This window comes from Adiantum capillus-veneris, chromosome 17, assembly GCF_014529385.1.
Source record: "Adiantum capillus-veneris isolate H3 chromosome 17, ASM1452938v2, whole genome shotgun sequence".
In the NCBI taxonomy this organism is placed as follows: Eukaryota; Viridiplantae; Streptophyta; class Polypodiopsida; order Polypodiales; family Pteridaceae; genus Adiantum; species Adiantum capillus-veneris.
In genome coordinates, this window is record NC_140947.1 from 38,701,747 (window position 1) to 38,773,835 (window position 72,089).

General features: G+C 41.1%; 1 protein-coding gene and 1 pseudogene across 1 annotated transcript; both read right to left on the minus strand.

Moving 5' to 3' along the window:
* Positions 1-18,803: 18,803 nt before the first annotated feature.
* Positions 18,804-19,586, minus strand: LOC147437093 (uncharacterized; annotated as a pseudogene).
* An 842-nt stretch (positions 19,587-20,428) lies between these two features.
* LOC147437094 (uncharacterized) lies at positions 20,429-21,212 on the minus strand. Its single transcript, XM_086485842.1, has 2 exons — positions 20,828-21,212; positions 20,429-20,609 (listed from the first exon to the last, which is right to left on the minus strand). The coding sequence occupies exons 1-2, from the start codon at positions 21,017-21,019 to the stop codon at positions 20,442-20,444; spliced, it is 360 nt and encodes a 119-aa protein (XP_086341968.1). The 5' UTR covers positions 21,020-21,212; the 3' UTR covers positions 20,429-20,441.
* Between the last annotated feature and the right edge of the window lie 50,877 nt (positions 21,213-72,089).

Consider the following 72,089-nt stretch of genomic DNA (forward strand, 5'->3'; position numbering starts at 1 on the left):
CAAGTTATAATTGAAGAATCCCATTACAGACTGCAGCTTGGGCCTCTTGAATTACAGGCCTTGAGTTCAACTCTTGTCGAATGGATCTTCAAGGTCTCTTGGGATAATTTCCTACGATGTTAAAATCTTCTTCTTCTTCTTCTTCTTCTTCTTCTTCTCTCTCTCTCTCTCTCTCTCCCCTCTCCCCCCCCCCCCCCCCCCCCCCCGAGGTTTAGCCCTAGCCCATGACAAGTTGCAGCCACCTTGACATCTCTCTGCATTTGACAAGCTATAACCTAGCTCTCTCTCTCTCTCTCTCTCTCTCTCTCTCTCTCTCTCTCTCTCTCTCTCTCTCTCTCTCTCTCTCTCTCTCTCTCTCTCTCTCTCTCTCTCTCTCTCTCTCTCTCTCTCTCTCTCGGCTATGACATAATCCACAAGGAAATTGTGTGCCCTAAAATATATTAGGGAGGTTCAAATGCAATGATTTGATTTATAAAAGAAAACCCAAAACCTCATTGGTATATGCTGTGAAATGACATTAGTCCTACTTGCAAACACTACTGGAACCAGTTCGCACTGGCACGAACTGGTTGCGACATCTTCGAGAAGGTTAAGGAGGAGGCAGCATGTGGTGGCTGGCTGAACTTGTTGACTTGAGTGAAAACTGTTGGAACCAGTCCGCACCGGCATGGACTTTTTGTGATAGCTTACACATGGCTAAGATGGATCATATTGCATGCTCATGGACAACGGCACAACGTTGAGCTCCCGCTTGCAGTGGTACTCTTCAAGAGCTCTCACTTGAGATAGCGTGAGATTGGGGTGGTCAGGAGACAGATAGCTATGCTACAGATTGTCAAAAAAGTGATGAAAACATTGTGATGATGCAATTCAAATGCTGGAGATGTCCAATAGCTTGCACACATTCTCTACACGGACGCCGTCTTCATGAGAGGCTTTTTCTACTTGCAAGGTCCGATGCTTTGCGTGTGCGGCAAGGAGGCCATGGGAGCACAGAGGACCATCGATGCAGTTGATGTAGAAGTGGTTCTTCTCATTCTTATTGAACTGGTGTTTGGTGCACGGGTCAAGTAAGTGCAACTGAGGAATGTTTCAAGCCATGGAGAACCTTCTCTAGATCTCTTAATGCCAGTGGGCACTAACCGGGGAGTCAATATCGGCTTCCTCTCTTATAAAGTTGGTCTCCATAAGGTCCCAAATGATCCTATATCTATTGGTCATCTACATGGAAGCATACAAATATATATCTTTCCTATCTATTTTCTCACTCACATGCACATGCATGCGTGCACATTGCATGCGTACGTGCACACACATACACAACCTCTCTCTCTCTCCTCTCAACATTTATTCCTCTCTCTACTGAATTCTCTCTCTTTCTCTACATGTCATCCCTCTCTATGTCTACATTATTCTCTTTCCTATATCTCTTCTGTATGTTAAGAGTGTTTACTATCTCAATAGGCCTATGAAAGATCAAGCACTATGTGAGGACCTCATCAAAGAGGCTACATGTAGAGCTTCTTGTTTCTTATGCAAGATGATTTGAACTTTTTCATTTGAGGAGCAGCTAGGATAATTCACTATGTAGAGGCTACCGTTTGCGGGGGTTCCTGTCAAGCCTCTCAGCTCTTGTGCAACTTTTTATAGATCTCTTCATTTCAAGAGGGCAATGAAAAATCACACACGGAGACCCTTAATGTTTTGGTTGTGCAATGATTATCAGAATATATTTTATGCATGTTCCCCTATCCATGTCCATCTCTATAATACTTGTATGACATGACCAAAATTGAGAACAATTGCCTCCTAGAACATAAACTTGTGTCTTCAAAAACTTGTTTGCAACTGTGTACAATGAGCAGACACATTACTGTGTATGGACCTCAACGAGGTCAAAGCCTAGGGCTTATGCTTGATAGTCACATGCAAGAGATCAAAGTGGACACTGTTAAGCAACATTTTAACATTGATGGCAAAGATTTCTCTCTACATTATCTCACTTTGTCATGGATCATGTTACAGCTTGAGTCCAAAGAAAATAATATAGGAGAGCATGTTTATGCTCTTGAATCTTGAACATGAGGTTTCTCAATTTTCCAAGGTTATTTGTATACTTCTCATAGACTTACTCGAAGTTTGTTAGTTCTAAACTTTTTTAGTGTTTTTGATGTATCCGCAATTAACTGCTTTATATGTACTTCTATGACTTGGGATTTTATTAGGGTGGCTACTTTCTCGTAATTTTAGATGTATGACCCATTTGTGTTGACAAGCTGGTCAAATTTAAAATTACATGAGTATTTGCTTCAATATACCTTTCACTCACATCAATTTTTCAAGGGTGTTTCTCATATTTGCTCAAAAATTGGCTTCACTCGGTTTTCTTTGCTCGTTGATTGGAAAGCCTTATAGAGATCAAGGTAGATCTAAATCTGAAGTCTTCACATTATTTTTTGTTATCTTTGTAAGAACCCTTATGAGCTCTCCATTGAACCTCTCATTGATTTCATTCCATTGGGGATAATAGGGAATAGTAAGCCTATGGTGCACATGAAGCTTCTCACACAGATAATCCACCAACTCTCCCCTATAACCTGAAACCTTTTCAAAAAGTAGCTCCAATGGACTCCCAAATTTTCAACAAATATCTTCATATACAAGTTGGAAAACATATTTACTAGTGATTTTCTTAACAACTTTGGGTACAGACCACCTGGTAAACAATGGTAAGTATGTAGCATATGCCTCTAGCTGTTATAAGATCTACTGCATCAATACTCCACTTCTCAAACACATCATGTGCCACAATGATGCCTCTAAATTTTGATTTGAGAACCCTAGTTTCCGTAATTTGGTATTCTTTGCAAGACCTACACCAATGATGAACATCACATTGGATTCTTGGCCACACATATTCCTCCTGCAAGATTTATGCAAAGTGATCTTTGAAGCAAAATGACCACCAAAAGAACCCTCATGATTATCCTCTAAAATTTTGTAAATTTCTTCTAAAGTTTCAAATCAAGTGTCAAGGTCCTTTCTTGGTCTTAAACAGGTTCACAAATGGCACATATCAACTTGCTGACTTGGATGGTAACCCACATAAAGCACGTGTGAATGGTTACAGGTTGAAGAAGTATATTGTAAGGTTGCTGACTGTAATTGAGGATGAGCCTTATTTTGAAGAATTTGTTGATCATGTGGTTAAGGATGAAGATGAAGTGAAGACTCTCTCATGTGGTTTACATTATCTCTTTTGTGCTTCTGATCATGAATAATCTAGCAGGCTGGGGTGTGGCAAACTATGTTGGGCGCATTTCTGACACCCCGTTTTTTTTTAATTTGTACATACGGACATGACGCCCGATGTCAAAAGTGTGTGTGGCCTTTCTTTTTGTGGGATTTTTAGCTTGATTTAGCAAGCACATGTACATGCATTGCAAGTCGCTAGTCTAGTGATAGCTATCGGATTGCTCTGTAAGTGCCCGTGAAGTGATACTTGTATATAACTTAAACTCATGTACAAAGTTAAAAAATTTCATCCAAACTTCAAAAAAATTCAGGTTTGAGCTCGTTGTGCATTCTTGTATGAATGTGTATTCACTAGGCATGGACTTCCTATTGAGCTTGTGAGTGATCACGAATTGTATTTCCTTAATGAGGTGATAGAATATCTATTAGATGAGTTCATGGTAATCCATAACAAATCTTCTCCCTATCATCCTCAAGAAAATGATCAAGAAGAATATACGAACAAAATCCTGAGCTCTGTACTAACCAAAATTGTTAGTTCAGGCAGAACAAACTAGAAAATCCATCATCATTCTGCCTTATGGGCTTCTTGACTTTCCTTCAAAACAACTTTGAACATGACTCCTTTTAATTTGGTATATGGCATGGATGCGATCTTGCCAATGGAACTGTTATTACCCACTCTCACAGTTGCTACTAAGTTAGAATGGAAGGGACACAAATTGTCAGAACGACTTGAATATTTGGAATGATTGGATGAACAATGATTAGCGGCCATTGCTCACATCTACGCACAAAAACAAAAACAAAAATAGTTCTTTGACTCACAATTGCTGACCAAAATTTTCAAACCAGGGGACTTAGTCTTAGTATATTCGTTGAAACAACATGTACCCAAATTCAAGAAAAAAGGACATGGTCCTTTTGTCATTGGATATGTGAGTCATCGAGTGGTGCAGTCAAGCTAGCTACATTAGATAAAGAAATTATGGAAATTTTGATTAGTGGATGTCCGCTCCATAAATAAAATCTTCCCTTGACTAATGAGCTTTTGCAGAGAATGCATGCAGCCAAGGAAAGAAAGATTAAACAAGTAGGTGATAGACGAGGCTCAAGAGGAGGCTCGCATTTGGATTCTAAAACAAAAAGTTGCAAGCAACCTGTTCTACAAGCTATACCACTCAATACTCTCCAAGTTCATCCCATAGCTGAGGATGAGGTAGAGACTGATGACAAGTGGATGGATGGTCTTCACATGCAGATCAACGTGAATCTGAAAGAGGGATACAAAGTGAAAGCTTTAGCGAACACGAGAGATCGAGCCAATGTTGTCAAATAACTTATCTCAAGGCAACTACTCAACCACGAGCCACTGTCAAAGGCTTTAACAAACGAATCACTCCAACACTAGGAAAAATTAACTTGAATATTATGGTTCATGGATTTTTCTGCCTTCATACCTTCATATGTATTACTGATGAACACATGAATGACGACCTAATACTAGGGGTTACATGGATGAGAACCTACAAAGTAGTACAAGATTGGGATGCACAAATGCTGAAACTCACACTTAAAGGCAGACATCTAAGAATACCGTTTGCATACAGTAAGGAAAAATGGAAAGGATCTCTTGGTAATTTTGCATCTAGGAAGCGGAAGTCACCAGTCACAAATACGACCACTACTCCATTAAAGACTCCTTCTAGCCAGCCTATGAAAGGAGCGAAGCAAATTTGGGTACCTAAGAGCCAGCTCAAGAACCAACCTCAACAACTATGGGTGCCAAAAAGACTACTACATATTGCCAGAAATCAAAGAAGCAAAGTACAACCACAAAAAGATCAAATATCCATAGAAAATGAGTTCAACAATGGGTACTGAATACCCCACAACAAGTCAAGACGGCTACACTCTCTCTCAGACAAACACACACACATAGATTGACAATAGCTTGTCAGGTGCACGATTTTCATTGTCGCAAGTTGTTGGGAAGGATGGAGTTGCGTAGAATTTGGACTACTTCATACAATTTTTGAAGGCTGGGACTCAACATCTCAATTTCGCATTGATCCAAAGGGCCATGTGATCAAGGCACTCACAGCTATATAAAACATTGTATCCAAAAAAAAACACAACAGATAATGCATATTGCACTATCAAAGAACGAGCTCAATTGCCGCAAAATTTTCTTTTCAAAAGAGTCAAGCAATAGGATATCTCACCATCAAAAACCCTTGAGTGCCATACTCAAGATCCACTTCTTGCACATCATATGCATAGACACAACTTTCTACCCTCTACACTGTGCAACCCAAGTTGAACTGAAGCTAGAAGGGGGGAGACAATCAAAAAATAACAGAAGCATATGAATTTGGAAAGTAACCAAGGCAATGATTTGACGTAATTGTGTGTTAATGTCTGATTTTTGTTGAACCAATTAAGTGATTTCCCTAATAATGAGATGAATTGGAATTTCCATATGATAACCCCTAGATGTGTGTATATATTATACAAATCTTCCAATTAATACAATTTCACTTGTTAGTATGTAATTTGGCCAAAATCATGATAAAAATGGAGCAATCCACAAAAATATGACTGAATAATAAGAGTGGAAGTGTTTTAGAGTTTTCTGAGTTATTGAATATAATTTTTTTGACTGGATTAGATATTTTTCTTTAATTTTTGCTAATAAAAGCTAATAAAATCCAAAATAAAGCAGGAACGTCAAAATTAGATTCTGATTTCAAACGACAAATCTCAAAGTTCAAGGGAAGAGATAGAAAAAATTTGAAGCAAACTGGAACAAAAGGTTTAGCGGCCTTTTTCACCGAGTCATCTAAGACATATTACGACAGGATGATCGAGGGATGTCAGTTTTCAGAAATTTTCAATCCGAGAGTATGCAATTAGACTTGATGAGCTCATTGGGTAGGTAATTGAGAGGAGGTGTCGGGAAAGTCCACGTATGTATAGCCCTATAGGCCAATATTTCTCTCATTTGCATTCTAGACCTTAAAGAAAGAGCTCTGAGTGGTGGATTTTGGCGACCCTCTACGCTCTCTATGCACTGCCTGCTAACTCTTACTCACTCCAACCATTAGGGGTATGCTCCTAACTACATCTAGAAGTGTTTTGATTACCACATTGTCAACCACAGGAGCTATAAGGGGCACGACAACAGATGGAAATCTAGGAACGATTAGGGGCAACAATTCTAACACCGGCTACACCTAACACCCAAATTGCACCAAAATTGAACCAAAGGCTCATCACTAGAGGGAAACACTTTGCTAAGCTCCAAAGTGCAAAGAGAGTCAACAAATCTGACCTAGCATCTTCGACGCACTAAAGATAAAGGAGTCAGATGGTTACCTAGTAGAAGCTAGATAGGAAAAAAGCAAGGCCTAAACAAACCAAGGATTCCAACCACCATCATTTACCTAGTAGAAGCAAGGCCTAAAGTTCAATAAAGTGTAACTTCTATCTTTGACACTCTTGGAGTGCGCGTCTCTCTAGGGTCGACCGGGAAAGCACCGGGCTTCTGGCTATAGACGGAGAAGAAATCAAGGTGAAAACCAAGGAAAACCAGTGAGATTAAGACCGATTTAGTGTTAATAAGATAATATAGAGATGCTTAGACATTAGGAAAAATGTGGACTCTCTTTGGGCCATATAGGATTAAGGTTAATTAGGCTCCAGCCAATAGGAAGAGAGCAATGTATATAAGTTTAGAACCTAAGAAAGTAGAGAGAATAATAGGGTTGTCCACTCATTTATTGCTTTGTATCCTAGAGGGAGGTGGATGGGTAAAAGAGGGAGGGGAAAAAAGGGAGGGGGGGAGTGGTGGGTCCACAGATACGTTTTTGCAAAAACCCTAAAATTTCAAAATTTAAAAAAAAATTCAAAATATTCCATCCAAAACTCCCCCCATACCTACCGTATGATCAAAAAGTCATTTTCTCACTCTAGAACCTTTTTTCCAAGACTCCCTTCCTCCATAGCCCCTTTCCATAACACAAAGCTCTCACTCTCTCTCTAAACTCTTACACCTTCCTCCTTCTTCAAGCTCTCCATTGCAACTTTAAGCTCCCACTCTCTCTCTAAATTGTCTCCCTCCTCCTTCCTCAAGCTCTCCATTGCAACTTTAAGCTCCCACTCTCTCTCTAAACTCTGTTTCCCTCCTCCTTCCTCAAGCTCTCCATTACAACTGTAAGCTCCCACTCCCTCTCTAAACTTTGTCTCCCTCCTCCTTTCCCAAGCTCTCCATTGCAATTTCAAGATCCCACTTAAGCATCCATGGAAAACAATGGCCAAATAGACGCCCCAAACCCATCATTCAAAGTATGGTTTTCCACAACTCGAAGAATGAGGAGCAGCAATGGGAACCTCAGCTTTTTCAAGAAGGTGCGTGGGTCTACATGCAACCTTCCGCAATCGGTCCCCATCGTGTTCGTGAAAGAGCAAACGTTGATCTCCATTGGAAGGGAAGACTATTAGGCTTCAAGCAAGTAAGAGACAAGGGTACGGTGGCAATCGTTCAACATGTTTTCATGTTTGTACACATGCGTCTACGAGGGATCACCAACCCAAGGGATTTTCCTTGTAATTGTATGTCCCTTGCACTTCAATGGTTTTGGTGGTAACAAAAAAATGGACTTTTTACATCTCACGGACTGTTTTGTTTCTATGTAGATGTTTTTCCTTCTAGCCTTGTGGAGGAGCAACCACTCTCGTGCCTTTCAGGCACATTTACGGCCATGCATGCAAGTCTTAAGGATATGCTCTTCTCCAACACAACTTTATCAAACCTTGCACGACAGAGGGTGTTCTTCTACACCCACAAGTACATTGTACCTACAGATGAGGAAGGCTACAGAGAGCTAAAACCTTTGGAGGCTACAACCTTGCGTAGCATGGAGTGGCCAAAGCAAGATGCATTCACTGTAATGTCTTTGAAAGCCAAGATTGTAGCTGATGTGAGAGCATCATTAAAATTTGGAAAAGCCTTGCGTTCAATTGGGCTTGGATGGTGTTGTCCTGCTCATGTCTTCACTAGCATCTTTGGATCTTTGCCTTTCCATCATACAAATACTATGTATGTTTGCAAAGATCTACAATACGATACATTGGAAGCCATCCTTGGGGAGAAGTGGGGGTATCTTGAAGGACTTCACAACGGAGATTGCTTTCAGTGTCAGGTTGGAAGTTTCGGCATTGCTATCCGTTTCATTAAGATGCGCTCCACTCTTTACGTGCGGTACTTCTATGAAAGGTGGATGTGCAAGCTTGGTGAATGGATTCCATTGCAATCCACCGATGTTACAATTGAGGTATTTGATATTGCAATCAAATTGTCGAGTGGTGCCATTGAAACCGTCCAAGTGAACAAGCATTGGACATTGACCAATGTGCGGGAGCACTTAGTGATAATGGGTTTAGAGCATCGAGAAGATACAAAATTTTGCATCGGACGACGTAAGGTGAATGATTTTTCTCTCTTAATTATATTATATTTATGTTTTTATTATTATTCCCTGCTCTAAGTTGGGTATGCTAATTTATTTATTTTTTGCTAGATTGGTAGCCGCATGGAGAGCACGATTCAAATTGAAAAGGTGTGGACGACGGAAGAGAATTTGATTTTATCATTAGAGTAGTTATGTTTTGTACTTTAATTTTTTATAATATCACAATTGTAAGTTCAAGCAGATGGTTGTATCAAATTTTGGCAATGCACATTATCTTAAAGTTGTAGTGATATGTTTTTTGAGTTGAATGATTATAATTTAGTTTGTAAGTTTTTTATAACTTCTTGTTATTTGTGTTACTTAATGAAAATTGTTTAATATTTTAATTATTGATTTTTTTTTTGGGAGGGGGGGGGGGGGGGGCATGCTATATAAAGCCTCCTAAACCCTACCATTTTCACACTCTTTGCCTGTTCACACTCTCATTTGAGCTCCAACACTCTTTGCATTCCTACTTTAAGAGCTAGCATTATGGCATCCTCCTCCACCCCTCCCGAAGCCATGGCGTTACAACGCTTCCAAGCGTTTTTACAAACAACCGAGTGGCAAGATCGTGACGATCTTCACAATTTCTTCACCCAATTCCCTGAGGTGAATGCAACTATTCACCCAAACAGCCAATCTTTTCAGCCTATCTTAGAATTTTTTGAATTTTACATCGACAAGTATGTTGTACCAATTGTCGGACAAGGGGAATTGTGGATTCCATGCGATTTGCTTCGCTACATACACAAAGGCGATCGGCCTTTCACCCAACGACTTTAACGATTTTGTGTAATTGCGGGTGAGGCAGGTCAGTACATTGAAGATTCACGTTTGAAAAAGAAGAAGGTCGGCACCCAGTTTCTAAGTCTCTTGGCAACTTTTGTGTTTCTTCTTGCGGAGGAGCTTGAAAGATCTGAGGCGAGTTTGCCTCATTTGCGCCTTGGGGGTGTCGTCAAGGACACAAAGGAGCCCATTACAACACCCTGGGATGCAAGCAAAGAGGGCAATATTCTTGCCCTAACCTACCCAGGAGGTGTCATGGATGCCGCCAAACCCATGGGTGATGAGGGTGCAGAAGCATCCTTTAAGCCCGCTGCAAATGCGCCGGAGGAGACATTAACTCCGGAGGTTTTTTTTGAACACCTCTCCCCAATTGTGATAGATGGGGAGGAATATTTGCTTTTACATGATCTTGGAAAGACTTTTGACATCCGCATGGATGAGTGTATGTCCATCCTCTGTGCCACTGTAGAGTCCTCTGCCATTGACCCCTCTTCTGATCCTTTGGATCGAAGCCTCCTTCCCCTTGGAGAGAGTGTGGTAGATACAGTGGAGTTGGCAATGGTGGCGATGACAGATGCACCGCACTCATTTGTGTCGGAGGATGAGTTTGTAGCTACACGCACATTGCTTGAAGCCCAACGCACTCCTATGCCTGTTCATATAGATGAACTTGAGAGTGTCGCTATGGCTCCCAATTCATCTATTTCTCTTGACAACAAAGGAATAAACGATGAAGACAACGAAAAACAAGAGGTATTAATTGATTTTTGTTTTGTGATTATGTTAATTTTCATTGTTGCATTCTGAAATCTTATTTACCTATTGATTTCTTTGTAGAATGTTGTGGAGCTGGATGAGCATGCAGGTCGGGGAGGAGATGGTAGGCGCCAAGATTTTGGATGGCAGTCGTCTCTTGCGCATTACCTTGGCAAGCTCCCCCAGGACGGCTTTGCGATAATCCACAAGGAGTACACACCTTGTGGTCAATTTTGGGTGTCAATGATGAAAGCAATGAGCCACATCTTATGCCTGTCAACCATATCTCAAGCCTCCCAAGTTATATATCTTGTAAATAAATCTCTGGCCAGTGCTGCATTTGCGACACACATTCGTGGTTGTGTGCTTTGTAACGTGGCCTTAAGCCAAGCTGTAGGTCTAAGCAATGTGGAACAAATTGCTTGGGATGTGCTGCACAAGCAGCTTCCCTGCGCCCAAGAGCGCCGAGAAAACATTGCTCGCCATATCTTAGATGGCTCAAACAGTCAATAGATGCATAAATCTTGTAATTAACTCCTTCAAAGATGTAATGAGATATATCACATCTTTGTACTTTGTTATTTCAAAATTCGAATGGAAATTGATTTTAACTGGTACTTTTCAACTTCTATATTGAGTTTATTGTACGATAGATAGTATATGATTGGTTCTATCTTGTGATACACTTGTATAATTCTCTGAATCAAAATATAGAGTTTTTTTCAGTCCAATCTCCATCAATAAAAACATAATAACATTGTATTCTTATAATTTTGGTATAAATAAGCTTTAATTAGGCTGTCTAGAGGCCTGCCGCAGAGGCGCGCGAGAAGTCAGAAGTAACATTTACTTCTGACTTCTCGCGCGCCTCTGCGGCAGGCCTCTAGACAGCCTAATTAAAGCTTATTTATACCAAAATTATAAGAATACAATGTTATTTTGGTTATTCAATCAACCAAACTTGGTTGACAGTTCTTTTATCCACATCTCTCTCTCTCTCTCTCTTTTCCTCTCTCTAGTTAGCTTTACTTATCACTTAAAACAAATGTACACGACTCGTTATATTTGAAAAAGCCACGGCTCGTTATATTTCAAAAAGATATCTTTACATTGGCAAAATTTCCTAAAAGTCAAATTCAATCTCTTTGTCCTCTGATTCGATGCGCAAGAGCTAAATCTTTGGGCATTATTGTCACCCGTTTTGCATGAATAGCACACAAGTTGGTGTCTTCAAAAATAGAAATTAGATGATATTTTTCCGCTTCTTGCAGAGCTTCTACGGCGATACCTTGAACTCGAAACGTCATTCGATAACTTTGCATGATCTCTTTTACCAAACGTGCGAATGGTGCCTTGCGTATGAGAAGGTCTGAAGTTTTTTGATAGTGACGAATCTCTTGCAACGCCTTTGGAATGCGTCGCTTCACAGCAGGAGCCCGTTGTTGAGGGATGGTAGGATCTGGGACATGGGCCTTGCGAGGGCGAACCTTGAAAAACTTTTTCTTTTTACAAGAGGGCTTGCGAGGGGGAGCTTGCGCATCTTCAAGGCCACCATGTGCTCCGATTGGCTCTTCAACTCCACCCTGTGCTCCAACTGGCTCGTCTGCTACATCCTCAAAATCCTCTTCATTTAGTAATCCATGATCACCTCTAGGCTCATCTGACGGCAAAGCGTCGAAGCCTGCATGTGGCAATGTCTTCCCGGCCGGAACTCGATGATTGCTTGGGATCTCCTGTCCGCTCCATGGTGGGCTTTGTGCTTCGTTGTCCGTTTTGGTTTCTGTGTTTGATGTCACTACCCGTTTCTTCTTGCGTGAAGGTTGTCCATCTTGTTGCTCTTCACCTGACCATTCTCTCTCCATCTCTTCTATGAGCTCTTGTTCGTGTATCCAAGGTGGTTTTTGAGCACCTTGGACGGTTGAGTGAGGGTGAGCAAAAAAAGGTTGATCTTTTCTTGCTGTTTGCTTTGTGCGTGCCATGGTGTAAGAAGGGGCAAGATTGAAAATGAGACTCCTTCTTCACTAAAAGCCCTCTATTTTTTTAAAAAAAAGGTCTCTTCACACTTGACCAGGCCACTTAAAAAAACTCTTAATATCATCAAAATATAAAAAACAAAAAATAGATAAATGGAGAAGTATTATATGCAACTCAAAAAAGACACCTACAAACATAAACATTACATTGCATAGCATCATTTGTTTTACATGTTGGGTAACCAACGTTTGCCCACTCTATGGCGATTTTCACGCCACCTAGCATGATTAAGGGGTCCGGTGGAGTTTCTCCATTTCTCTTTAGCAGTAAGTCGAGATTGTCTCCTAACCTCCTTGGCAAGACTTGACTTTCGCACTCGCTCTATGGCATAACATCTCCCCAAAGAACAACGAAAGAACCAATCAAACATCTCCTTCATGTAGTTGGATCTCGTAGTTCCACCACCATGACGTGTATTTTTAAAGTAAACACCTTTGGCTCGATAATGTGATTTTTCCATTTCTTGAGTGCTCCACATGTCTAATGAACCATATTTTGACATAAAGAATGCTCCATGCGCTTACAAAATATGCTCCATCAAGAAAAAATGCTTAGATCAAATAAATATTTATGTATAGCATCAAAATTTGAACTGAACAAAGTAACTTACCATGTAGTGTGTGATATTGCTCTCTCCCCACGCTTGCACAAATGCTTTAGTGAAATTCGAAATGTGATCTTTGAACAAATTTTGTTGCTCGCTCGTGGTTTGGGGTTTCCACATGATTTGAAGCACTAACTCCAAGTGGTGCCACACTTGCCTACGCAGATTTACAAGCACGGGATTTGAATCTTGATCGGTCGTACACTTGCAAAGTGCTTTCCATAGCTCCCATAGAGCATCCTCTTCACCCCTCTCCTTTCGCATCTCTGGTTTCTTGAAAAACCTACGTGCTTTCACACCATTCATAGATACTTTTTGTGGAACTTCATGCATATTATCCACCTCACCGATGATAGAAACATTTCCACCATGACATCCAATCAAATTTAAAATTGTTTTAACTATTCCAATGGCTTCCACGGATCTGGAAAGTGGTTTCATTGTGAAAGCGTACTCTATGTGAAGCTTTAACAAGCGATCAAATATACGCATAAAGGCATGCAAAGTGCAAAAGTGTACATTTGTAAGTGGAAAATTGATAATGGGATGCCATGTTTTATCTTTTGTCGACCGATTGGGGACCTCCATGATAGGACACTTCAACACCGAGCACACCCAATCCTTTGCATCATCATCCATTGACCCTGTTGCCTGACTTCCCTTGACATTTTTCTTTGAAGACGTGGAGCCACGAGTACTCTCCTTGTATCCTCGTACACAATATGGACAAGGAAGAAGTGATGAAGCACCTTTTTTACACCCAAGTATACATTTGGTTGTTTTTAGATCACCTCCTAAGTGCCACTCAACATCAAATGTACCTACTCCATCTACTTCTAGCTTTTCTCCCTCTAGTTGTGCCTTAATAACCTCTGTGATCCACGGGATCATAGAGAAGACCCATGCCAACACCTCATGAGTCTCCTTCGGAACTTCAAAATCTCCTAACCACCATATTTCTTTTTCCGATTGTACACTAAATGATGGTTTCTGAGAATGACCACCGATAGCGTCGACTTTTGCAAAAAACATTGCTTCGTTCATGAGTGTCACACTCAAACGTTCCAATCTCCGTCCTTTGACAATTTGACATTCATCTAGCCTAAGAATAAATATGAGCTTCTCTCCAAGTACTGAAACAACACAAGAATTGAATTGTTATACTAAATGATATTCAATACAAATAAAAAACGACATTACAACTTGTATTACCTTGTGGAGACAAAGCATAAAATTTAACCATAGCTCGTTGTAGTCATTTCAAGTCAACAAAAATATTGTTGAATTGATGATAACTAAAAGAATTTGTCCCATTAGAAATAGTATTGCCTCCCTTTATATTACCACGTGACTTGGCACTCGTGGAAGAGTACACCATGGATCCTTCAATGTGTTCGTATTCGCCAAGGGATTCCCGAACGAGATCATTGTTTTCTTTTTTTGCAAGTCAGACCCTATGTGGAATAGGAAATAAATTCTCGGTGATGCCTTGCTCTCGTAATGCATCTTTCATCAATCCATGAAGTGCATGGTATGCATTTGTGCTGATCCCAACCTCATCACAAGCTCTCTCGACATCATCCTCAAACACAAGGTTAGAGATCTTTTTTAGGATCTCCTTTGTGATGGCATCTTTCATGTGTTTGGCCTTTTCACAACCTATGATGTAAAGTATATCTTCCTTTGAGATGCATCCCAGGAGAAGGTTGCAACGGTCCTCTTGTCTAAAACTTCCACATACATCTTGTATATATGTCCTATTTCAAAAGGTGAACCGAGTTACAAATTGATGAAAATTATTTGAGAGTTATAAACACTGTGAATTTAAAAAAATACCTGGTTGCCGTAATCTGCTTCTTACGTGCCCCTCCATTAGATGCTAAGTTTTCAATGGAAGAGAACTCCCTCTTACGCTCACGCATGCCAAATGGAGTGGCTTTTAGGTGCATCATTGCAATCTGTAGCTTAGTTACCTTTGTTTCTGTAGCTTTCATCTCCTCTTTAAGATCTTTGAGTTGTTTCTCTGTGGAATGTAGTTGTTGTTGGAGATTTGTGAAATGATTGTGTAACACTTGACATTGTTGTCGGAAATATGCCGACGCACCTGCGTGATTGGAGTCCAATCTTTTACAATACCCAAGAAGACCACGTTCTCCTTCTCCCACATATTTGATTAAGCTTGGGAGTGTACGGAATGTCGGATGACAGCCCACGAGCGGATCTTTTGGATACAACCCTCCATCAAGCCACAAGTCAACATTGGTTTCTCATCGAAACTGTCGTACGGATGCCGGTTGAGATGCTTTCTCGTCATTTTTTTTTGTGGGAGCAAATTCGATCGGTAGACGCAGACTGACATTAGTTGACCTAGTAGATGACGGCGCAGGTGATTCATTGATTATGTCGCGAAGAGACATGGTGAAAAGTTATGATGGGAAAAAAATTTGATAAGATATACTTTTTGGGATAAACAGACAATTTTTGGGATAAAAATACTTAAAAATATTTTTTTTCATATATAGGTTCACTTTTTGAGCTCAAAGAAGGAAAATTTTTAAATTTTAAAAGTTTCAATTTTTAGGCTTTATTAAATAGACGTTTTGATGATGTGGCATTGTCTATTTATTCTTGGAGTTAATGTAAAGAGGGACCCAAGGAATTTTAGATTTGGAGCTTATAAAAGCTAGATTCTTCTAAAAAAATATTGTTATATATATATATATATATATATATATATATATATATAAGGACCTTTTGAAAGCTTAAAAGATCCATTTTGAAGATTTTATAAAAAATTCATTTTTTGGGGGTAAATTGATGCACGAACTGAAAAGTGATTTTTGTCATAACTACTTACTCCCTTTGTTTCGTGATAGGTAGCGAGAGAATGGTTCTTCTCTCTACCTTTACTCCTCTCTCTCTTTTTACTCCCCTCTCTCTCCTACTTTATCCCCCCTATTCCTCCTACTTTACCACCCTCATTCCCTACTTTCCCCCCCTCCCCTATCTACACAGAAGTTAGAGAGAGAGCTACAAAAGTAGCTCTATTTATTGTCTTTGTTCCCTCCATCCCCTACAAAATTAGTTTTAATCCCTTAAAATTAGGGATCCTTACATGGCCCCAAGGGGGTCCAATTTTTTTCTAATGAATTGGCCCGTGTAGAGGATGCCAATAAGGAAAACATCAACGTTCTTACGAAGATACTACCACTTGTGTTTTCGAGGACGAAAACGCTTCTCCAAGGGGGGAGTAATGTCAGGCCAAGGGCAGGGCCAAGGGCCAGGACGGATATGCGATCAAGGGGCGCTATCTTTAGAGGCTAGGAGTCTATAAATAGCACGGTTGGGTGGAGAGTTGCATGGTCCAATCCCCCGCGGTCTCACACTCCCCCCCCCCCCACCCCTTCTCCCTATTTTTGTCATACATGCTATATCTTTGGCTTCTTGCATGCCACACTTTTACCGTTTTAATGCCACCCTCGACGATCTCGTGCTCATAGCCTTCAAACTGCAGCTATAAGCTTCTTGTAGCACAGTAACTGCAAGAACACCAGCCTGCCTCAACTCCTTGGCGGCCTTTTTGTCCAACTCACGACACTCCTCAGCAGCTAGCCCCCAAGCGGCCCCTTCTGCATTCCTCCATGCGCTCTTAAAGAGCATTGATTACTCCTTCTGGTGACCTCCAACCTGCCCTTCTCCTTGGCTTCCTACATAAAAAGTCCTGGCCCTTGATACCTTGCTGCAATATGGCACTTCTACCTCCTCTTGAAGTCGTCCTATGGGGCACCACCTTCACACTTCCTGCTCTCAATGCTTGCCTTGCTCACGGCAATGGTCCTCCACGCTTAACGGGTGGTGTACCTCCTCTAATCCTTTTAAAGGCAGTCCATGCGCCCTCTACTCCAGGCCAGCTCCTTCCCATATGCAACTAGGGACCCCCTCGTCATGCAGCACCCTTGACTCTCAGTCTCTCCTCTCTCTTTATGCAAACCTTGCCAAACAGCTTACGACCAACCCTGATCTAATGGCCTCTCTCCCCTACAAAAACCGGTGGCCCTACATAGGCTCTGGAAGCCCCTCCTTCACTCCCAAGCTTTCTCCTGCTCACGGTCCTCCAACCCGCAGCTCTCCTCCCTTTGATCACATGCCCTTCCTGCATACCCAACAAGCAGTCTATCACTCTTTCTCACGACCCTTCTCACCTGCAAATGGCACTCCTGGCAAACCTTCTTCTCTCCAATTCAAACTCCCTACATACCATGCACTCCCTCCCAAGATCATGCTCACGGGTTCCTTTGAGCCCTCTTTAACAACTAACCATGATTGTCACAAGTTGTCCTGCCCATGCAACCTGGAGTGGAACCTTCTTATCTCTAGATTTCCATGCAGCCTTAGGTATGCTCACGCCCCAGTTGGCACCTTACCCCACACAACTAGCTAGCCGCCATGCTTGCGATGCAATTGCAGCGCTCCGCCACCTCAACGTTTTTTTTTCTCTGTTAACTCCAAGCTTTACTATAAAAAATAAAAGAAAAATCCTTAGCTCCACTTCACACGTTCACCATTGGCGACCACTGAAAAAGCTCACTTTTCTACTTTTTCCATCTGCATACGCATGGCTGCATGTCCTTGATCCCCGAGCTCCACCACAAAAAAAGAACTCATGCTTAGCTCCTTGGCGCCTTGGATGTCAATCGCCTTCAAACCAATGAATTCCCACCAAAACCTCTTCTCATCTCTTCACGCAATAGCTCCCCTCTTTCTTTTGAATTAAGTAAGTGGCCGGAGAGATATCACATAGCCAAGAGAAAACGACCATGTCGATCGTCTTGACTCTGAACCGCAATAATCCGCCATAGAATTGATTAGAGATCATCCAGATAATGGTCTTCACGTATTCAAAAAAGCTCGAGCTTGTCAAGCACAGGTAGCCTCAACATACATACCATGGCAACACCTAATGATGATATCCACCAAACTTCAATACTTTTAAGCATACCGACGAGTACATTGAAAATCCATCCTTGCCCTTCTAAATGCCACATCTGACATACACATTAACATAAGACTTGTTGAACCCTGCATCAAGGGGATGCCCAAGCACCTTGCCATCTGTTTGCAAACCTCCATGCACCTTCTTTTGGCATGTCCTCAAGTCGACCAGATTTGGTTGCACCATCATTGCCCACCCCCTCGTTGAGCATTCATGCTCAACCAATGGTCTTCGTGCACATGATAAGCATCCCCATCCTTATAAGAGACTCCTACAGAGTCCCAGCCAACCACACCAATATCCACTGAAGAGGCCTTTATATTAGAAACTCCTTGCAAAGAGCATAGTATCTGGCATACAACTTATTGAAAAGCAATCCTCAAAACCATAACCATCAACCCATCGGCAAAACGTGTTTGCACATAGCTTGACTATCTCTTGTCATCAATCCCAAGTCCATAGATTTGCCTTCGTTGACAGCTTTGCATGTAGATGTTGAGACAAATTGCCCAACCAACTGCATGCACGGTTCTTTGTCTTGCTCTTCATGTATGGCATCTACTATCAAATCATCAGGTAAGGGAGAGTGGAACTCAACACTTACCTCCTTGTCAAGTAACAGAGAATCGCCAATTATCTCCTCGACATAAACTGACTCTCTATCTACATGTTTGCCTTTATGCTGCTGTGAGCAGGCTTGTCCACCCTCTTGGTCTTGGACATCATGCGCTTTTGCCTTGACTACTTGAGAAACTTCCAGCTTTGTACCTACTTCTACATTTGGAGCCTCTGACACTTGCATAGTCGGATGCGTCTCCTCTACCATATGATACTCTTTACCCTCTACCGACACTTGAGATCAATCAAGAGCATCTTTTGTCTCTTCTTCATGCATATCCTCGTTTATGTATCCTTATGCTCGTTGATAAAATCCTCCTTTGTAGACATGGATATATAACACATAGGGGCACCTATGAAACACAACACGGAATAGAGCTTACCCATGGAGAATTTGCAATTGTTGCAATATGCTGGCAATCGTGAATGGCTTTTACCTGCTCTGTATGTTGTAAGGTCGTTGAAACAAAAGTATAATCACTCGGTTTAAGCAAACCCATCTCCAACTTCTTCTTTAACTTTCTACTCTTCACTCTGGTGATGTATAGTGCATCCTCATAGGCCTTTGCACCAGCAAACTCCACCTTTTCTTGAATCTTGGGATGTAAGCACTCCAAAAATCTCTCTAATTTGAAGTAGTCGTTGCCTCGGGACTCTGTAGCAGCTTCTAGTTGCCGCCAAATATCTTCAAATTTCTTTTAAAAAGTTGCAAACTCACCACTTACATCTTGCTTCAAAACCTTCAATTTTGTGTCCAATTCTACACGCAAAATTCTTTGCTTGAAGTCTTGGATAAACTAAGCTCGAACCATCTGCCATGACTGTCGATTAGGAGCATCTAACCCCTCGAACCAAGCTTTGGCTTCCCTCGCATCACTAGCGACATATCCCTTGACTTGGCTTTGGCGGTCACCATCCGCATCGACAAAATCCAGAGCTCCACATCTGACATCCAATCTTCAGCATCTTGCTCACCTGAGAACACTAACTCACAATCTGGCACCACGTTATTGAACCACGCCATCACTTGAGCGATCAGTGTGATCCTCAGTGGGGGCACCACAAGATGAAAAGGGGGAAATGGAAAAACACCCAGCACACACAGTGAATGCCTCTCTATAGCTCAGGGTCTCCACAACACCCCTAACCCCTAATAAAAACACACAAAGACTCGCAATCTATAAACTACAGAATCGTGCCCGTACCCAACCAATCCCAAAAACACATATCATGCCATAGAACATGTAACCATAGCTTGAACATTCGACCCTTGAGAACACTCTAAGCCCTTTCCCAACGATGATAAGTCACATAAAACAGACAAAGTGAATTCACTCTTACATAATCTCTAACAGGCTCCAACTTTGTCATAGGCTTGACCAACACATTAGATACCCCTGGAGATCACCGACATACACTGCGTCTAGATGCAGAACATCCATACAATTGACAAACACAACTTTGCACCAAAATCAATCACATACGCAACACACATAGGGACATGAGAGAAAGGGAGAAAATGGTAATATTTGTGAAAATAGTAAGATAGGGATATTATGAGTATGCCGACTCGACTAGCTTCAAGTGAACAATGATGGAAATATATCAAGAAATTTTGCCTGTAGTGTAGCATTCGGCCAATCCGTGGTTCAGCAAAAACCTTCTTCCGATAGCACCATCACACGTTGGACGTAGTGCTTCCTCTCATTTGCTTTACGTTTGCCACACTTTTACCTTTGTAATGCCACCCTCCATGATCTCGTGCTCACAACCTTCAACCTACAGCTATCGGCTTCTTGTAGCGCAACATGTGCAAGAACACCGGCCTGCCTCAACTCCTTGGCGGCCTTTTTGTCCTACTCACGGAACTTCTGAGCAGCTAGCCCCCAAGCGGCCCCTTCTGCATTCCTCCATGCGCTCTTAAAGAGCATTGATTGCTCCTTCTGGTGACGTCCAACTCGCCCTTCTCCTTGGCTTCCTTCATAACAAGGCCTAGCCCTTGATACCTTGCTGCAATATCGCACTTTTGCCTCCTCCTGAGGTCATCCTATGGAGCACCACCACCTTCACACCTCCTGCTCACAATGCTTGTCCTGCTCACGGCAATGGTCCTCCACGCTTCCCGGGTGGTGTACCTCCTCTAAGCCTTTCAAAGACAGCCCATGCGCCCTCTACTCCAGGCCAGCTCCTTCCCTTATGCAACTAGGGACGCCCTCGTCATGCAGCACCCTTGACTCTCAGTCTCTCCTCTCTCTTTATGCAAACCTTGCCAAACAGCTTACGACCAACCCTGATCTGATGGCCTCTCTTCCCTGCAACCGGTGGCCTTACATAGGCTCTGGAAGCCCCTCCTTCAGCTTGTAAGTCTCGGTCCTCGGATTTTGGTACTCCCAAGCTTTCGCTCACGGTCCTCCAACCCGCAGCTCTACTCCCTTTGATCACATGCCCTTCCTGCATACCCAACAAGCAGTCTATCACTCTTGCTCACGACCTTGCTCACCTGCAAATGACACTCCTAGCAAACCTTCTTCTCTCCAATTCAAACTCCCTGCATACCATGCACTCACGGGTTCTTTTGAGCCTTCTTTAACAACCTACCATGATCGTCACAAGTTGCTCCGGCCCATGCAACCTGACATGGAACCTTCTTATCTCTAGATTTCTATGCAGCCTTAGGTATGCTCACGCACCAGTTGGCGCCTTACGCGACACAACTGGCCGCCTTGCTTGCCATGCAATTGCAGCGCTCCGCCACCTCAGTGCTCATTTTTTTTTCTGTTAACTCCAAGCTTTACTATAAAAAATAAAAGAAAAATCCTTAGCTCCACTTCACACGTTCACCATTGCCGACCACTGCAAAAGCTCACTTTTCTACTTTTTCCATCTGCATACCCATGGCTGCATGTCAAATCCTTAGCTCCACTTCACACGTTCACCATTGCCGACCACTGCAAAAGCTCACTTTTCTACTTTTTCCATCTGCATACCCATGGCTGCATGTCCTCGATCCCTAAACTCCACCACACAAAAAAAAAAAGCCATGCTTAGCTCCATGGCGCCTTGGACGTCAATCGCCTTCAAACCATAGAATTTCCACCAACACCTCACCTCATCTCTTCACGCAATAGCTCCCCTCTTTCTTTTGAATTGAGTAAGTGGCCGGAGAGATATCAAATAGCCAAGTCGATCGTCTTGACTCTGAACCGCAATAATCCACCATAGAATTTGATTAGAGATCATCCAGATAATGGTCTTCAGGTATTCAAAAAATCTTGAGCTTGTCAAATACAGGTAGCCTCAACATACATACCATGGTAACACCTAATGATGATATCCACCAAACTTCAACACTTTTAAGCATCCCGACCAGTAGAGGTAAAATCCATAACGTTGCCCTTTCAAATGCCACATTTGACATACACATCAACATAAGACTTGTTGAACCCTGCATCAAGGGGCTACCCAAGCACCTTGCCATCTACTTTCAAACCTCCATGCACCTTCTTTTGGTGTGTCCTCGGGTTGCTCGACCAAGTTTGGCTGCACCAGCGCCATGCAGGACCTCGAGCTCGACCCCATACCGAGGGAGCTCAATAAATGTTGTAGGACCCATTAGAGTACCAAAAAAAGAGATAGCACTAAATCACCCTCTTTTTATCTTAGGCGTGCCTAAGATAGAAATGGCAGTGGAAGAGCCTAACTTGCATTTGTGATACACAGATATGTTCACAATGGTCATATTAAACACTTGCCCAAGTTTTATCAATTTTGACAAATCCTAATTTGGTCAATTACCGAAGTACAAAATGCGATCAAGCAGACATAATATTGTTCACGGCTCCCATCATAAAATCCAAAAGCTCTCAAGATTATTGCAGATCACCACCAACACTTATATTTTCTATACAGTTCATCTGACACCATTTTTGCATGCATCTACACCCATCTGCATCTTAGGCACGCCGAAGATAGACTTTACCAAAATTGTAATTTTTAGGGCTCATTTTTGCTTATTTAGTTGTGCTACTTGGTTGTAACTTGCCAGAATGGTCTAATCTCTTAATGTGCTAATACACTATCATGTTCTCTCTCATCTACATTGGAAGAAAAAGACCATGAAGCAGAAATTTGTTGAAATACCACCATATCAGCTCGAGGAAGACTCATTGAAAGAGGCAAATGTCACCTGGTTGGAAAAAGACCAATTGGATAGCCAACATGTCACTGTCTACCACGGATCATTCAAGATTTCTCATGGAACCAAAGTCATAGTATGTACAGATGCTACCAAGGGAAGCTTAGGACATCAGCAAAGAACATGCAGTCCGACCACTTGGCCTTAAGGACTACATAGAGATGGCAAAACTTATAGCTCTCTCTCTCAAAGGTTACAATCAAACCATAGAGAGGCTTAGCAATAATTGTGTCATGTGGATAAAATTTCTATAGGATCCACTCTTTTACTATTCGAGTGTCGCATATCCACAATCACCTTGATCTTATCCATATCTGTAGATTTTTTTGTTTGTTGGCACAATATGAATCAAGATCTTGTCACGTCTTACCATTAAAAAGCAGTTTTTTGGATTCAAGCAAATCCGATACGTGCGGAATTTCCCAGGGACCTTTTTTAGATGCTCTATATGGTCTTTGTGTAACATTGAATGCACACATAAGTCATCCATATATATTTCTAAAAAGATACACAAGTATTCTCTGAATGTATGAGCGATAAGACTTTGGAAGGTTGTTGTTGAATTCGTCAATCTCAAAGGCATCACACAATAAACAAAAATGCCCCATTCAATTGCAAACGCTGTTTTGTATTGATATTCTCGTTGAATTGCCAACTGAAGTTATAACCTAAAAATCCATCCAGAAAGCTATAAGCTCCTTTTCTTGCTACTCTTTCCAAGACATGATCATTAATAGGAAAAGCATAGTCATTACGAATGGTAGCTGCACTCACTTTTTTGAGATTGGGTCTTAATTTTCCATTCTTCTTAGGTACCACCACAATTGGGGATACCCAATCCATGTGCTCAATTTTGTAGATAAATTCAGCTTCCTTTAGCTTATCAATTTTCTCTTTGATTTTCTTTGTAAATTTTTTGTTGTAAGTGTAAGGGCATTGTCTACTTGGATTAGCATCAGGGTTTAGGGGAATCCTATGTTGTGACAGATGGAAAGATCAAGTCCTTATAAGACCAAGGAAACACATCCTTATACTCCTTGGGTGTTTGAATCAGTAACTCTTCCTCATCTGGTGATAGATCAATAGCAATTTAATCAAGTTTAAACTCCTCTCTTGGTTCTGCTAGATCTATTCTCTTAGCATCCTCAAGTCCATCATAAGGTTTTCCTGGTTCATCCTTCTCCCTCATTAGCTGTTCAACAATGATTTTGTAGTCTTGAATAGTTTACTTCTTATAGTGTGAGGGTATACTTATTCCATCTTCCTTGATTATTCCCCAATTTTGTCATCTTTTTCCATTGATGTTGTCCAAATCTCTTTTACAATGTTCATTTCAATTCACTGTTTTTCTTTTCATGCTCAACATTGGTGTATTTAGCTTCACTAGCCTCTTTCCCTATCTTTAATGCATCTCTAGGAGGTTTTATTGGTTTTCTTTTTTCTTTTGTTTCAATTTGTTTGGCTAAGAAGGTGTTGTCGCCTTTCTAGTTACCTTGTCTCCTATGCAATCATGAACTCCCACTAGTCTCAAATACGACTGTTTCCCCTCAATATGTGGCAATGGATTGTTTCTCATTCCTTTTGCTACACGTTTATTTCTGTAGTGTTGTTGTCTTCTAGGTTTTTGAGAAATTTAAAGAAATTTTCAGGTTTTGTTTCAAGATCACTCTCATTATCTTCTAATTTTTCATCATCTACATAGATGATGCCTTTTTCAAGATGAGTGTATTCAAATTGTTGGAATATAGGAGAAAGAACTTCTTGTAGTAATACATGATCTTAGATCATGTAAGCGTTGTCTTATGAACACCCCATTTATTATTTGAATGGGCCATCAAAGTATCAAGTACATTATGCCTTAAAATAAGTTATGTGATAAACACATGAGATGGACATATTTCCTTTTGAAAATTCATTTTGGCATATTGCCCACATTCCTAGCAAGTAGTAGATGCACTTTTATAGACGTAAGGTTAATTATACTATGTCTATAACATATCATGCCGATGTTATTAATGTGATAAATGAGTACAATAAAGATCAATATTATATTGATGTTATGCCATCATTGGCAAATGGGAAGACACATGATCCATTTATATTAAAATATGCGTTTCTTTTCTATGGCACTAAATAAATTATGTGTCCCTTACTCTCTACGTGAAAGAGTAATGCATGACTCTCTCTCATGTTCCTCCATATGTAGGGGATTGTGGAATTGCAACAACGTCTCATGCTATAGAGATATATTTTTGTTGGCCATCAATGAAAAAGGAAATTCATTAATATGTTGCTCAATACATAATTTCTCAAAAAGTGAAATATGCTAGAGGCAAGCAACCAATTTTATTGTTACCAATACCAATACTTGAAGCACCATGGGAGAGAATAGGCATGCATTTGATTTTTGGTCTCCCCAAGTCTATACACAAAAAAATGGTATTTGGAAAATAGCAAACACTACAAGAGGTTGTGTGCTCTTGTGACGCTGTTAGCGACGGAAATACACTGGGTTTTTATAACCCCGACGTCGCTAAAACCGTCGCTAATAGCGTCGCTACGAGAGCGTCGCTATATGTGTCGCTATATAAAGACGCTCATAGCGACGGTCATAGCGACGATTATAGCGACGTTTACACAGAAGTCTATAGCGAGGCTCATAGCGACGCTACAGAGCCAAAAATAGCGACGCCCGAGAGAAAAAAAAATTTGGTGACAGGGCATTGAATGCCCTGCCACCCATCAACCATATTGTACTTGATTCACTTTTTAAAAAAAGTGCAAGGGTAGATAATAGACCCAAAATAATCACCCACAAGACGCATTGTTTGCAAAATTGACAAGCGTAAAATTGACAATTGTACACATCATAGGCAAAATGAATTGATTGACAAATGTAATAATGACAATTGTACAACATCATAGGCATAAAGAATTGATTGGCAAAATGAACTGCGGTGACAAATGTAATAATATACATGGTTCAAAAAGACGTATAAAATCCGTCTCATGATACATAAGCTATGAGAAACCCTAAACTAATGCTATCTAGCTACGGCTAAATTGACGTCGTCTAGTCAGACGTCTCATCACGTCCAAGCGGCGTATCTGTCGGATTCTGCAAAAAAAGACAATAAGACAGCTTTCAGTAAGTATAAACATATAACGACATTTATAAAACAATACAAAAAATAGAAAAGAGTAAACCCTAATACTAACCATGCCGCCGCGAGAACTGAGAATGTCCATCAGGGCGTTTAAGCCCTTCCTGCCTGCGTACTCGCGCTCGTACGGTGTGGGATCACGTCTTGTCATCGACCACTGTCAAAACATACAAAGAATTCATTATGTTAGAATTAAAAAGCTCATAAACCCTAAACTATCGAACATAAAGAGCAATGCGAAAACACTTACAAAATCGGCCTCAAATGATGCCCATCCACCGCTCCCCAAGTGGTGCGAGCTCCTTGCATCTACTCGTGCTCTGGCTGCATCCTTTTGTTGCTTCCACTTGTCAGGATTCTCGCGCGCTGCTTTCTTCGCATTCTTCCAATCTTCTTTGGCCAGCCAATCTGGCCTGTTCCACCCAGGCTTGATTGCTTTTTGCACTTCGGAAATCTTGTGTTTGCAGTATTCGCGCATTCGAATCTTCATCAGGTCTTCATTGAAGCGGTAATCCCGTGTTGGAACGGGAAACTCATCATGAAGTATGCTGATGACTCTGTTTTTTAAATCACTTGGTACTTCACTCCATTTGTTTAGTATGTAGTGTCTAAACAGCTGAGAGCAAAGACCATGCATGCGCGTGATCACCTTCTTGCCGTCATCATCCATGATGATGCCGCCGCTAAAGTCGACGGAGTAAGGCAAGCCCTCTGGCTGGTGACGCGTGAACCTGGGTGTCCCGGCAGGGGTCTCTAGCGGCGTGTCGATGGGGGTACGGACGTCAGGTGTCTCCACCGGCGTCTGGGTCCCGAAGCGAGGAGTGTCGAGTGGGGTGGCCCCTGGCGGAGTAGGTAGAGGTGTGTAGCTACTAGGAACAGTCAGCCGTGCAAAACCTGGCGTAGATGGCGATGCTGTGGCTGGTGTGGGGGCGGGCAAAGAAGGGGAGGGTAAAGAGCCTCGTCGAACACAAGGCGGTGTGGAGGCATCGGTGGCGGAATCCCCACAACAACCGCCACCGCCACCACTAGAGCTCCGGTGTCTAGACGAGTGTACGTGAAGCTCGTCTCGTCGACGCCAAAGCTTCGGAGCGCGCCGAATGCTCCGAAATAGAGGGAGATGCGGATGGAGTAGGAACGCGCGATGATGCGCCAGAGCGATGACGCTCCACGTACCACTGTCTCTGCTGCGGTGACAAAGAAGAAAGAAACTCCTCATCATCCATACCTGCATTAAACACACGAATATTTAAACTTAATATTGAATGAATAGAGTAGACAATGACGCAAAGACCATTAAATACAATGACGTAATGACGCATATAAATACAATGACGCAATGAATTGAGTGATAAAAGAGGCAAGTCGAAAACTCAGAATTTTCAATCAAAAGATGTGAGCGCGAGTAGAAAAGAGCGTTATACACCATGGAAGGTACTTAGAGAGCCAGAGCTTTTACAACACGGATCAAAATTGTTCAAATACAATATTTGTGGCTTTAATAGATCTCTCTCTCATCCTCACATAACTCAGCATAACTTCCTATATCTATATAGAGCTCTCCGTTTAAACACATATCGTCTGTTTCATTTTGTAGCTCCTCTGCATGCACCCCATATAGAGTAGTAGCATCTTGATGCTCGTCTGGCACCACCGCAGCGGCTTCTGATTGAGCATCTTCTCTGATCTCCTCCATTGATGCCGTTGTGATTGGCACATGGTAGCCTTCATACGTCCTTGCACTACGAGGGGCTACCTCTATGACGTACCACCAGTTTGATGTAGACTTTGTAGGATGAAATATTATCTGCCAGAGCCACATAACTTGCATGAGAGCTTTCAAGCACATAACTTGTAAAAGGGGGATGTTAACTATTTACATACTTACTTGTTCACAATGCTCTGGTAGTACGAAAGTGTCTCTTAGGTCAGTCCATTTCTTAGTAGAATCCACCTCAAGAAAACAAGACTCTCCTCTACGCACAGTAGCGTTGCAACCCTCCATGATTATCTTGAACCATTGCACGTCGAACAAGTCGACAAAAAATCCTCTGTAATCGATCCTCAAAATCTCTTGCAGCGTGCCGAAGTAAGTGAGTTCCGCCACCACAGGATCTGCATCAGAGGAACGTCGTCGACTAGACTATTCAAATTTTGCCATGATTCCACAATCTTGAGTAAAACGCTTTTTGTCGATTCGTTCCACCCTAAAATGTCGACCTTTACACCATGCTGCTGTGTATGACTTATACTACAACGAACAAAGATTATGAGTGGCCATTCAAACGTTTAGAAATAAAGTCACTAGCATGTCGTACATTGCAAACTTACCTTGGTCGCGCAACCCCGAGAGTACTCCCACTCTTCCTCAGTCACTTCGTCACCGCATTGTTGTGCGCTTTTCAATTGGTTGTGCAACCATCTTAATCTCATGAAGGTTGGTAGGCTCTCCAGAACCGTCGGATAGTGCATCGGTGGTCGTCTTCCCCGTCTCCACTCGATTCGTACCCTTTGTCGCTCTTGCTTTGCATCCTCATATTGTGAAATCCACTTTTGCATCACTGGATTGTGAAGCATGCAAAATCGGTTGATTTTAGCCTCTAGATCTTCCGTCATCTTCTTCTCAACACCGAGATTGCACATGACAATCCCAGATATGCGCTCATCATCTATGGTTCGCCATAGCGTGTCCCGGGCTTTATCAAATCCGTCTAGCCACTCTCCAATGTACACTACGGACTCTGATACCAACCAACCTTCTGCCATGCTACCCTCCGGACGTGCCTTTTGACGCACATATCCCTTAAGCGTTTTCATGAAACGTTCTAAGAAGAACATCCATCTGGAATGAACTGTGCCAGCTATTTCCACCTCATCAACTATGTGAACAAGAAGATGCACCTGAATGGTTAGCATGGTAGTAGGAAAATGTTTCTCAAACATGCACACAAGCTCCGCAGCATTTAGTTTGGCGAATGGTATGGAGTCTACGTTGATCTCCTTTTGTGAGATCCATTGCACCAGCTTTGCAAGTTTGTAGATTGTGTTACGGATGTCGAGAGACAAACATCCCTCAATGGCAACCGATAAAATAAACTGTAAAGTATGTGCAGCAATGCTATTAAATTCCACATTTTATGCAATGATATTAAAGTCCACTATGAACGTACCTGACACATTTTATGCCAATCGTGTGACTTCAAACCAGTAAGCTTTCCTTCTTTAGTAAAACACGTTCGGAGCGAGTGCATTACGCCAGTGGGGGTCCGCAAAGATCGAATGGTCTCTTTCACTTTGCGTTCTTGGGCTCCTGTGAAAATCCATGGTGCTTTAGGGAGTTTTATCGATCCATCAGACGCTGTTTGCGGCCAATATTGCTCCATACGATCCACATTTCTAAGGTCAACTCTGGCTCCCAAAGTATCTTTCTTACCGGTCAGATGGTCCCATAGTAGATTACCCACATTCTTGAATATGTGCATTGGATCGAGCAAGTGATTGATCATGAGTCGGGGCCACTATGGTAACTCGTACCATAGAGATAGTCTCTTCATCCCTGGAGGCAATCCGTCATCGCACATCTCCTTCTGCTCTAACCATGCTTGTGCAGACATCCTTGGTGGCTCTCTTCCCAAAAAGCCGTCGCGTAACACATGATTCTCTAGAAGATACGCTTGATGACCTTCGTAGATTTGCTTCTTCAGTGAGGGCGCCCTAAGTGCATTCAGTCTAGGTCCACATGTGACACATGCTCTGTATCCGCTTGTTTGAAGCCCTGCATGTATACACATGATAATAGATCAACTATGGGAAAAAACAAGATTTACAGTGTCTGAGTGAGGAGTGTCAATAGATCACCTGAGCATTCTGTTAGCCTAGGATAGTCATGCATGGTCCACATTAGAATGCCTCTGATCAAAGCATTCCGTCGTCCTGTGTGTCGGCTCATATCCACCACCTCTATGCCAATCCACAATTGTTGTAGCTCTTCCAATAGTGGACGAAGATACACATCCATATTCCCCACTTTATATCGCCCTGGCACAATCAAGCTTAGCCATAGGTGCCCCTTCTTCGTAGTCAACCACGGGGGAATGTTGTAGTTGACGATGACAACGGGCCATACACTGTAAGATGTTGATCTTTGACCAAATGGATTTACGCCATCCATAGCTAGGCCTAAGCGCAAATTTCGAGCTTTCCTGGCAAAATCCGACCATGTTCCATCTATATGTTTCCAGGCTGCGCAATCTGCAGGAATTCGTAGCACACCATCCGAAGATTTATTCTCCTCATGCCATGATGCGAGGGCGGCCATGGACTTACATTCGAAGAAATGCTTGATGAGAGGAAGCAGAGGAAAATGTCGCAAAACCTTTTGTGGAATTTTTGTCCCGTGGAGATCTACTCGATATCTTTCGGAATCACATTTCGGACACTTCTCCATGTCTATGTATTCCCCTCTGAAAAGAATGCAGTCATTAGGACAAGCGTGGATAGAATTGTAATCCATCCCCAAGTTTCGCAAAATCTTTCTTGCTTCATCTTGGGAATCTGGCATCACATTGTCAGCTGGTAGTATGTGCTCTTTAAGCAATCTACACAACATAAAAATACGATACAGTCGTGTAAAAATCTATCAGATCATTATACATTTAGAGTTTTATTAAAGTAAACTAATTGTAATAGATCACCTGAAAAGCGCTGTGACGCTAGTGTCACTCCATCCAAACTTTGCCTGCATGTTGAGAAGAACCAGGAGTGCTTTCAATCTAAACATACGTGCTCCATTATACAATGGCGTATCGGCTTCACTTTTCATATCATCATAGATAAGCCTTTCTGAATCCATGATCGTCTCGATCATTTCATCAATCTCGGGCTCAAACATTGCCTCGTTGGGAATGTGCTCTGCATGATCATCCCCCGAGCTGTCAGAGGCTACATCTTGTGGCCTCACATATGTTGCTTGACCAAAGCGCCTGCGAACACGTCTATTGGGTTGCAAGATTGCTGCTTGTTGGCCAGTGTCAGAGTCCGACGAGTTATAATTGGCAACAACTCGATCTATAATAGATGGATCGAACTCGCCAAATTCGCGAACGTGCTGCAAAGAAACACGTCTTGTCCGTCGCACAGCATGCTTGCATTGATTACAAGGACATAAGACCCTCGTTGAGAGATAGGTGTTTCGGTTGGACGGTCCCACATCCTCGTCACTACTCATAATGAGGATAAAAATCTTATAACCTGGACAACAAATTTAATATTCTATTGGCATTCTTCGTCTTATCTCTCTCTCTCTCTCTCTCTCTCTCTCTCTCTCTCTCTCTCTCTCTCTCTCTCTCTCTCTTTACCTCACATTCTCTAGTCATGTCCAATCCCCGCACACCTCGGTCTAGAGGTGCACGGAGATCAGAACCACCGGGTTATAATCTCGTCTTTATTGGTCAATACCTATATTTGTGGGTACAAGAAATCTACAGACCCACGTCTACATGATATTGCATGTAGTGGACAAAACCCCTTTGCCTCTTCTCTAGCTGTAGCACTTCACAGCATCTTAACATCTTTTCACAGTAGATCTTTTCACTGTTCGTCTAACTCTAAACCCTAAACCGTAAGTAATTCTTGCGTGGACTCGATCTAACGTAAATAAGCGTAAATCTAAATAAACGTAAATCTAACCAAAAATAAACCTAAATCTAATTTAACGTAAGTCTACATCTAACCTAATCTTTAACGTCTTTTGGGATAGTTTCCTACGACGTTAAAACTCTCTTCTTCTTGTGTGTGTGTGTGTGTGTGTGTGTGTGTGTGTGTGTGTGTGTGTGTGTGTGTGTGGGTAAACCTAAATAAACCTAAGTCTAATCTAATATAACATAAATCTAAATCTAACGTAAATTATGTTTTATTAAAAACAAAGAACTAAACTAACACGGATTATAAGAACCTTAAAACTGATTTAACACATAATTTTTCACATAACTCGGCAAGAGTTGGCATTCTCATCACTAAAGATGTGAGAGTTAACTTCCGGCCTTGACGCTGCTTCATCTCCATCCACATCTGACGACAGCAATTGGCCCTTTAGGCCGTTCTTGCTCTTGTTACTAACTTTGAAGTTGCTGTTGAATGACTAGAGGTTGTCTAGAAGGTCATTGTGTCGGGGATGTAGTGACTCTTGCCGCCCTGAAGATCCACCTTCTTCCCTATCTTCTGAAGACATTTCACCAGTACTTTTGGATCGACGGAGCCCACCATGAGTGAAGGCAGCAATACCCTATATTTCATTGAGGGCTTTCTTCACCCGCTTCATGCAGGCATCGCAGTCTATGGAGACCTAAATCTAATCTAATATAACGTAAATCTAAATCTAGCATAAATAAACGTAAATCTAATTAAAAATAAACCTAAATCTAATCTAATTTAATTTAAATAAACCTAAATCTAATTTAACGTCTAACCTAATCTTTAACGTCTTTTAGGATAGTTTCCTACGACGTTATAACTCTCTTCTTCTTGTGTGTGCGCGTGTGTGGATGTGTGTGCCAATAAAAAGAGATAAATGGTATAATGTTTCTATCACCCATGCCAAGTATGATAGATTGGTTATGCCATTTCCCTCTTGAATAATAGGTCTTGAGTTCAACTCCTCGTCGGCTAGATCTTTAGGTCTTTTAATTTTAATTAGTTTCCTACGACGTTAAATTAGTTTCTCTCTCTTTCTCTCTCAATGTGTGTGCGTTTTTTTGGATCGTATGCATGTTTTCTCTCTCTTTTCCTCTTTCAATGTGTGCGTTTTTTGTTTATGCATGTTCTCTCTCTTTTCCTCTCTCAATCCGTGCGTTTTTTGTTCATGCATGCTCTCTCTCCCTTTTCCTCTCTCAATGTGTGTGTGCATTCTTTGTTTATGTATGTGTGTGTGTGCGTTTTTGTTTATGTTTGTACTCTCTCTCTCTCTCTCTCTCTCTCTCTCTCTCTCTCTCAAAAACACTATGTGTGTGTGTATGTGTGTGTGTGAGAGAGAGAGAGAGGGAGAGAGAAAGAGGGGAAGGGAACATGAGAGTGAGGAGAGGGAAGGAGCATACATGGCTCTCCTTCCTCTCCTCGTGTGTGTGTGTGTGTGTGTGGAGAAGAAAGAGAGAGAGAGAGAGAGAGGGAGAGCATTACCTGCTCCTTGCTTGAGGGCGCCGAAAAACTCAGATCTGAGATCTGAGTTTTTGGGCGCTCTCTATTATTTTTTTAGCGCAGTCGACGTCGCTATGAGCGTCGCAAATCTACAAATAAATTTGCGACGCTCATAGCGACGCCGGGAAAAAAAAATTTGTGCGTCGCTATGTGAGCGTCGCTAATATGAATAGCCTCTTGTAGTGAAATAAGTGCATTTGATACCTATAAATAAGACTATAAAATAAAGCCTCATTATATAGCTACTCTTTTTGTCTCTTAGATCTTCAAGTATCATGGCTTGTGAAAGTGAATTGTCTGTAATAGAGAGCCACAGACAACAAGCCTCTTTTCAAGAAGATTATTTGAGAGCTTATCACCCACAAATGAATGCAGAAAGTAAAATTACTAAATTCATTTTTTTGAACCTAACTAAGAAATACTTACATGGTGTAGACCTACCACTTAGGATATCCATTATATAACACACTACATACTTCTATCAAAAAGTCTTCATTTGGGATTATTGAAGGAAGATCTAAGGTTCCCTCTATGTTGAGAATACATGACAAGATCTTGTCTACTAATAAGTATGTGCATGATTTGTAAAGTTCACTTCAAAAGCTTCATAGGTTAGATTTTATCAAAAGCAAAAACTAATTGCAAATAAGCACTTCCATGCCCTCACATTAATGATAATGAATGATTTTTTATCAAGTTATCAAAGACGTGATTAAAACACACCCTCGAGAAGAATCGATGAGGTGAGAAAATTGGACATATATACATGAAGTTAGTGACATTGGTGTTTAAACATGCTTAATAAAGAAAAATTATTGTCTCTTTATTTATTTTTTGTCATCATTGGCACAATCAAATTGGTATGTATACAATGTTTTCATGCTTATGGCAACAATCACTTTAAATTGGTATTGAGTGCCGTTAGTGGATTAAATACAATATGTAACCTTTCTCCCTTCATATATTCATAGTTGATGACAACTATGATGTAAGGACAGAGTGATGTTATCAAGTTTAATTTTTTGGTAAGTCTAAACTATTCTTAATTTAATTAAAATTCCTTTCAAACACTTAATGATGTAAAATGAAATTGAATGAGTAATTTTCTCTCTCAATCCTAGAGAGAGAAAATGTTCATATTCTCCCTAAAATGGTCTATGGATTGAGTGAAAATGACAAGAATAAGGCTATGTATTCATAAGCCCCTAAGATTTACTGTAGGGTTTCAACATATAGAAAGAGCTGGCTACAAACAAAAGAGAAAGAGTTGACTTATGGGGAACAAAATGGCCTAAAAATGACCCTAAGATGATATTTTTATTGTGAACGGGGGGATGAGCATAAAGATATTAAAAGCTCAAGAAATATCCACTATGGCATGTAAAATCATTTTAGAACTTAGTATAACTTTTTTGGGATCAAAATGAGTCCAAAATATTGACTCATGACCAAGAGCTATTCGAGTACTGCATGGAAGTCAAACATATGAATGGGACCTTATTATAAGTGCATAGGATGCATACGATTTGCAATTCACGTATACAAAACTCATAAAGGGGAGGGTGAGATCCATAAAACTAGGAAACAAGACAAAAAGGTGGAATTAATTATGGCTTGACATGAAAGGCAAATGCTTAAATTAGTAGATGCCATATCTTTTTGAAGCTCCATATCTTCTTTTGTGTGTGTGTGTGTGTGTGTGTGTGTGTGTGGGGGGTGGGGGGGGGGGGGGGGGGGGGGGTGCATATAAGTAGAGTAGGCTTAAGCTCTCAAAGAAAGCTTAGGCTCATCAAAAGCAGTCTTTTTGAGCTCCATCTCTCTATCTAATAATATGTTTTCACACTTTCATAGAAAATAATTGGTGGCAACGCGATGCAAAAGAGGGAGTTTAATAGTTTTAAAAGCTTCTTGTTTAAATTGAATACTCATGATGAAATACTTACCTTGCAAATCTGATGTCTCTCTCTCTTTGTTTAAATTGAATACTCGTGATGGGCTCGTGATTATATACTTACCTTGCAAATCTGATGTCTCTCCCTCTTTGTTGGGCTACTCAATTTGCACAATCAAATTCCTTTGAGAGGGAGGTCGATATTGTAGGTGCAAAACTAGCAAATAGAGCCTCTAATTATCCAATTGGTGTATTTTCTAAACCTTCACAAAGTGTAGTAAATATTGAAGTGCTCCATAGATTAGCATTCTTGTGTATGGGGGCTACCAAACCTCATTCTATCTTATTGTAGACATAGAGAAAACCACATACACTATGTCAATTCATGGGATATAGCTGGCACAACTAGTGCATGGAGGCCACAAGAGGTTGTCAATATCTTGAAAAACACACTCAATCCCTATTTACTCAATTGTATGCCAGACAACAAAAGCCAATTATTGCATTGGTAAAAAAAAATCTTGACAGTTCACTAAGCAAACAAGCTCCAAACATCACCAAACTCATAGGTTGGATAGACAAAGTCAACACGGTGCCTAGTGTCTCAAATCCACATTTCAATCACTTTAAATAAATAAAAAAATATCTATAGGGATGATTTGACCTAATTTGTTTTGGCTTAGAATGCACTCAATAGCTTACCATTGATGCCCAAATACCCCTCCGGTAGCTAAAATGAAGTTTTTATGCTTATTTTATGAGTTATAAGCTAATTAGGAAGAGAATTAGCAACAATATCTATATGAAACTTACATCATCATGTAGAGCTTTCACATATAAATATGTGGAAGCAGATAACACTTCAAATAGACAGTCCACAAGGGAGATAGAGCATTGGAAGAAAGAGGAGTACACAATGCTCAGCTCAATAGAACATACAATTCATTATCAGAACTTCAAAGGTTATATTACAAAACTTGGCTCTTATACCTTAGAAAGGTATGGAAAACTAGCTCTAATTTGGTGTAGAAAGGGACTTGAGATCATATATGGGTAATGCTTAATTACAAATTGGAAGCCCAAACTAATGATATAACAATTACGTAAAAATAAATAAAAAAATATAAGGTTTGGACATGCTGGGTTTTTCATTCAAAAATGGGATGAAATTATAACTTTTGGGCTAAAAGAGAAGTAGTTTTGTTAGCCTAGTGCTCACATTACCCCTCCTAGACAAGGTCATCCATGACACATCTATCTTATGGTGAGGTAGTGATTGGGATTTCTTGCTTTATGCTACTTTTGTAGGGCTTTGAGTGCTTTGTAGCACTTTATCAATAGATTTTTATTTCCTTCAATGATTTGGAGATCTATTGAGCTCTTTAAGCCCATGGAATAATAGACAAAAAATATGGTACAAATATTTTCTATCATAAGACCAAATTTTTTGGCTCTAAAAGTGAATAACCTTGTAAAAATTCCTCTCCAAATGTTTGCATGTTAAAAAAGGGCAAGAATTTCACTCAAGAATAGAATCCGTAGAGAAATTTGTCGGGCGATTAATTTAACAAATCATACCATAGCCCTTGGTTGCTTCAAGAAATGATATCCAAGGCGCATCTATCTATTCTACCTGACGGAAGGTCTAAATGCAAGTTAGAATCATTTTGGCTATTTTTATGAAAATAATACATGCTAGATCCGGAATCGTTTTAAATACTTCAATGGCACATGTTAGTGTCTTGACTATGTAGTCTTTAGTGGGTTTACTTTGTTGGTAGAGATAGCCTCAGGCTGTGATAGTTGAGCCATGTTGGATGTTTCTTAAGAACTATTTGGTGGCTACCTCAGCTTTGAACTCTCAAATTGGACAAATTGTAGAGTCTTTCTTGATTTTTGGAGGGGCTTGTTGTTGGCAGCGAAAGCAACCAAACCGACCAAACGGGCGCCCTTCAAGTCGATTCCTTCATTTATGAGCCCTAAATTTTGATGTACCTTCATTACTCCGCAAAGCCTTGTAATTAATTGAGAGTCTCTAATTGTAGTTGGACAATCTTCTATGAGTCTATTCATGCCAAATCTAAGTTGTAAAGTCTGTAATTGAGTATGAGTCTTGTAAAGCCAGTCAATGGCCAAGAGATCCCTAGATATAAAGTTCATTTTGTAAAGTGGGAAAAGGAACCGTATCATTATCAAAGTTTGGAGTTTTGAAGCATATGAGAGCGACTACTCTCATGCACCTTGTAATCCTTGTGTCTTGAGCTCTCGTAATCACATTTTGATTCTGAAACTTGCAATGTGTTCCTTATCCATTGATCTTTCATTCAAGTAAATTCATTGTCGATTTGGCGATGATTTTTGACTACATGTTGGTAGGCTAAATCTACTATTTTGTGTGCATTAATGATTTCTTTTTGACATTCTGACCATAGGAGAGTGTTCCTAGGCCCTAGGGTGACCTTTTTGGTATGTTTTGTTGTAGTTTCTAGGATCTTGATAATGATGGATTGTGATTTTCATACCTCCTTGGATTTTGACCAAACTTGGTAGATTAGTATCCCTAAGTGTCTTAGACCTTCTCCCAAAGTTTCGTAGCATTTGGACTTTATTCAAGTGCGAAAATGGGTTGTTGACTAAGTGCAGTGACATAGGACATAAGTAGGTTTTGAGATCCAAGAGTGATAGATTTGCAAGTGCTAGAGATATTTTTGTTCCATAGGTTCACTTCTTGAAGTTGACATCCTCAAAGAGTCTTCGTGCCCCATTTGGGTCGCTTCCCTGAGTATTGACATTATGTTAATTCCATAAAGCTATGCTATAGATGTTTGTTGCAGTGACCCGCTAACATTGGCGTCATTGCTGAGGTTAGCGATACTTAGGTGGTGAGTGACCTAGTCGTAGCTTTTACTTATAGACTTTTGATTTTGATTTCCACTTTATTTACACTTTTGCAATCAGGACACGGGGTTTAGTGCCCGGTAGAGGCTAGAAGTCAAGGACTTGCTATGTCTACTCTTGAGAGGTATTAGGAGTTGAGAGTGATGTACAAAAGAATTTCATTCTACATATTATCTGATGCTTTGAAATTACTATTCCATATTCCATTTTTCTTCCAATTTTGCACCATTTGTTGTTGATTAGTCATAGGCTTCAATTTTGCAATTAGGAGTAGGCTAGGTAACATCTATAACCATCAAATTGAGAAGAAAGGATCAGGGAAAAAACTATCAAAACCTTATTTTGGTTATTGACACCTTAAACTCTTAAAATCTTAGAAATTTGATGGTTGGGGCACAAGAGCAAATTCAAACCCAAAAATAAGTGAGAAAAGGGGTTAGACAAGCTACATAGAGCTGATTTGGAAAGTTTCATGCCAAAAAGTGCAAGAACATGGATCATGATCCATGACCCCCTGAGACAATTTGGGCGAAAACTAATGCCAAGGGAATCCGTTAGGTTCCAAATCTCTAGATACACACTTTTGGTGAAAACTTGACACTAAAGACTCACTCCAATTAGACAAATTGGCAAAGATACAAAAAACCCCATGAAATAGACAAACGTTGGGGCTTTTTGACTTTTTGGTGTCCAAACTCAAAATTAATTAAGTGAAAATCTGACCTCTACATGATCTAGGCATACAACTTACCAAATTCCATGACCAGATGTGGTGGAACATGGATTGCAATCCATGACCCCCTGAAGCATCTGAGGTTGATATTTGGATAGTGAGTAGCTGATATCATTTGGAACAACTTTTGTAAAGGTCATCATAGAAAAAAACAACAAAAAGTTGAGCAAAGTACCAAAATACAAGCTGCAAGGAAAAAACCGTTAGCAGCCACAAAATTCTGCTTTTGGCAAGGATAAAGGTGTTCAAATCCAAAATTAATTGGATAGGAAACCTCCAGAGACTTCAAATAACCATCTAACCAAGTTTGGGGTTCAGACATGGTGAAACATGGATCGCGATCCATGCCCCCCTGCTAGATTTTGGGATGGTGACCTTACAGACTTGTAGCAGAGACCAATACCTACAACTTATCCAAAACTAGGGGTACCAAAAAACTGTAAGAAGAGGCTCAAACAAGGCTAGAGTCAATCAAGACCAAAAAGCGCAAAACAAACTAACAAAGTGACTTTTGGGGGACCTAAGGAATATCAAACCACCTAAAAGTCACTTAACATTTATCAAGAGGCTGTGAGAGACAAGTGTGCCAAGTTTCAAGTGATTATGATACTGGTGTACATGGATCACAATCCATGACCCCCTGTCACAAAAATTGTCCAGATTGATACCAGAGTTAGCACTATTCCTTGAGAGCATAGTGGTGTTTTCAAAATTCAATTTGGATTTGGATTGTGCATATTGTAAGCAAAGTAGGAGTTTGTGTCAAAAGTTTGACAAAATTTTGATTCCAATAGATTTTTACTAACCCAGTGACTGTAAAGTTATAGCCACCAAAGTGAATTTTGTACAAGTTCAATGGATCAGAGTGGCAGTAAGTTGCTTTTGATCGAAGGATTAATGAATGCACCATAAAAGGTAATAGGTCAAGGTTTTGCAAGCTTTACAATCTTGATGTATTTGCGGTCATGCAAACTTTATAAGAGTAGAGAATCTATCATTAAAGACCAATCAAGCCATATTTCAACCGAAGGTAGTGTCAATCAACGGACCATACCTACCTTACAAACGATCTCAGTGGAGAGTCTTTTTTATACATCTTTGGAGAAATCCTATACCTATATGGCTGAGGGATCCAAACGTGTGAGTTTCAAAGAAGAAACCAAAATGGGAGTGGGACCATCATAGCCTCCACCAAACTTGAAACTTTTGCACCTACAATATCAGTTTGAAAATGAGCAAGGTTCTCAAATCTATAAAGATGTGTGGGACACATGTCTAACCTCACCATCCTATCTTATTGCAGTATTAGCGAGAACCACAATTAATTTGTTAAACCATGGGACGAAGCTGACTCGACTAGTGCATAGAGGCTACAAGAGGTTTTCAATCTCTCAAAAAACAACTAACAACTTGCATCTAACTCAGGCTACACTCAAGTGATTGAAATCACCAAAAGCCAATCGCTCATCGACAAGCAAATCACATCCGTTACATCATCAAATGACATCCAAATGTAACAAAACTTCTAGGACAAGTTTATAAGATCTAAGCACACATGCCTATGCCCTCAAACCCCACTTTAGGTCAAGTTCCAAAATCGCGATTATTAACAGCAGTGGATTTTTGACCTAGTTGTTTTCGACCCAGAATGCATCTAAATGCTTAGTAATGATGCCCCAATACCCCACCTATGCTTAGTTTTCATTTTAAAAGTGTAAATTCCTAGTTATGATGAAATTAGGTCGCGGATCGACGACGCCAAAAGCTACGAAATACTGTGAATGGCTTACGTCAATGCATAGAGCTCTTACCTGCGGTTGCAATGCAACAAACGCATTCACAATGTGACAACCAGAGAGGGAGTAGGAAGCGTGAGAAGGAGAGAAGTGAGCACCGTTAGCTCACGCTGTGTATTTCTTATCCAAAAACTTATAAAAAACTTACAAAAATTGGCTTTTATACCTTAGCCAAGGTTTTTGGGAGTAATTGAATCTGGAGTTCTACCAAAGCTGGAAATTGAATGGCTGATACAATCTGGAAGCTTGTAGCCCCGGCTCATTAATTACAAAGTTTGCCAAGAAAATAGGAGTTACAATATTCTTGATTTATCAAAATAATTATTGTTTTTACAAGGAGAACTCCGAAAAATGGTGTCCGCGTTAGCTTACTGCTAACATTTCCCCCTCCTCGCCTGTGTCGTCCCTTGACACAGCTTTCTGGGCTAAAGTAATCTTCAGGTTGACGGCGGGCGAGGCGGTCCTTCAGTGCTTCCATTGCCTTTTCGTATTTGATTTTGCGTTCTTTGTCTGGCACTTGCAAAAATTGCATGGTGACTCTATTTTTTAGTTCCACTGCTGAGTATCCTACAAATCTTGCTTTGAGGTTGCTTATCACCAGCGCAAATATCTTCGTTCGCCAGGTGAAGAAGCCAGTGTAAAATGCCTCCTCAAAACTTAGCATATTGTGCGAGAGCAGAAACATGCATCGGGCATAAAATCCATAAAGAACTTCCTCTGAGGGTTGCCCACTTAGATCATAGCAGAGGCCTTTGTTTCCTTCCAAAAATGAGAGCCATGGGGCTCCTGTCTGCTCAGGACCTTTGAAGATCTATATGCATGTGAGTAGCATCTGGTAGATTTTATATAACTTGGCACAGGAGAGATATGGCAGACTTTTGAAGAATGTCATGGCGCCCGTTAGGGTTTTCACCATGTATTCTTCTGCTGCTTGGCCTCTCTCTGGAGCTGGCAGCCTAGGAAAATTTAGCCATGTTGGCCTCTTCTTCTACAGTGCTCCATGTGCTTGCCACTTCCTTATTCGCGGTACCGGACAAAATGTGGGATCTTTCTGTATGGCCGCAGGTGCTCTTGTGAACATAATCAAATATCTTGGATTCTTGTTCAACCAGCTTAGCCTCCACTTTGGGTGGTCTTGATCTGGACCATCTTCTTGCATATCCTTGTATAATCTTTCCTTTACATGTAAGAGTTCTGCCTTGATGAGAGGGTATGGCAGGGATTGCTAGTGCCATTGAGCATTGATTTGATTGGGAGTGAGCTGTGTGATGTTGACAGAGTGTAAAACTCTCAACTCCCAATCCATAGCTACCTTCCACTGCTCATCTACCTCTAAGGCGGTCTTCTCCTTCATTTCATCTTCTTCAGTCTTTGACAGCTGGACCATTGGCACTATGTCTTCCTCTGTGATTTGGACCTGAAAATCTTCTCCCCCACTCAGCTCTTCGGTAGACTGTGTCTCGAATGAGACCTAGGGGATTTCCACTTGGGGCGGCTCTAAAGTGCTTGCCTCTTCCTGTATATCTGTAATTTCCTTAAGGAGCTCCTCCTCTCTTTGGACCCGCATGAGTGCCAGGTCTCTGCGTTGTGACTGCTCCAGCTTCAACTCCAGTTCTAAATCTCTGTTTTTCTTTTCTAAAGCTTTATACACTTCATCTATTCCCTTGATCGAGGCCACTGCTGGATTTTCTCTTAATTGTCGCAAGAAAGTGTCCTGATCATTAATTATTTGGTCAGAATACTGCAAAGATGCGTTTGCTACATCTAATTGTACTTGAATCTTCTGAGCTCACAGAGAGGTGGTAAGAAGTTCATGTGTCACTTCTGCCAACTGCTCATCTTTCACTTTGCAGGCATCAGATAACTGAGTCAGGAGGTCACCCAACTCCTCCATATCCTTCTATTGGCTGTCCTTGGCTATCTGATGCCTTTCTTCTTCAGTCTTTAGCTCTTGTACTTGCCTTTGGAGATCAGTGATAGTAGCCATTCTGTCGTCGAGCTCACCTTGAAGAGCATCGATGACCATTTCTAATTCTTTGGCTTTAGTAGTGCGGTTAAAGGCTGCTGAGCGGAGTTTCTTCGTCATGATTTGCATCTGCCTTGCATACTCGTTTACTTGTAGAATGACTTCATCATTGGACTGCCACTCCTCCTGTCTTGCAAGTTGAGATGTGCCAGCATCCTCTTGTGTTCCTTTTTGTTGTGTTGTTATTGCTAGTGTTTCTATAGAGATGGTTGCTTTTCCTTGGCCATCCTGAGGTTTTGAAACCTCGGCAGTGGCTGGCTGAGTGGAAATTACTGTTGTGGTCTCAACCCTTTTCGTTTCCATGGTTGCAGGCCTTTTCACCTTCTTAGTCTCGGTCTCTTCCTCATGTATAGTGGTTTGCTCTTTTTCTGTATCTTTCTCTTTATTAGTTTCATCCACCTCCTTGTGAGTATCCTCGGTTATCTGCTCTGGTGCTAGTTCAGCTTCCTTTTCTTCATGTTGCTTGGCGTGGTCAGTTTGTTGTGTAGCTTCCGTTTGGTGGGTGAAATCAAAATCTTTTTCCTTGTCGGTCTCGGCTTCTTTAGTGGTCTCTTGGCCTGGCGGTGATGATGGTGGAGTGGGCATGGGCTGGTCTTGTTGTTTCGGCGGCGGTGAGGTGGGTCAGGGGGATGCCTGGCCTTGCTCTTGAGTTGCTGCTTCCTCAGCTTTCTTGCCCGCTTCTTTCGCCTCTTTCAGCTTCAAGGCCTCTGCCTATTGGTATTCTTTCTAAATGATCCTTGGGATCCTCGGCCTCTTTCCTTGAATGATGTTTCGTTCGAAGTCCCTTCAAGCCGGTGGGTACCCACTTTTTTGGGTCTTTTCCCTGCACTTGCCTAGTGCGCTGATACGCCTGTTTTTCTCTTTCAAATCTTGCTTGTTTTTGCACTGGCTCCTCTTGGTGGACAGCCACAACTTTTCACTTCATTTCTTCCCTCCTAGCTCTTTTTTCTTCGTTGTCAGAGCTTTCACTGCTATGCTGCTCTGATGAACTGTCATCGGATTCATCACCTGATTTAAATGATCGCTTACCAGATCTTGTAGATCTTGGAGAGGATTGAGCTACCAAGATCCATGTGTTTTGATCCGGGGCAAGTGGTAGGTTTTCGGCCATGCCGATGGCATGATAGGCTATTCTGCTCAATACTTCCAGTGCGCCCAAGTATGTTATCTTTCCCTCCTTCTTGGTGGCCTTCAATGTTTTCAACACATATTGCGCGTGGTCCACAGGTTGTCTGGTGGTTGACTTCAGAACTTGTGTAAACGTGGTGGCCATGGCGTGATTTGGTGTTGTGTACCTTGGTGGCCTTTTCGCAAGGAAATGGAAATGTTGATGGTACATACGGGCTGGCTCTTCCACTTGCTCTCACAAGTTTAGAGTTTCTCCCTAGCTTCTACAACAATACCGCTCCAATGGCTACCGTACCTACCGTCATAGCCACATACAAATCGTCCTTTTGATTGGGAGGACACATGTCATCAGGTGACACAAGATCTTTTTCACTCTATGAAAAGCTTCCTGAGCTTCTTCATCCGATTCAAAACCATGCACCTCCTCATCCCTCTTTTGAAGAGGATACACATATTGGGACAACATCCAAAAAAATTGCAACAGATACTTTAACTTATGCACAAATGAAGACAAACCTTAAGAACTTGATGGAGGATCCATCAACACCAATTCTTTCACTTCTCCGAATCAGCCTCTATTCCCTTGGGGCTCTCCAATTAACGTGCAAAGAAAACCGAGCAAAGACAATTTTTGAGCAAATAAGAGCAACAACATTGACAAATTGATGCAAGTACAAGGTATATTGAAGAAAATAATCATGGCATGCTGGATTCGACTAGCACCTCAACACAAAAGAGTCGTACATCTAAAATTATCAAAAAGTAGTAGAGGCTTCAAAATATATGTTGTGCACTTGCAAGCAGCCACTGTTGTGGTGGAGGTATTGGCCACCATGCCTCTTGATCGGGTGCAAAAGGTGGACTTCACAACTAAGTTACCGATCTCAACTTCTTCATCATCATTTGAGAAATGCACTTGCTTCACTCTCCCACTAGATTGGTAGCATCCTACCACATCTCCATCATCCTCCTTATTTTGCAAGTGCATCCCTTGTGTCTTTAAGGTTTCCCCTTCAACCTGTGGACAAGAAACTTCAGCAAGAGTTTGCCTCTTCCTCTTGATAATACCAATGATCTCCTCATGGAATTCACACTTTGCAATGCCAAGAACTTCTCCCAGAGTAAAATCAATCTTGCTTTTCAAGATCCTTTCCTCCAAGACTTTCTTTAAATCTGTAGCAACCTCAATATCAGATTGTAGTTTGTAAGTTGGGTCTTTTGTCTTACCATTTGGTGGCTCTTTCTTCTTTCCTGTTGTAGACTCCTCCATGAGTGCATTATTGCAAGCATGATTACAAAACTTTGTCAAGGAGCAAAGTCATGCTTTCATATGGCATGAGGTGTCCATTGGAATAATAAAAGTCTAAGCTAAGGGGATCACAAGAAGACTTTTGCTGCCAAAACTATACCCTATTTTGATGATTTTTTAACACAAAATTCCAATCCAAATTGGAAAAAGTATATAAACTGGGAGTCGTAGCTAATGAGTTTAATTTTCTATCCATATTTTTAATATTTTATTTGGAGACACGGTTGAGGAGATATAATTGGACCACAGTCTACCCACATCATGCAGGGACAACTCATTTCAAACTTTGCCAGTTTTTGTTCACACTGGCTCTTCTCTTCTTGTGTAAACCCTTGGGGATTCCCTTCACCTATAAAAGGGGACCCCTTCTTCCTTGAAAACCATTCAAGAAATTCATGAGATGATCCATGAGTGAGTGAAAGGATTGTTGCCTAGTTGTACTTAGCCATTATACGCCTAAGCCTACACTTGCTCCTAGAGGAAAACTAGCCATACTTGTAGGCTATCCTTGGAAGATCAACTATAATCAAAGAAGGTCTTGAACTTGGTGCATCAATCAATGCTGAAGTCTCCCATCGTCTTCTCTCTCCATCATAATGGTGAACAACTCCCGAAGAGTTTGTCAAATAAGATGTATTTTACTTTGATATTTTGTTGGTTTCTTGTTGTTTTCTTTTTCAACTCTAATCCAACCTTATATCTCTAATTCAACATATATCTCTAATTTCATCTCCTTCTCTAAAAAAACCTATCTCTCTACAAATTATAGGTCCTCCTTGCTACAGGTACATTTCTCCCCGCAGTATCCTTATTGCCTACGGGTAAGAATAGGGCTTGGGAGGTAAACTTCTCATCTCTTCACTTCTCTCATATCTACATTTCTCACATACTATCCTAGATGAATAATCCACATGATGAGAATTTCTATCGGTTCCACTTTGTGCGATCTATTAGAATTAACGTCGTATGGATTAGCCGTAAAATACACTTCTCTTCAACGACGTATAATGTTTCTCTTTGGCTCAGAAAGGCTCAATGAAATACTTCTTTCACCGGATCCCATCATACTACCTCTTATAGACTATAACTTTTCTTTTGACGTAAGCGTAGTTATCTTGCTATGAACCAAGAGGATTTGTACACACAATTAATCCCAATTACTAAACAAAACATATATATTATGGTAAGCACAAAACTACAATGCCAAAGAACAATGTATAGCCTGTTTGGTTTGCAAAGATTGAACGCCATTAACTCATCTATTAACCCTTTCATATTACCCATGATACGATATGACCATAGCCTTGATGTTTTTATCTTTGTGTTGTTCTGATATTCTCTTTTGTGTTATTTCTTTGTGTGTGTGAGTGTAAGAGAGAAAGAGTGGGGCTTCTTTAATTTCACTTCCTTCCAAACCCTAGACTTCATGACATCTATGGTTTAACTCCTTCATATAGTTTTTAGAGTTCTCTCACAAACTCTCACAGCCAAAATCCCGGTGCTTTCCTGGCAAAATCGCAAATTTCTTGATAGTGTACTCAAGAAAATATAACATTGTGGAGAATGAATATATGTGTACACCGCGTTGCCGGAAGAGAGAGAGAGAGAGAGAGAGAGAGAGAGAGAGAGAGAGAGAGAGAGAGAGAGAGAGAGAGCGAGAGAGAGAGAGAGAGAGAGAGAGAGAGAGTATAGTGGAGATTGAACTAGAGTGCACAGAGACATGAGAAAAGGACAACAAAGAATCTTTAAACACTAGCAGAGCACCAGAACCTATGTATGGATCGACCAGTCCACCCATCCACATCCGTTGTACTATGCACAGAGAGAATTTCACTTCGCTGCGAGTGAGCCAGAATACCTCCAACCTACCTGAGCTAGACATAAGTTGAGGCTGCTTTGTCTCCCTCCATAAACCCAATCTCTCAAAGGATCCCAAGTACCAGTAGGTGGTAGGGTATCAACACCAACCATACCAGTTTACATGCCGCGCCTCTTCGATGCCTAGCACCGAGTGTTCAGGAAAATCCAAGACAAAATCCCCGACGGGTTAGACGTGTACGTCATTCAACCCCCTATGCACTAACCGTGTAGATGAGCCAACAAAAAGAAGAATACCTAGGCAACACCCTCGATCCAGCAGAGCCCCAGGTCAACGACCCTTTAGTCTAAGGCTAAGCGATATAGGTGATCCTAGTCTTGTAGCGATGCTGCCACCCATGAGAAACATAACACATGAATTCAATCACAATAGTACTTGCCGTATGCACAAACAATCTTTTCCAAGAAGTTAGATTGTACAAGGTCTCTATCCCTACACGTCTACCAAAAACCATCCAGGTCACTTCATGCTCTCATGCTAAAACCATAAGCCATATTCCAATCACATCACACGGATGATCAGTCCACCCAACTCAAGTGAGGCACGACCAATCCTGCATAACCACTTTATAACATAACATGGCTGCAAAAATTTTGGCAACATAACCGAATCCAAAGGAAAAACCATGAGCCACACCGGCTTCCACCATAAAATCACAACCATAATCCATGAGGGAATCTCATCCCTTAACCATAAATCATAATCACATTGAACCAACTCCCACACTTGGAGTTTGACTTATTCTCTGCAATCAATCAAAGTCCATACACATATGATCGTTAAGACATGATTCTTTCATGCATAAAAATATTCCAACGAGAAACTAATCATAATAGAAAAACCCAATTTTGACAACATCCAATCATGCAAAGTTGATGCATCATATCTGCACTTCACCCCTCTAGCACATAGAACTAGTTTTGACCTAGAAAGGTGGAAAGCAATCATTACCATGCACATGAGGCATCCACATCAATCCATAAGTTCCCATACATCATATGATAACATTACAACACCATAAACATAATGCAAAACAGCTCCGACCTTTAGGCCAACCATAAACCATAACTTCGCACATTTGCAAAAACAATTGGGAGCATGCATAAGATACAAATGAATGTATTTGACCTTAACCCAATGCATCATGTTCAGCTCCATTATGTAGAATATCACTCTATCACATCACTTTACCCATATGGTACTTACACAACAGACAGTAACCCAGAAAGAATCCACTTTAATCATATCTATCTATGTGGTTCGGGATGTCTAACCATATACTCTCATATAAGTTTATGGGCATATAATAGATGAAATCAACTCACCAAAACAAACCATAAATTATCCATAAATGGCTCGGTTAACTACGACATCATATGGTACCCCCCCCTTGGCAGCACCTTTATACGTGTAGGTAAAATCGGTTATGGAATGATTAATAACTCGCATTCCCGCGGTGATAACGGATACCTAAATTCATTTATCATCAAGTTTCATCAATATTTTCAATTGGTTAAGTGGATTTGCCCATCCGGTGGTTTTCCAAGGAGCGTGGAGTCAAAAAATTTGATTGTGTAGTGGAAGCAAGTTGTTTTTTGACCATATCTCTTAGCTCGTGCATGCTTTTCACATGACACCTAAGAGAGAAAATATTTTAAATGATGTGTTTTATCTCTGGTACAAAGGGTTCAGGCTTATTCATAACGTTTTGTGAGTTATGATCAAAACAGTGTTCCTACCGTCTCCACGACGTGAAACAAAAAGCACTTTTTATGCACGCACGTGATCATAAACGCATCATGTGCATAAATCAACGTTTTAAACATGATGAAATAATCATAACTCAACTTCATACATACTCGGTTAATCCATACATGCACTCGTATACAAAAAAAAAAATCACCAAAAGAGTGACTACTCAAAAAAACGACATAGAGAGAGATGATGATGGCTATGGAGTTTAGAGCTTCTCACCGTGCTTCAGAATCAATTAGGGGTTGTTGAAAGACTTCTTGCTTTGTCTCTGGAATGTCCTTTTAGACTGAAATGTTGATGTTGGAATTAGGGTTGCAGAGAAACACACACAGCTTGGAGAAGACGAAGGAAGCTCAAGGCACACAATAGAGAGTGTGTTACTTAGTGTGCAATGGAAAGATTGATAGCCCTAGAGTGATGGGCGTATATACAATGCACGGGGGGAAAAAAATCCTAAAGAGGGAAAAAATGCCCCGGCGGTCCTAGTGTGTTCACACACATCACTACCACATGTATATGGTAACAAATCCCCCCTTCATGCGGTGAACGAGAGCTGGCACATGAGTAAAGGGAAGTGCCATGCCCTGAGGACAAGATCAGTCCACAAAGGGGAGTAAGCCCAAAGCTTTGCGCAAAGCTTCAAGCTTCTCACGAGACAATGCCTTTGTGAAAAGATCTGCAAGGTTGTCCTGTGTTGGCACATAAGCCAAGCTGATCTCTCCTGCTGAGAGCCTCTCCCTGACATAGTGGTAATGCACCTCAATGTGCTTTGTGCGAGCATGAAAAACTGGGTTCCTTGCAACTACCAATGCGCTCTGACTGTCAGTATAGATAGTGTTGGCAGTGTCCTGTCCAACACCCAAATCAGCCATAAGGCGTCTGAGCCATACACACTCAACCGTAGCTGTGAAGACTGCCCTGTACTCAGCCTCACAACTAGAAGTGGCCACAGTAGGTTCCTTCTTGCTCAACCATGATATACATGAACTGCTAAGCATGAAACAAAAACCACTTGTGGACACGCGCGTGTCAAAACAACCAGCACAATCTGAGTCCGAAAAAGCATGTAAGTCTGGCGGCAATGATCCCCCCTTGGGATAAAACAAGCCAAGATGTAAAGTGCCACTAAGGTAGCGGAAAATCCTCTGGAAAGCCTGCCAATGCTTAGACCCTGGGCTATGCATAAATCTGCTGACCTGTGAGACTGCAAACTGAATATCCGGCCTCGTGTTGCATACATAAATGAGGCAGCCAATAGCAGTTTGGTAAAGAGTGACATCAGCAAGATCTCCAGCATCATGTAGACTCAATTTCAAACCTGTTTCCATGGGAGTGGCAATAGGTTTGCAATCCTCAAGTCCAAAATTACATAGCAATGTCTCTATGTAACTTTTCTGACACAAAGCAATACCACCATCACACTGCTTAAACTGTATACCAAAATAATGATGCAACAGCCCTAAATCTTTCATCTTGAAAGTAGCATTCAAATCAGCCTTAAATTCAGCAATATGTCTCTCATTTGGTCCAGTGATCAGCAAATCATCAACATAAAGAACCACAATGAGAAGTACATCACCCTCACGCTTTACATACAATGTGCTTTCTGTTGGACTGTTACGAAAGCCTTGTTTGACCAAATGAGTGTCGGCTTTCTCATACCAAGCACAAGGAGATTGCTTCAACCCATACAAAGCCTTGTTACATTTGCACACTTTGTCCTCTTGTCCTTTTATGACAAAACCGCGAGGCTGCGTTACATAAGCTTCCTCCAATATGTCACCATTCAAGAAAGCAGTAACAATGTCTGATTGATGTACATCCCAATCAAAATGAGCTGCCAATGCACATAGAAAACGCACAGTAGTCATACGACAAGTGGGAGCAAAAGTCTCTTCATAATCTATGCCTTTTTGCTGTGCATAACCCTTTGCAACAAGTGGAGCCTTATGGCGATCGATCTCACCATCCGGCTTGCGTTTCAACTTGTAAACCCACTTCATACCAATGGCCTTTTTGCCATGAGGCAAATCACATAAAGTCCATGTGTCATTTTCTATAAGTGCATCATATTCTGATTGCATGGCAGCCATCCAATTTTCTGAATTTTGTGCTTCATCAAAAGTCAGAGGCTCCTCAACATCATGTAAGCTGGACACAGCCAAAGCATAACAATCTGATGCATAAGATGCATGGCGAGAGCCTGAACGAGTATGGCTAGACAAAGGTGCATCCAATTTACTGTCACGCAAGGTGTGCACCAACCATTTTGGCATACCTCTAGCCTGCTCATTTTCAGCCCTTTCCTCATCAAGTACATCATGTACATCTACATCAGTAATAGGCTGATCTAGAACATTTTCAGAAACCCCCATAGGCTGTACAGTTGCCTCATTGGAACTTACATTCGTCTTTCCACCACTGAAAAGAGGCAACAAAGTGTCATAAATGTCCTGTGAGCTTACATTACTGTCTCTGGTACATGACAGCAAGGGCTGAACAGAATCTTCAACAAACACTACATCCCGTGAAACTAGAATACGTTTTTTTTGCGGATGATACAACCTGTAACCTTTGCTTTCAGCACTATAACCAACAAAAATACATTTGACAGCGTTATCATCCAATTTTTTGCGCTACACTTGTGGCACCAAAGCATATGCCAAACAGCCAAAAACATGCATGTGCTCAATAGAAGGCTTTCTATCATGCCATGCTTCATATGGAGTAATAGACTGCAAAGCTTTCGTAGGACACCTGTTAAGTACATAAGTGGCACACATGACGGCCTCAAGCCAAAAAGAATGCGGTAAAGCTTGACTTTTGACCATACATCGTGCCATTTTCGTCAGTGACCTGTTTTTCCTCTCAGCAACACCATTTTGCTGAGGTGTATAAGGCACTGTACATTGATGTTTTATCCCACGACTAGCCTGAAATGCATTAAATTCATGAGACATATACTCCCCCCCTCGATCGGAACGGAGGGTGCCCATAGTACATTTCGAGACATTTTCAGCCATAGCCAGAAATTGTTTGAAGCACATAAAAACTTCGGACTTCGCTTTAAGCGGAAATACCCATGCATGCCTGGAGTAATCATCTATGAAAGTCACGAAGTATAGGTAATTGCCCAAGGACGGAGTTTGCATGGGTCCACAAACATCACTATGCACAAGTTGCAACCTGCATGTGGCCCGAACTGAACCATCCTTCGAAAACTTAGAACGTTGCATCTTACCCAAAGTACAGCCTTCACAAACGTGTTTGGCAGGTGCTTCAAGAGGCGGAAAAGAAGCAACCATATCAAATTTCTGCAACGCAGCAAACTGGCAAAATTCAGATGACCAAAACGTGCATGCCAAAGTTTTGCATTTGAAATAGTCCTTGAATCTGCAACAGCATTTGCAAAATTTTGTCCACACTTGTCATACAAAGTGAGCTTATACAGCCCACGGCACAAAAGGCCAGATGCAACAATTTCATCACCAAAACTGAGATCATGAACTGTACATCTGTCATCCACAAATTTGATTACAAGTCCAAGTCTAGCAAGTGCAGATACAGACAAGAGATTCTTCTTGATCCCAGGTACATAAAGTGCATCAGCAAGTGTGAAGGAACTGCCATTAGCATCAGTAAGCACAATCTTTCCAACTCCCTGAACTGGATAAGAGGCATTGTTGGGACAAGTGACTGAATTCCCATGAGGGACAGACTTGAGAGAGGTAAACAATTCACGATGTGAGGTAATGTGCTTTGTAGCACCACTGTCGAAATACCACACATGTGAATCTGCAGCAACTGACAAGCATGCATCATGGACAGCAGGATTGTAAGTGCACTCTGTGCTAAAAGCCCATTCTGCATCAACATCAGCAGCACGGTCTCCTTTCACAGAAGACTCCACAATGACTGCATTTGTAGTGGAACCAGCATTTGCAGTGGAACCACCCTCTTTCTTCTTAGCCTCTTTGGCCTTCAACTTAGGACACGACTTGATCAAGTGATCATTGGCTTTACAATAATGGCAACGCATCTTCTTTTTTCTCTTATCACCAGAATTGCCAGACGAAGTGCTGCCAGTAGAAGCATTATGAACAGAATTTTTGCCACTCGCAGTAGAACCATAAGAAGTGGCTGTATTACTGTTACCACCCTTTCTTTGAGAAGCAATAAAAGCCTGTTCAACTGTACACTGCCTAGTCCTGTTTTTTCTAGAAAGTGACTCTTGCAATAGCAATGTGCATAATGCATCAAACTTGACAACTTCAGGATTTCCTTGGGTCATAAGTCTCCAAGTACTAGCAAAAGTCTGGTAGGAATCTGGTAAGGCATCAAGAACAGTCTGCACAAGGAAACTGTCTGAAATAACTTCACCTGCAGAAATAAGCTGCTCATTGATATCCTTGACACTAGCAAGGAAAGTGTCCATATCATCTTCCTCATGCATAATCTTCGACTCCAGCTCTTTACGCAGGAAAGCAATTTTAGCCTCATTGCGGCTTGCATAAAGACCTGCTAAAATATCCCAATCCTGTTTTGCAGATTTTGCTGAACGGATGTGAGGAACAATGGTGCGCTTCACAGACAACGCAATCAATGCATGAGCCTGCGCATCCTTAACATCTCAACGAGCTTATTCTGCCGTATGCAAAACAACTCTAACAGCTGCAATCCTTGCAGCAAGACCTGCAACATCCTCAACATCGCCTACATCCTCAGAACCAGGACGTACATCAATGCCCTGCACAATGTTCCAGACACCCTTTGACACAAGAACATGTTGCATCATATAAACCCACATAGGGTAGTTGTCCCCATCCAACCTGTCCTCAGCAGCAAACATCTTGAACACATCTGTGTTGTTGTTGTCAGTCATGGTAAATGTTGCACCTGATGTGAAAACTGCCCGAAAATAGGAGAAACGGAGCGGAAAACGAGCTCACCCAAAATTTTTGTCGACCTGCGAACGCTCGCCAAAGCTCACTGAAATCGGAGAAAGTGAGTAGGCGTGTGCTGGAGTAGCTGGCGACTAAGCCCGGGAGGACATGACCTGCTCTGATACCAATTGTTGGATTTAGGGTTGCAGAGAAACACACACAGCTTGGAGAAGACGAAGGAAGCTCAAGGCACACAATAGAGAGTGTGTTACTTAGTGTGCAATGGAAAGATTGATAGCCCTAGAGTGATGGGCGTATATGCAATGCACGGGGGGAAAAAAACTCCTAAAGAGGGAAAAAATGCCCCAGCGGTCCTAGTGTGTTCACACACATCACTACCACATGTATATGGTAACAGTTGATAATTTGGTCCAAATTGCTTCAAATCAATTTTTGAACAAGCAAAGATGCATAAAATCATGCAAGGAACAAAACTATATGGTCAAAACAAAAATTTGCAACCAAAGTAAATAATTGCGATTATTTATAGCTGGGAAAATTTCAACTTTTTTGCAACCTTGGCTTTATAGGCTTGAAGTATGTGCCAATTACATGCTCTGAGAGAAATATGGGCTCATTTGAATGTACAGGGTGAAAATGGTACCAGATTGTGGCTTTAGGCCTCTAAAACAGTAGATATAAAGGAAATTTGAGATTTTGAAATCCAAATGGACTCAAAATTGGCTAGTGGGCTTATCTCAACATGCTCTTTGGATGTATGATGACAAAATATCCAAATTGCCCCATTTTGGCCAAAAAGTAAATAATCTCGATTATTAACTTTTCTTCTAAAATTGACATTTTTTTGGCATAGACTAGTTCTAGGCATGGTATAGACCTTGGTTATGAATTATGAGGTGATTTGGATCAAGAAAAGTTGTTCATAACCCAAATTTTGGCTTACACAGACTTCTTTGCGTTTTTTGGCAGTTTTGCAAGTAAAGGGTGGTCATTTTATCTCATACTTGATTTTTGGCATGTAATAGGTGTTTACACATGATAGGTGAGGTGAATTGACAATTTCCAAGCAAAAATGTTGCAAAAGTAAATAATCGCGATTATTTACAACAGTGACAAAAACTTTGCATTTCACATAAATTTTGACATAAACATGTTTCATACACCTAATACAAGTCCTAAATTGAATTCGGTCAAGTTTGGTCATGCCGGCATCACTTTGTGCTCTGTCGACTCTGAATTCACCATTTTTTGTGATTACTCTGTCTGTTAGGTTGGTTGGTCAACTTTGAGGCTTTGGACTTGTCCGTAACCTCGTTGTGAAGCTACCTATCCAATTTTGGCTCATTTGGAGTTAGTTTGGCCTCGTATGTCAAATTTGACGCTTTGTAACCTTCGAGCCATTTTTTGCTTTTCGAGGGCTTTACTTGATGGATTTGTCCAAACCAATCATATACATTGTATATGAACCTCATTAGCAAGCCATCTGTGGGTTCAGGTCGGAATTCTGGCCTTTCCCAAAAAACCTAATTATCTACTGAGGACCCCCTTGACCCCAGCCGAATGATTATCTGATGGTATGGAATGGTTCTATTATGTTAGGGCATGCTATGGTTCAAATCCCATCCGATTTGGTCAAGCTGGCAAGCTGCTATGGTCACTTTTAGGTCGTAGGTCTTCGTGCACTACTCGGCTTCTAGGGTTTTTTCTAGAGATTTAGACTAGCTACCGGTCGTACAAAATGGATCATTGATTATTAAGAAACTTATCCCTAATTTCGTGTGAGACGGCGCTGAAAAAGGTCAATTGCGGGCTCCGAAAATGACGCGCGAAAGAAGCCGAAATGCTCTCTCTGCAAAGGCTCCAAGTGGAAATGAGGTGGTTTTAGCCTAGACTAGATATCTATACCTGGACTTCCCGAACCAATTTTTCCCAGATTCCCCCGTTAGTCCTATTAGGCCGTGAAATCTATGTTAGGCTCAAAAATTTCCAAAATCGGATTCCTGTAGCTCATTCTGCAAGAATTTTGCAAAAGTAGACTTGGCCGCCTAATTTGGCCTTCCTGCTTCCATCTTCTAATTTCATTGAAAATTTTTGCGCTTGTCCGCCTTGTCTTTCTGATCATCATCATGTCTTTCGTTTCTCCATCTGAGCTTCCCTACTATTTATTATTAATTTTTGACCTTTTTATTTGAAAAAATCAAAGAAAATAGAAAAATTCTCTAAAAAAAAACCAAGTGAAAATCCAATAATAAAGAAAATCCCTTGAAAAACATAGCTTTATTGTTTTTTGTTGGATTTCTCCACTTTTAATCCTCCTTTTCAACAAAAATGATGAAAAATACCCAAAAAAAGACTATTTTTGATGATTTTTTGATAGTATATACATTATTTATACTCATCGGGAAGATATTACCAGTGAATTTTCCCTTGTTGATGAATTATAAGGGCATTATTAGATAATTTTGCAAAAAATCACACGTTAATATGAAACTTTTTCCTCCCTCTTCAAACATTGCCCTTAATTACTTAGTATTTAGTAGTACCCTTCCACCCCTCCTAGATGGCGTTCTCCGAGACGACTGCGTGCTTATGTCAAACAATTGTGTCTATGCATAGCCGTGATTGGCTCTACCATGATATGAAGATCAATGGAATTCCACTCAATATGTTGTGCAAGAGCTGGGTCTTGAGTAAATAACTCAAGGGTTTCAGATGTCGAGGTTTGTTGTTGATGTCTTCCAAAGAGAAAATCTTGTAGTCTTTGTGCTCTCTCTTTGATAGTACCATCAGGGTGTTTAAGCACGCTGATTTCTTGAGCTATTGGAAGCACTTTAGACGGTTGTCGAGCTTTTTCTCGCTATTGGTAGCTCATTCTGCTTGGTGCATGGTTTTTGAGAGTCTGTTGAGACTTAACTCGCCACTATTTGATTGGTTTCGCGTTGTGTGGAGAAGATAAGTGCTCCTTTTTCTTCCAAACCTTATTCATGTTAGGCTCCTTGTTCATAGATGCTCAATTCTGTGCTCGAATCCTTGGAACCGTCTTCTAATTCTTTGGTGAAATTTTAGGCACCCAGATCTGATTTGGTTTATCCACCAGTTGCGCCTTTGGTACCCAAATTTTCCTGACTCCTTGCATGCTACTTGTAGCATTTGTTTGTCAAGGGGATGGAGAAGATTTACTTCATGGATTGGTCCTCTGATTGCATCTTTTCCATTCCTCTTTGCTTGGTGCAATAGGAACAATGAGTTGCCCTCCTTTAAGTGATAGCTTAAGCTGATTTGTATCCCAATCTGGTACTGCTTTGTATGTACGCATCCAAGGAATGCCAAGAATCATTCATGTGTTCATCTAGCAAGCATACAAACTGATGCGGACATGAGCATCCATGTACTACCCCACGTGCAAGTTGACTACTCCCAATGTTGGAGTTGGGTTCTTGTTGCATCCTTTGATTGTCGTTATTCCTGTTGTCAATGCTTGACCTGTTGCCTTCTTATATGTGGAATAACTGACTGCATTCACTCTAGCTCATGTGTCTACCAAAGCATTGGTGCTATGATTGTTGAGTTGTACTTTGATGCGGAGATCCATTCCATCTAACCAGTCGTCATCTGTTGAAACTGCGTCTTTAGGTAATTCCCATCGTCGATCATCTAGCTCCAAAGTGTTGATGGGAATCGATATCTATTGATTCTTGAGAGCAGCTTTAAGCTTGAGCACCCGAAGTCTACTAGCTTCCTCCTGGGCTTCATCAATAACCTGCTATCGCTTCATCTTCCTTTGTTTGGTTGCATGCATTCTCTCTAGCAATTCATTGGTTACTGGCAAATTGTATTTCTTTAAACGATATCCACTAATCCAAGTAGCCATTGGTTCACTATCTAGGGTTGACAATTTTACTGCTCCACTTGGAGATACATCTTCAATGATAAATGGTCCATTTCCCTCTTTCTTAAACTTGGGAATGTGTTGCTTAAGGGAATAGACTAGAACTAAGTCCCCTTTCTTGAAAATTTTGGTGATTAAGTGGGAATCAAAAAACTATTTTTGTTTCCTCTTTTGTGCTTAGATATGAGCTACAACAGTTAGCCTTTGCTCGTCTAGCTTTTCCAAATCTTCAAGTCTTTCAGACAATTCAAGTCCAGTCCACTCAAGAGTTTGTGCTACCCTTAAGGTCGGCAATAGAAATTCTTTTGGCAGTATGGCATCAAGACCATAAACAAGGTTAAAGGGTGTAGCATTTAAAGCCGTTTTGAATGAAACTCGATAAGCCCATAGAGCAGCATGGAGATTCATTTCCCAGTCTGTCCTTCCTGAACTAACCACTTTGGTCAGTACCAAGCTAAGAATTTTATTCGTATGCTCAGCTTGTCCGTTTGCTTGTGGGTGATAGGGCGTTGATTTGTTATGGATAATCATAAACTCATTAAGAAAATACTCTATTACCTCGTTGAGGAAATGAGTTCCCCGATCACTGACAATTCTATTGGCAGTCCATACCTTACGAATACATTCATATAAGAATGCAGCAGTGGTTCTGGCATCATTCTTTTGGGTTGCTTTAGCCTCGGCCCACTTGGTCAAATAGTCCGTAGCTACAATGATATATTGAGCTTGGGTTCTATAAGCAGGTGGCTGTATCGGTCCAACAAAATATATACCCATTTTGCAAAGGCTCTAGCCCCCATCATTGGTCTTAAGGGCATGCATTTTTGCTCGTTGACAAGCATCACACCTTCGAACATATTCTTTGGCATCTGCAAAAAGTGTTGGCCACCATATGCTTGCCATCAAGATTGCTCTTGCGGTGGTCTCACTAGAAAAGTGACCTCCAGCTAATCCAGCATGTGCTTGTTCTATAATTGGAATATACTCATTTTCATTTGCACAAAGACGCAAATGTTGATCCTTACCTCTCCGATATAATTGGTTCCCAATGAGAGCATAGTCTCTTGCTTCCATTTCAATTGCTCTTTGATGGCGTTTACTCATATACTCAAGAAATGTTCGGTTCAATAAGTAAGTAACCAAATAGTTACTCCACTTAGGAACAGGTGACATTTGAAACAATGTTACATGAGGAATGGGTGGTTGTTTCTGACATTGAGGGAAATCTTTACAAAAGATCGAACATCTTTTCTCATAATTGGCCAAAATATTCCAAGTCTTAAGATTTTTTGCATAGTTTGGTCTTCTGCAAAGTGAAGTCCTACTATGGTAACATGTGCTTGACCTAGGTACTGATCCCTTTCTTCAGGGTTAATGCATAAAATCAATATCCCGTCTCGATTTCTTTTATATAGCCTCCCAGCTAGTAATTGATACATAGCCGATTGCTCGATTAAATCAATTGTGATAGGAAGTGGTGAATGCACTTGAGCTATTATCAATTACACACTTTTTTCCGACCATCTAGGTATCATTTTCATGGAGAACATATAGGCATCTGGTAGATCATCATCTACCCCTTTAGGTGATTTCCTTGAAACAATCCTGGACAAATGATCTGCTCATTGATGTGTAGTGCCTTTTTTTACAACCACAGTGAAATAAAATTTGAGAAGAATCATGAAGCATCTCACTATTCTTCCTGTGCTGCATGGCTTGTTGACCAAATATAACAAAGCTTGGTGGTCCACAAAGAGCACAAACTTGTTGGCCAATAGGTAATGTCTATACTTTTTAGCGGCATAGATCATTCCTAGTCCTTCTCTTTCAGTGGTGCTGTAATTATTTTCTGCCATATTTAATTGTTGGCTAGCATAAGAAATAGGAAAGTCAATTTTCCCATCTCTTGGTTGGGCTAGTATACAACCAATAGCAAAGTTTGAAGCATCTACGTGTACGTGGAATACCTTATCCCAATTGAGTGCTTTCAATATTGGAGCTGAGGTGAGAGCTTTCTTAAGCTTCAATGAAGGATTCTTCACATGCCTCAGTCCATTCAAAGCGCGTAATCAATCTATATATGGGTTTTGCAATTATAGCATACATGTAGATGAACCGTCGGTAATATCCACAATGTTCCATGAAGGCTTGTACCCCTTTAACTGTTGTTTCTCTAGGAAAATCAACAATGACATGAATCTTTTCAATATCGGTAGCTATTCCATTTTTAGACACTATATGTCCAAGGATTTTCCCTTGTCTTCCCATGAATATGCACTTTTCAGGGTTTAAGCAAATCATGTAAAGTCTACATATCTCGAATACCTTTTTGAAGTGTTCAAAATAATCAACTCGGATTGACGAATGTACACATAAATCATCCATGTATAGTTCCAAGAATTTCCAAAGATACTCTTTGAAAGCATGGCTCATCAATCTCTGAAATGTGGCTGGAGCATTAGTTAACCCAAACAGCATAACCCGAAAGGCAAATATACCCCATTCTGTTGCAAAAGCAGTTTTCTGTTGATCTTTTGGGTCAACCAAAAGTTGATTGTATCCCGAAAATCCATCTAGGAAGCTGTAAGCTTCTTTTCCTGCCACTCGTTCTAAAACATGCTCTGTTATCGGAAGAGGAAATTTGTCTCTAATGGTAGCTGCATTCACTTTTTTGAGATTAACGCACACTCGTAATTTTCCATTCTTCTTAGGTACTACCACAATTGGGGACACCCAATCATTGTGTTCAGTTTCGTAAATGAATTCAGCTTCCTTTAGTTTTTTCAATCTCTTCTTTGATCTTCCTGGCAAATGTTTCGTTATAAGTGTATGGTCTCTGTCTACTTGGTTTCGCATCATCTCTCATGGGTATGGTATGTTGGAAGATTTTTGGTTCAACAGCCTTGAGATCCTTGTAAGACTAAGCAAAGATATCCCGGTATTCCTTTAACAAGCTTAGTGAAATCTTTTCTTCTTCTTTTGTTAGGTTATTTGTAATGTAAGCCGGTCTAATCTCTTCTCCTGGTTCAGCCAAGTCTACCCTTTTAGCGTTTTTAGGGTCTTCATAAGACTCGCCTTATTTCCATAGTTCCCTAACCGGTTGTTAGATTATGATTTCCGACGTGCATTACATCCTTACCATCCTCTTCCTTGGTTTCCAATTCGGTGGTGTATATCTTCTTTAGAGCTTTTTTCAACTCTTGATATTTCTTTTTCCGCTTGACTCTGGTCATGAGTGGTTTTTTATCCTGATGTTCTTCGTGAGTACCCTTCCTTGTTTTTCTCAATGTCTGAGACATTTTTGAGTTTTCGTTTGAAGGATATCTGCTAGTTATTTTGTCCTTGACACAATCATTAGCATCTATCTGCATCAGGAATTGTGTTTTACTGGAGACTGATGGCATAGGTCGTGCTTTCACAATTTTAGTGTCCCTCTTTCTTCTATACCATTTTTGTCTTCTTGATTTCTGGTTTGGAAAGTCAAAAAACTTTTCCTCCTTCCCCTTAAGAGTAGTTGAGCTCTTGTATGTTCTTTTTCAGATCCCGAATCTTCGGAGGTAGCTAAGTGTTCATCCAACTCATCGGTTGCATCGTAATAGAGGTCATAAAAGACTTGTTGAGCTTTCATCAAGTCCTTTGTTTCCTCATCCTTGGTTTTAATGTTAAGAACTAACATCGTTTGGATGGAAATTATGTCGTAGCCATCCTCATTGCAAAATTGAGTAGGCATAGACGTGTTCACGCATACATCCATTGTCACTAAAATTTGAGTCCACTCGAATGGTTTGATTAAATGCTCTGGAAAGGGTTCAGGTATGTAGGCTTCGTCTGTACAGTCCCTTTCTAGGATACATTCCTCTCGTCTTAAGCTTCCATTTTCTGAAGCTCCACACATCCAAATAGGAGTGTCTTTGTTTAGTCAAGATGGAAGTTTAGTTTCAGTCGAAGAGATTGAATCAAACTCTTGGATGGGTGTTTTCAAGACGTCTCTATAGGTGTGGTCTTTTAGATTGACTCTTGTTATAGATCCCACTTGCTTCAAGTACAGATAGTCGTTTCCCCAATCTTGGATAAGTTGTACCTGTCGCATGAAAGGTCTTCCCAATATGATTTCATAGTTGAGTTTTTTCCCAAAGTCTACTATGGCAAAAGTGTGTTGGTATTCAATTCCACAGGAGTTGACTATCACTTTTTCTAGTAGCCCTAATGGTCTTTCAATGTGTCCGTCAGCCAACTACAATTTCATTCACGTTTGTCTAATGGTTGGCTGTTCCCAAGATTCCCATACTACTTTAGTGGCTATGGCTATGACAGATCCACTATCTAGTATTGCCATGGTTTCAATGTCATTATAACTCACTGAGAAGGTAGTGTTTCCTTCTTCCCCTTCATAATATTCTCCAACCTTGTTCATAGGAACTAATCGAATCTCTTTGTATTCCGTTTCATTTTTCGAGTTTCCCAGATTCTTAGAGATTAACCCCGTTATCCCCACCTTTTCTAGGGTTTTCTGTAAATCATTCCATAAGTATGGCCTGAATTTCAACAGTTCTCCCAAATTAAGAGTGCATTGGATAGGTGTAGACATGATTGAATGAATGTTGTCTACTTCTAGGGTCTGTTTGGCTCTTTGACTTGAGTGGTTCTACAAATGATAGATTCATCTTCGTTATCTCCCAAGTAAGAAGGTAATGTTTTTAATGTCATTGGTTTAGATATCCTTGAAGCCTCTGATCCGCAATCCCCGTATAAGGATTGTATATCCATGTTTATATCAGATGGTAGGTTATCCAACCAGACTTCCTCTATAGGAGCCGACTTTAAAGTTATGCTCCCATCATTGATCTCCCTTACCTTTTCCCATAAGTGTCCTCGCCAGTCTTCCTCTACGAATGGAATTCCTTCTAAGGCATCTTCACTGTTTGGCACTATGAGCTCTGGTTCATTTGTTTCAAGGTGGGGTTCTGTTGATTTCGTTTCTTCTACCGCAAGATTTTTCGGTTTTGCAATACTTTCAAGCTTGGGTTTCTGTTTATCTAGCATTTCCTGCGTGATTCTTACCAAATTTTGATAAGCTTTCAGCTTAGCTGCTTCCATGTCTGCAAATGGATAGTTTTTCCATTTGTTTTCCATGTTTTGGCCCGCTTTATGTCTTGCTTAGTAGGCTTCCAAGGCGGCATTGATAGGCTCCAAAATTTTATCAACCAGAATGGATCCTCCACATTTCACGGTTGTTTCCTTGAATTCACTGTCAGTTTCTTTCGACTTGTCCTGGGCTAGAATTTCTACTTTCTCTTCATTTTCAACCCGTTGTTTTTGTTTTCTCATCTCATATCTTTTGCTTTTGCTCCTTTTGATTCTTTGAGAAGAAAATTTCGTGTTCTCCGAATCATCAGAGAAATTGTGTTTCTTTTTCTTTGTGTAGGCTCTAGTGATTACCTTGATTGGAACAATCAGTTTGGTCTCTGATGAGCTACTAGGCATCACTTGGACTACATTGACTACAGTTTTTCCCTTGTTCAAAGGATTCTTAGGACAATCTTCCAGAAAGTGTCCTCCCTTTTTGCAACATTGTATGAAATAGGCTTCAATTGGTTTGAGGTTTTTGTCAGGCTCTGGACATTCTTTCTTCCAATGGTCATCAGCACCATAGTTATGACAATTTCATGTTCTTGGCTTCATCATGGGTCTCCCCATGGGAGGTCTGACACCTTGATTAGCTACATATTACATTGGTGCGAGCTCTGATGGAGCATAAGTCATGGTTTCCTCCATTGGTGGTGGTTGTGGACTATACCAATCTCCCTCTACCATTATTGTAGATGGACTAGACTCTGCATAGGTTGTAGCACGCACTAATGCTTGTTCATCTATGACTCCTTCTGAGTGCATGTACTTTACAGGCACCACATTATGTCCTGGATAAGGAGGTTGTTGTCCCAACACAGGTTGAGGTCTCTCCATACCCATTTGTGGTCTTTGAACTTGAGCCATATTACGCTAATATCTGTACATGGGTTGTCCTTGTGGCCTCATGGGCACGTATTGAACATTCCCATCATACTTTGATCTGAAGTAGCACTCGTGGGTCTCGTGGTTGGTCCATTTACCCTCGATTGCACACCATTTTTGTGGCCTAATTGGTTTTCCTTGTGGGGATATCCCCTGTCCTGGTCCTCTGATAGGTGATTTTTGTATATTGCTCATCATGTCATTCATCCTTTTTAGCATATCTTCTATGGCTGAGAGTGGTGCCGCAGCAGTCGTTCCCACTTGTGCTGGTTTTGTGGATGTAGTCTTCTCGCTTTGGTTATCCTTAGGGACATCCTCTTCACTAAAGATCTCACAATTGGCTCCTAGGTCGATAGCATCAGACACACACGCCTCTAGGATTGTATGCTTTTTACTATAGAGTATAGCATGAAATTCTTTTTTTAGCAGTCCCTCCAGAAACAATGAGACAAGTCTCTTCTCTACAGGTGTCTCCATCTCTGGGCATCTGGCAATGTATTGTTTCATTCGACTTGCACAATCCCTAACAGACTCACCATGTTTCTGTTTAAAGCTGTAGATTTGAGCTAACGTATTATGTTTAATCCCCGTTTTAGAACAAGCAGCTACAAATCCTTGAGCTAATGTATTCAAATCCATGATTGACCTTGGTGGAATGTTTTGGAACCATGCAAAGATTTTCCTTCTAATGTCATTCCGAACCCCTCAAATTGAGTATGGAAATCGAATATACGCTCTGGTCTTAGCACTTGCTTGAACCTTGCTAAGTGGTCATATGGATCTCCGGATCCACTGTATTTTCTGACCCATTTTTGAAAATCAGCTGGTCTGACACGTCTATTTAGTTCAACTCCAGGTCTTCTAGGAGTTGGTTCTATTCCGAGTCCTTCAAACCAATCTGTCAAAAATAGTGACTCGTGTAGCCCTGGGCTGGCCTTAGTGTCACCCGTTTTCTACGTGATGAGGTGGTTTCTGGTTTCTTCACATTACTCTCAGATGATCTCTCATGATGTTCGTCTCTTGGAGAGGTTTCTGGTCCTTGACCCATGTGCGCTCCTTGCCGCACTGTCGAAGCAAGGGACTTGCCAATACACCGTATGCGAGCCACAACGGCTCCAAGCACACAACAAGCCTAAACTAGCAAGCTCAAGAAAACAAAGGGTGTGTCACTCACCGCTCTACGCTCGCCTTCGTGGTGGATTCCTCGCCGCGATGAAGAAGAAGCTGCAGTCGTGCCGCGCTCAACCGCTTCGCCGCCGTCGTGCCTTCGTAATGCTCGATCGCACACACACTCTCCCTCTCTCTCTCTCTCTCTCTCACACACACACAAGGAGGTGAAGAAGAAGAAGAAGATGGAGATGGAGCAAGAGCACTCTTCAATTGCACAAATGAGAGAATGAGTAAAAATTAGGTTTAGTTGGCTTTTATAGGAGCTCACCCCATTCACACTTGGGCGCCCATGCTTAACCAACTAATCCCTTGAATGTCCAAGTTAAAGTGCGCCTCTCATTGGCGATCACTCTACCTTTCCTTATTGGTCCGACAAGCCCGGTACCTGACTCTAAATCATACATAATACGCGTCCATCGTAGGTGATGGGTGTCCGTGTGCCATGAGGGTTAACATGCCCCCCTTCCTGATGTAGATTCCGTCCTCGGAAGCTATTGAGTTGAAGCTGGTTCGTCGAGGTGGAAGAGCATTTGAGATGAATGTCCTTAGCCTTCTTCAGTCACTGCAAAATCAAACAACATTGGCACAGTAATGGCATTCTCTTAAATAGCATATGCAGTTTTAGGTAGAAAAATTGATTGGTCAAAGAATTTCAAACAATTTGTTAGCAATGAATCATTAAATTGCAATGTAATCAAATGCATAAACAGATGTAAAGGTAAAAAATTAAACAAGTCTGGGGTCACTAATTTGACGGTCGAAAAGCACTAGAGATCGAATATTAATACCATGGGTAAGCTTCTTAATTTTCTGTGGTCAATTAAGTTGTTTAATCGCGAGAGCCAAGTATTCATGTTCGAGGGCTGACTAGAGGCTATATCTAGAAAACCTTGTAGTTAAGCTACCATAAAAGGAATTTCTCATGAAATCATCGCCTGACTGATTACTTTTTCTTTGACCCCCCAAGGTCTTTTCACAGTGATTCAATTATGAAGTGGGTGCTTATTTTGTATGCCTTGGGTTTTTTGCTTTTCAAGGAAAAGCGCCCACACTGGGAACCTCTAGGGCTCTAGTACCATAGGCAATACATGTGAGTGAAGTACCAAATCAAGCTGAGATTTCTCTTCCAGCTTAAAATTTTACATTGTGGCACTTTGATTTTTTGTTTGTTCATTTTCATCATTTTAATTTTGTAACTTTGGGGGGCCATATAACACTGTTACATTCCCCAGGCTCATCACATTAGTAAACTCCCTTTATAATACTTAAGCTAAAGGTCGATAGGGTTAAGCCCACTAGAAAGCCCTAGTACATTTCATACAATGCTGCCTAAATCGGATTAAGAACCTAAGTAACCATTGCTTATTAGGAAGGCATTCCCCATGGTATTAAGAGAAGATTTCTAATACCTAGCTTGGTCAAACTACCTTAGTCGGACTGCTTGATTTTTACACCTAAACAAGTGATTATGACAAAAGATTACATTGAATTAAATGTTTGATACTAAGCCAATGCGCTGAATAGTATGCTACCAATCACAATCAAAGCAGACAAACATGGATGCAAAAAGATAAAGGCAATGCTAATGGATAAGAAACACCTGTTTGTGTTGATGGTCGCGCTTGATTTGAAGGTTCCATGAAGGTCCAAATCCTATCAATAGCAACACGCACCTGTACACACTATGAAACAAAAGGAATACCTCCAGGAGGCACATCAGTGGGAAAAATTAAAACTCCTAAAAAACAAACTCAAAACACAATCTAGACCCCTAACCTACCTATCTGTCACCCCTTTTAGAATCAAGGAAAGAGGATATTATATAAACCGGGTGGCCACCCTAAGGCTAGGCCTCTATCCTCATCATCTAGATAAATAAAATCGTTGTCCGTGAGGCCATAGTCTTCCTCGGTCTCTATTAGTTCCTCTTCATCATCCTCTTGTGCAAGCATGCTAATCAAGAACCTCGTGATGCGTGGATACTCATCTTGTGCAAAAGAATAAGCATGTGCCATTGGAGACACATTCGCCACTGGGTAGGGATCACTAGTTAGCCATAGACGTATCAGCCATTCTAACTCCTCAAAATTTCTCTCACATGCAAGGCTCTCTATCAAATCCCATTCGCAAGAAAGTATAGGGTAGCATACGTAGAACACTTGTTGAAAATACAAGGGGTACCTTTCATCAAAAATAGAAGTGCATGCCTCTGGTGAAGTAGCCATTTCTGACAAGACAGATAGATTTGGTTAGGCCTTTAAAACATAAGAGTTGTTTTTGTGTGTTGCTTGACTTGACACGGTGAATTTGGACTTATATGTAAGATCTGATAGGGTGCTCTCTCATTGCTAGGCGCTCTTGCTCTTTACTATTTTTGTTTTTTTGTGAGTATAAGGCTATATATATACATTCCCTAAGATCGGAGATTAAGAGGTCAGGGAAAAAGGTTGAGAGGGAAGCAAGTGAATGATGGATGTCCACAAACACTCCCCCCTTCCTTGGGTAGATCATACCGTTTGAAATGAGCTTGTCACCCTTTGAAACCAATTGTTCCAGTTGGTAATAGGTGAGGATTTTTGCCAGTAGTTTTCTATTACCCTAGGTGCCTCGTCAAGTTGTAAGGGTGGTAAGGTACTCTCCCAGGATTTTATTTGCAACGTTGTTGTAGGTGGTGAACTTACCCCGGAAGGTGCAAACTCTTTCGTGCTTGGATGGATATGTACAGTGGTAGGTGGAGGTTGTGTCGAAGCTTCTATTTGCATATAGGAACTACATGAAGAGCAAGAAGCTTCATTTGATTTCCCTGTTCCTGAGCTAGGTGGAACAAATCGTTCTTTCTTTGGTACCCAAACTAGCTCTAGAACGGGTGTGTAACATTCCATGATTTTTTCCTTTCCGCGATTTTCAATTTGTTTTGGAGCCACAGGATTGGGTTTACATGGGCCAGGTGACAGGTAAGAGTACACTTTACGTTTGGGCACCCAGATTTGATCATTTCCTTCATAGTATCCTTGGGCTTCCAATAGTCGTTTAGGAATCCAACGCAGCGTTTCTTTACATTTCTTGGAGTGAGTGGTACGGTTCTTACTAGGTTTCCGTTTTTTTGCATCAACCATGCTCACTACAGAGGTTTTAGGGACCCACTTGTATGTTTTCTCTGTTATATTAGGATGGTTCTTGTGTGTCTCAAGCTTTCTTTCAACTACATTAGTTGAAGCTCTAGAGAGTTGGGCTATGGGGACGTATGGTTCAACCTCCTGGACATGCAATGTCTTGGGTTTTATTTCCTTGGGCAATATCTCAGGGACTATGGCTTGAGTGGTAGGGCTAAGAGTTGGTTTTTGCGTTGTAACACCCCCAGTCCCCCAATCAATAGTGCATTTGGTGGCTATCATCCACGTGCGGCCTAGGTTTATATTACCCTCCATAGTTCCAGTAGGCATGACCAAAAAGTCTTGAGCTACCACCCCATTGTCATAACTGATAGAAGTGTGCCAGATTCCAAAAACCGCAGTTTTTTTCTTGTTGACACCCTTGACTTGGATAATACTCTCAGATAGAGGTGGCTTCCCTAACTGACACCACACCCCATAGGATAGCAGATTGTATTTAGCACCCGTGTCCAATAAGGCGTTATATAGCACTTTTCCATAGGCACTATTTAACTCAATGGGGTATCGTAGAGGTGTGTCAGAGTCCAACCCATCCTCTTCGATTTCCACGTGGAATGCATTTGTGACCCCAAGGTTAGCCTCTCGTTTTTGTCTTATACGTTGTTGTCGCTCCTTAGCCTCAGCTTGAGCTTGTATCTTGTTTAACTTGGTTTGTGCTTTGGCGGCCTTCTTTTGATGAATGGCCCGTAGTTCTTCTTGGCTTAAAGGATCATAATATCTTTTGAATTTACTCCCATTGAGGAATCCAATGGTTTCAACTCCATCAAGAGTTTCCACACAAAGGGTACCTTGTGGGGTAATTTCACATACTCTATATGGTCCTTTACCAGCATATTTCAACTTTTTCTTCTCTTTACGTACTCCATACATAAGGACTTTATCACCAACTTTGATATCCTTGTCCTTCACATGGCGATCAAACCACTTCTTTCTCCTATCCTTTTCCACAAGAGCATTTTGCACAGCCAACTGTCTCTCTTCGTCTAGTTTTTCTAAGATAAACAAACGCTCGGTTAAGGGGTTACCATTCCATCCTTCTTGCAAAGCTACCCTAAGACTAGGAATGACAAACTCCCAAGGCATAACCGCTTCTTGGCCGTATACCATTTTGAATGGCGTACAATTAATAGCCACTTTATAAGCAGTACGATAAGCCCATAGAGCAGATGTCAACTTCAAATCCCAATCAGTGCGATGAGCTTCTACCGTCTTGGTTAAAATAGAGATTAGAGTCTTGTTGGTGCTCTCGGCTTGTCCATTAGCTTGCGGGTAATAAGGTGTAGACTTATGGTGGGATATCATAAAGGTCGTGGTAAGCTCTCTTATTACCTCATTTATAAAATGGGTACCATTATCACTAACAATTTCAAAAGGGCAACCAAATCTTGTGATAATGTTCTCAAAAAGAAACTTAGCTGTTGTCCTCGCGTCAGCTTTTTGTGAAGCCTTAGCTTCAGCCCACTTTGTTACATAGTCCGTAGCAACTAGAATATATCGAGATTGAGTGTTGCGAGCTGCGGGACTAATTGGGCCTACAAAGTCTAAGCCCCATTTTTCAAATGGTTGGGTTACTTTAATAGGATGTAAGGGCATTCTGTCCTTGCGCTGTGTGGTCTTGTAACGTTGGCACTCATCACACCCTTTTGTAAAAAGTGATGCATCCTTAAATAAAGTTGGCCACCAATAACCTGATTGCAGCACCTTTCTAGCAGTCAGGTCCCCTGAAAAATGTCCTCCTGCTATGCCCATATGTGCTTCTTGCAAGATATACAAATATTCATCCTCGCGGGCACAACGCCTAAGAATATCGTCCTTGCCTAATCTATACAGGGTTCCGGCAATCAAACAATAGGGTTCACATTCTTTTACTAGCCTTCGAGCGATATCCTTACGAAGTTCCTTGGGTGGAAAACCATTAACTAAAAAGTTAACAATGTTCTCACTCCATTCAGGCATAGTCTCAACTATGAGTAGGGAAGTATCGGGTAATTCATCATCAACTCCTGTAGGGGCTTCACCATTGGGTATGCGAGACAAATGATCAGCCATGACGTGCCTTTTACCGGGTCTCACTACAATCGTGAAATCAAACTCAAGAAGAATTAACAACCATCGTGTGATTCTTCCTGTGGAGCATGGCTTGTTTACCAGATACAGCAACGCTTGATGATCCACATAAAATACAAACTTGTTTGCCAGAAGGTAGTAGCGAAATTTCTTTACTGCATAAACCATTGCCAAACCTTCTCGCTCTGTAGTGGTGTAGTTCCTTTCAGCATCGTTCAATTGACGGCTTGCAAAGCTAATGGGATAGTCCAATTTATGTTCTCCTGGTTGAGTGAGAACACACCCAATAGCAAAGTTTGATGCATCAATATGCACATGGAAAATGACATCCCAGTTAGGTGTCCTTAAAATTGGAGCACTTGCTAGTGTTTTCTTCAATTGTTCATAGGCCTGGTCACACTCTTCAGTCCATTTAAATTCAATGAGAAGCTTGTACAAAGGACGTGCTATCTCAGCGAAAAATAAAATAAACCGTCGATAATAACCCACGTGTCCCATGAACCTTTGAACTCCCTTGTAATTGGTTGGTGGTGGTAACTCTAGAATCACTTTAATTTTGCTCTCATCGGTTGAGATACCATTCTTGGATACTATATGCCCTAAAATAACTCCATGCTTGACCCAAAATTGGCATTTGAACGGGTTCAATGAGATACGATATAACCTACATTTTTCAAACACCTTCCGCAAACATGATAGATGTTCTTTCCAAGAAGAGTAAACACAAAGGTCGTCTAAGAAAGCTTCACAAAACTCTCTCAAATATTCTTTAAAAGCAGTGTTTATTAATCGTTGGAATGTAGCAGGGGCATTTGTTAAGCCAAAAGCCATCACACGAAATGCAAACACGCCAAATTCTATGATGAAGGCAGTTTTAGCTTGGTCCTCTAGCGCTATCGTGATTTGGTTGTAGCCTGAGTACCCATCTAGAAAGCTATAAGCTTCCTTGCCTGCAACTCTTTTGAGTACATGTTCAGAATATGGTAGGGGGTAATGGTCTCTTCTAGTAGCTGCATTAACTTTTTTGAGGTCCACGCACACCCTGAGTTTCCCATTCTTTTTTGGCACGATAACTATTGGCGACACCCATTCAGAGTGTTCAATAGGATATATGAACCCACATTTGATAAGCTTTTCTAGTTCTTCTTGAATGATCTTTGCGTACTTAGGATTCATCGGGTAGGGTCTTTGTTGTACGGGCTTCGCAGTGCTAATCATAGGGATTGTATGTTGGACCACAGAAGGCGGAACACCTTTCATATCATGGTATGTCCAAGCGAATACGTCCTTGAATTCCTTGAGAAGCTCTTTGAGGACCGCCTCTTCAACTTCTGTGAGGTCTTGGGCAATAAAAACAGGTTTTGATTCTTCACCGGGGTCAGCTAATTCTATTTCTTTAACTATTGCCGGACCATCATAGATTCCATTATTCCCATCGATAGGTATTCTTTGGGCTTTTGTGTACACAACCTTTGCTTCCCCTGTGGTGTAAGATTTGAAATGTTCTGGTGCAGGATGCAAGTCTGTGGATTCTGGTTGTGCGTTGGTTTGTGCTTCCATTTCTGCTTTCTTGTGTTGTCGAGCTAACTCTTGGTTTTGACGCCTCCTTGCAGTGCGGCTCAACTTTGGCTTGTCTATGATCTCTAATTGGGCTATGTCATGGGGTCGTGGTCTACACCACATAACATTTTGGAGATATTCACCCCAATTGTCTACCAATTTTCGATGAGCATCGCATGCTCCTATATAACTGAGCCATTCTGCTGAGGATCTCTTCTTGTTTATCCTAGCACGTACATTGGCTCGATATCGACGCCTCTTAAGGTTTTTCTTTTTCTTATTTGAGACCTGCTTTTGATTTGCATTTAGATCTGGCTCACTAAAGGAGTCCTCGTTGGTGTCCTCTTCACTCTCGGAGGAGCTATCATCGGTTGATGTGCTTGGTCCTTCCGAATGTTTTGACTGTGAACTTGCTCCACTCTCTAATTCATGAGATTCAGAATCCGTTTCACTCTGGGAGTCAGTGTCCAAGTCGTGTTGGTCAAAGTCTTCTATTGAGCTATCAGTGTCACTGTCAGATTGGTCCACAATTGCCTTGCCCTTAGAAGATGCATGTATGGCACTTATCATGTTCAGAGGTGCAATTTGTGGTACCTCTTCCCCCTCTGGTGTGACCCAAGTGGTTCCTCTATTTCCCCAGGTATCGATGGTTGCAGCTAGGTGTACCCAATCCACATTGTCAGACTCAGTCATCCCAGGTAGGATATCCATATAAGGAGAATCTTGGCCAATGTCTGTATCCTTCTTACAAGTGTAACAATATTGTAGTGGGGCCGAGTGAACTGTGGTG

Coding starts and splice junctions, on each gene's coding strand:
- LOC147437094 (XM_086485842.1), bottom strand. CDS start 21,019: ATGCAGGAAGGGCATGTGATCAAAGGGAGTAGAGCTGCGGGTTGGAGG. Junction 20,610..20,827: donor GTCGTAAGCTGTTTGGCAAG/GTTTGCATAAAG, acceptor GGTGCTCCATAG/GATGACCTCAGGAGGAGGCA.